The 72,089-nt window shown below is 42.8% G+C and overlaps 1 protein-coding gene across 1 annotated transcript; it reads right to left on the bottom strand.

Moving 5' to 3' along the window:
• Positions 1-6,102: 6,102 nt before the first annotated feature.
• Positions 6,103-59,986, bottom strand: sema3fb (sema domain, immunoglobulin domain (Ig), short basic domain, secreted, (semaphorin) 3Fb). Its single transcript, XM_054616178.1, has 18 exons — positions 59,836-59,986; positions 26,003-26,163; positions 25,667-25,729; positions 25,074-25,193; positions 23,655-23,744; positions 21,827-21,920; positions 18,924-19,043; positions 18,525-18,664; positions 17,211-17,325; positions 12,244-12,313; positions 11,971-12,115; positions 11,584-11,806; positions 10,401-10,489; positions 10,141-10,182; positions 9,100-9,256; positions 8,649-8,732; positions 8,225-8,358; positions 6,103-6,561 (listed from the first exon to the last, which is right to left on the bottom strand). Exons 1-18 carry the CDS (start codon positions 59,951-59,953, stop codon positions 6,103-6,105), a joined length of 2,424 nt encoding a protein of 807 aa, XP_054472153.1. The 5' UTR covers positions 59,954-59,986.
• Positions 59,987-72,089: the final 12,103 nt, after the last annotated feature.

Here is a 72,089-nt window from a genome sequence, read left to right on the forward strand (position 1 = left end):
TTGCATGGTAGCCTGTCATCAGTGTGTGAATGGGTGAATGATATGTAATATACTACTGATTGTAAGTCGCTTTGGATAAAAGCGTCTGCTAAATGACTGTAATGTAATGTAATGTAATATCTGTCCAATTGCATTTGGGTCCTAAAGCAAAGGTTTACACCCGTGACAGGTGTAGTATGTCAAAAAAGATTATAGTAGAGCATCTAAAAGAGTATTTAAAAGCCACATTACAGTATGTAAAAAAACAGTCACTAAAAGCCATCGTATCTTTAAGTTGGAAAAATTCAGAAAACGTCATAGCATAACAACATGCGTAACATACAAATGAATGCAGGAATAATATATATCCTGAGACATCAGATTAATAGTAAAACACTGACTGAACATTTAACTGCACGGGTACTTTTCCTTTTAGTACTTGAGTACACCTTGCTGATAATAACATACTTCACTTAGGTTTTGAATGCAGGTATTTTACTTGAAGTGGATTTTTTCAGCAGTGTGGTATTAGTTATTGTTGTGCAGTAAAGGATCTGAATACTTTTTCATCCACTAATAGTGATATAAGTTTGGGAACTCACTTGGGAAACAGTTCATCTACAAACAGTGGTTCCTAATCGGGGCTCCAGATCCTTGACTGGGTCCAAATTATTTTTCGTATTGTTTCAATATGATCACATCATGTTTTAATTAATTAAGGTAAGTTTCTTTGAGCTGTTGTGTCACAAGAGGTATGACTATCAAAGAAACATTGTATGTAGTCAATGATGGATTGAATGTAAATCAATCAGAGGAAAAAGTACATTTTCCTTTTTAAAATGTAGGGTTTAGGGGCGGATTGCAAACCACCTTTATACCGCTACTGTGTTGAGAATGATATCCGCCAAATCCAATTGTGAGCCTCTCCATCATGCTAATATTACCTGCACTCACTTATTACCTAATATTACTATTTTCAAACAGGTAGTAATTGTTTAGCTGATTATAATAGTATTTCTGTGACACTAGACACAATACATGAAACCTAGCTGACACACATTATCACGTTTATGCTACTAAATTCCTGAGCTGAGACGCTCTGTTTTTCAAACAGGTTTATATAATGTTTTAGGAAAACCCCAGAAATGACACACCACATGCCTTAGGACCCTGCTCTATTCCCATTGGTTGGGGTCCCCAGACGTGAGGTCTGCAGTCTGACCTTCTTATCTGAAGAAGGACTGCAATACAGGCCTTACACCAAAGATATTTGTGATTGTCTTAACCCTTTTTCACAAATCAGGTATGCTATCTTAAGTCACTCAGTTGGGCGGCATAATGCAGCCATTCTTTGGTTCAGTGTGAAAAAGCATGGCTGGTGTAAAGGCGGTACTTTATGAAAGTATTGCATCTTGAATAACTGCGTGAAAGAGATTATTTAAGGGCAAGCAAAGATGTTACTAAAAGTGTTAGTGACATATTGTAACCGAAGGTTCTACAAGTACAGGTGGAGCCCTCTAGGAGCTGTCGCTATTGCGTTTATCCCCACAGGCATGCGTAGTCTTGAATCTTTTTTTTTTCATGCTCTTTTTTTCTCTGCTCGGGCCTCGCAATACATAACAGCCGAGCGACCATAGTTCTGCTCCCATCGTAGAGCAGCAATTCATTAGCTGGTGTAAGGGATGCCAGATGGGCCCACAGCTTAAAGGACTACACCTATACTCATAGACTGTGGAGTTTCAATGGGTAACTAATGTAGGTTTCACCCTCAAAGAGCTGTCACTATTAGGTCAAGGGCAAAGCTGATGTAATCTGTGCCCCCCTGTGATACTAAGGCCAACAAGCAGAAAACATACACTAGTTCACAAACTATAAATACCACAGATTATAAGGCAGGAGGGTACTGACTGTGCCATGGTTAATACCATGTCAGCCCTGTGTAGAGAAAAAGTATGTTCCACCTTACACACAGCACTGTCGCTGCAGATAAGTGTAAAAAAAACATTAAATATCGTTATGGTCCCCATGCAGCCTACGTATCTGATCAGATTAGAGGCGCACCGTTAGACACATGCATAAAAGCGCCGTTTCTGTCAATGCATCATCTGCCTTTATAGCACATTTAACAATAAAAGAGTCAGGGTGGTTAGATATGTCTTGCAGAAACGGATGAAAAGGTCACAGAGAAGCCCAGGATGCAGCTGTGCTGTTGTATGTCACTGTCACCCCTCGAAGGAGGGCCACGGATTAACAGATTAGGATACGTCTCTCTTGGAGTGCATCTGGGCACCTTTTTAGAAGCTCCACTCCTGCTGCAATGTAGGCTTGTGTGACTGCATCACACAGCCAGTGAGCCACGCCTTACAAGTGCCTTTTGTAATTTATTAACAGCCGCTATGTCTAGCTATTGCCTTGCATAGAGCAAACACTTGAGAAACTTTTCACAACTGAAAGTTTGTAAGGACTTTAAGGTGCAAAAGAAAGATCTGTCTGGAAAGTTACAGGGGACCACCGAGGGGAAAAGATTGGCTGCAGCATTCGCTCTAACTGCTGGACAAATTACCAACGTAACATGCTGTGGTAGAAGGAGCTCTAGTGCCAGGAGTAGTGTGCACCACTGCGTGAATTTTAGCAGAGGAGCAAAGTGTTCTAGCACTTTCAGCACCATGGACAGCTCCAGATAGTTTATGTGAGGGAATGGGGGATTCTTCCATTTCTCACCTAACTCTAGGACTGGCACATTTTACCCATCCAGAGAGGACAGGCCTTTCTACACTGATACGTATGATGTCACTCTTCTAAGGGGAAAAGCAGTTTACTTTATTTACTTCAGTATTCCAGGTGTGACCGCGGTGAGGGAGGGATGCTCAGAATGATTTACCTTTTGTGCAGAACCTGTTCGAGGCAGAGGCGGCAGAACCACCTCTAGATTTTTATCAAGAGTGCAAATAAAACTCTTCACAACTTCGCATGCATGCAGTTATAAACCTAATAGCAACAGCTATTAGAGGGCAAAACCTATACGAAACAGAACCAAAAAAATATGGTTTTGTTCTATTCAAGTGTCCGAGTTATGTAAACCATGGTGTGGTATATCACGTGTGATAGTGAAGCACTGAAGCAGCTGTACGGAATTTAGCCATCATCAAATGATTTAAACCTTTGCATTCCCTTATATGACATGTCAAGATGGCCTCCATAAAAACAGTCCATTAACTTCCATTTGGTTCAGTTAATGGTAGCCTGTAAAGAACAGAAATAAATATGATGAAAAAGGTATGTAAAAGTAGCTAATTACCTCTAACAAAGGTAGCATACATCATATGACACATAACTCTGTTTCGTCAGTGGCTTTATTAACCCTGTTTAGTTGAAAAGGCAAAATGATGTGTTTATAGTCAAAGTTTTAATGGCCGAATGTCTGCCTCTTGTCAACTTGTTGGGAGTCAAGTATTGATGTACAGCCCCATCAATCTACCACAGATGTATTCTGATTATCTAGCACTGCTGAACTCTATAATCTGAGTTAATGGACCTTTAAGTAATGATCAAGCTTCATCTGAACATATTTACTGATGGGGGATTAGAAACTTGCATAACCAATACCTATATAGGTATAGAGGTAAAGACACTCTGATAGAAACAGAGAGCACATTTCCTCCTGCATCCTTTCATGGGAGGTGTTTTACTTTCTAAAGGTTTCATTACAAATACAAATGCAATGTGTATATTTTATACAAATGTGCATACATATCTCTTTAACAGGTATAACTTTATTCCAAGGATCCAGGGGATTCTGGGCAGAACATGGAAAACATCCAGTATCAAGCCAATCACAATGAAGGGTGGGGAGCATTCCATTCTTATAAAATATAGAGCTTTAATTTATTAGTCAGCAACAACAATGGAAAGGGAAGAGAGAGTAATTTACACAAGTCATTACAAGAACATCACCGTTGTGCATTTAGTTTTTTACTTTTTTCCATAAAGTCTGATGATGCAAAAATACAAAAACAAACAAAAAACACTCAAAAACTACAGACACGTTTTTTTAAAAATACCAACAAATTGTACAACCTTTCTTTGCATTTTTTTTTTTTTTTTTTTTTTTTTTTTTTTTTTTGCCGTGTATAACCCCTGGTCTTATTTGGAGGAGTAAACCAGGAACTGTGATTGATTCAGGGAATGCAGACAAACATGCCCAATAGAGGAGCAGATAGAGATACCTCTGTATGAATTATAGATGCATCTTCCCAGAGGCATTCAAAACAGCCTGAATCCGACAATACATAGTGTATTAAAAGCCTTGAAATATCAGAATGATATAAAAATGTATTTGCACCTTGTTCCAGATGTTTGTTTTTCCCCCTTCATGTATTCTTAAATATCAAATTGGCAATTATTTCACTTGCTTGGGCTTGCACTGCTTTTAAAAGAGCATAACAATTCTAATCAATAGAACCATCACACATCTTCTAATAACAGCACTTTCATTAAATTCAAACTGTGTTTGTTACATAAATAATATGCCATTAACTCACTATGTGCTATCCAAACATATGCAAGATAATTTCACTTAATAATCTAAATTAAAAAAATCTATATTAATGTCAATGAAAAGATGCATCATGCTTTATACAGGGTTTATTTGTAATGAGGGCTTCTTTAAAGCGTTTGTTTTCCCCATTACATGTACTGAGAATGTTCCTCAGAGACCATACTGTACAACCAGAGAGATGAAAAACAGAAAAAAAGACCACACAGTATCTTATCAGAATTACAGTACAAATACAGGTTCATGCACACAATGAAAGCCAGCTTCCCAATATTTTGGTTAGTGTCACAACATTGTTACAATGCTCTGTTGTGTATATGGGCAATTGTTTTTTTTTTCCACACGTGAATGTCAAAGGAAGAAAGGACAATAGATGTCTCGAGTGCTCAGAGCTAACTACGCTGCCTGATCTGGGCATCTCTTTCATCTTCAATTGGATGTGTTTTTTTATGTTTTTTAATACAGAAGTCAACCATTAATTGCCCGATTGTGCTTTGTTGCATTTGGCCCCAGCCAATGTCCCCTGAAAGTAAAAGAATAATGCCCTTTGTGCAAAACTGTGACCCCTTATTGCACCTCAATCTCAGTTCAAAGGGTGTTTGCATTTAAATGGAACCCAGACACTATGTTTCCTCATAGATTTGATAAAAAAAACTAATCTGATGCTTGCTTCTTTCAACTATGTATCTTTTTTAAACTTGAGTTTAGTGAAGAAACTGCAGGTTAATGAAAGTAGAGTACAATTGAGATTTTAATAATCAAAATTTGTATCTGGGCTGAATAGCAGCAACGATGCTGGATCATTTTACAATCAATCCTCCCATGAGCAAGGAAATAGAATGGGAGCGAGCACCAGTTTCCTATTAAACCAGTAATAACACCAGAGCGAATCTGTTAATCTGGGTTCCCATGGAGAAAGCATCGTCTCCCTGCAATAACTGGGACCATGTGTCGATGGTCCCATTGCAATATTAAGTCTCTGTCCGCATGCAGCCATGACGGAAGTTGGGCCACAGGCGTTCCTGGCGTGTCCAGAAATAAAAGAGCCTTGGCATCGAGTCAAAGCAAGCAAGAAAACAACAGAGATCCCATCACCCCTTATCAACAACTCATTTCCCCGTTAGAGCTTCTCATAGCTCGCTCCGAACAGCTTACATGCCTGATAACACATTCCAAACAGTCGCCAAGGTCATATGATGCTGACAGATGAGTTCTGTAATGACAGTAACAGCAACAATAAAATTAACAACATCAATAATAACAATAATATTTGCCCCAAAGGTACCTATACACAAAGAGCACGTTTTTTTTCTATAAGTACAAAGAAATCCACAGAATGATACTATATACAACCTACAATAAATACTGTGTATCTTATATCTTACTGTTTGAGAGGATGTATGTGGGGTTTTGTTTGAAAGCCTCTTTTTTTTCTCAGTTTGCTTTTTTTTGGGGGGGTTTGTGGATTTTTTTTCACGTTTGCTACTCTCAATGAGTCTCTCCCAGTTTTCACAGGGTGGTGGTGGGGGGAGGTGGGTGAGGGGGTTTCAGACACAAAGCTGGGCTCCTCATGTCTCTGCCTCCTCCTGGTCCTCCTCCCCCTCCACCACCTCCTCCCCGTGATGCCGGCGATTGCGGGGCTTCTTCTGCTCCTTGAGCTCCTTCAGGTCTTTGGCCTTGAGGGCGCCCAGCAGCGGGTCTCCGAACTGCCAGTAGTCCTGGCAGTACTGATTGATCAGGGTCATCTCTGGCTGGCTCAGGATGGTCAGCAGGTCCTTGTACTGGCCTGCACTTGGGGTCCACTGGGTGCTGCTGGAGTGTAAGGAAGACGACACCAGCCCTCCTCCGCCCTCCACCAGCACGTTGTTGACGGCCCGGCTCGACAGCACCACCAACTGCAGCTTGACCAGCGTGTGTTTGAAGTTCTTCTCCGTGGCCGTGCATTGGTACATGCCTGAGTCAGAGGGCTGCAGAGACCGCAGGAGTAGACCCTGCTCTGTCTTCAAAATACGACCATCAGAACGCATCTGCAGAGAAAAACAGCTCATGAAACACCTGTGTTGTATCAACCTATGCATTATGGGTATAATAAATACTAATATCTTTATCTGTTTAAGTCACACAAAAACCTGTATTTGTATCTGTATGGATTTATACTGGAAGTGGGTGAGGCTTACACAGAAAGTTGTTACAAAAACATCTAGATTGTTTCATTTTCTGTGTTAAAGGTTTTTTATACTCTTCATACGTATATATGTATGCACTAATAAAATACACAAAATATTAAAGCTATGCCAAAATCTGGCTGGATATTAATAATGGAAATTGAGCAGGAGCTTTAAACAATGGGACCATATACTTAAGAATAAGTTGTGTGATTTTTCTTTAAAATCTGGAGGTTGTGCATATAATGTGAGGAGGTCCAGAAAGTGTCTATGCTTGAAAGGGAGAAAACAAAACATTGGTCTTCATAGCTCATCTGGCATTACTGGTTGTTGTTTTTTAATCTTGACTGTGCATGCAATGGGAAAGGGTCCAGATAAAAAAACATTTGGTTTGAAGTATCTAGGTGGAAAAAAAAAAGAACTATTGACAAAAATCAGAAAAGCTCTTTTGTGGCCACCGGCATGCACTTTTGATGCACTTTGCATGGACTTCAGTTTATCTATTGTCATTCTGCCTTGTTTCAATATCGATCATGAGATAAATAAATAATAGCTGTGCAACATTAGGTGAAAACTGATGAAAAGTTATTGTGGAAGACGCTGGCTGAATGAGTATTCAACTTAAAACTATCTACACTCCATATAGCCTATTTGTCTACATTTTGGCATCATACAGAGCGTCTTTTTTCTGATTTCTAAGCAGAAAGACACTGAGATCTTCACACCTGTTAACCTCTGGGCTTAAATTTGGCTGATTAGGAATCCGAGTAGTGTGATTTTTTATATAAAAGTGTGTCTATCAAATGACATCTCATTGAAGAGAGGAGGGGGAAATGATTATTCCTACAAAGAATTGTATATGTTTATATAAAATAATGTATTTGTTTACATCCCTGCTGTCTTGGTATGTATGGTGGATTACTAAATCATTGCTATCTGTACATCCACACCAAGGAATCTGATAAGGTGATGACAGCTTTTCAGCTCAGAATCAGAAGTGCGAGGCAGCAGCTATTCCTGTGGGAATAGAGACCTTCCAACAGAATAGTCAATAAAAGAGAGGCAGCAACACTACATAGCTTCACAATAAAACTTTAACTAGTGCCTCAGGGTTGTATATAATAGTAGAGGGCTTTTTCACAGCTCCCTTTATGTGTCCTTCCCTTGGGGCCGAGGACAGTCGGATGTCTGTGTGAGAAGTCAGGCATCATTCAATCAAAGCCTGAATCACTTAATCTTGTTAACAGGGAATCAGAAAATAAATTACACTGGGGTCATTTTTCAGATGTGTCATACTGCATTTAAATCTCCATCTCATCATATCAACTGAAATGAAATACTGGGACCCACCCAATATGGGAAATGTCAGAAAACACATTTTTTATGTTCATTTGTTGAAATGCTCATTAGAGTTTGGGATGTTTATATTGTGCTTTATATTGGATAAATATGAATTTGAGTTAACAAACCAAAAACCCAACAGGCTTCTATAACCAGACTCTTTGAGAAATACACAATGTGTCACCTCTTTCCTGCGGTCGCTGTTGTCTCTCTGCAGATGCCATTTGATGAGAGCATGTGGAGAGCGGGCCTGACACTCCAGGAAGGTACTGCTCCCCTCCACCCCGTACTGCACCATCTCCAGAGTGTTCTTATTGGCTGTGGGGCAGAGAGAGAGATGGATTTCCATGGCAACCAAAACACTCATTACCATGAGCTCCTTACAACCAGAACCTCAGTTGTGGCAAATCGACGTCCTACTGGCAAACGGCTGTCACAGATTACCATAAAACTGCCAGAATTTGGTCATTAAAGCACATAACAATGAAAACCTTGAACTGTTCTGAGCAGCAGTAATAGGATGTGTCATTATTGTTTTGACTTTCTTAGGTCATTAATAAACAAATAGAAGCAATAGGAAGAGAACTACTGAAGAACAGGAGTCTTACTGTTAGAGTTGAAGCCTCTGCATTGGCGGATGGGGTTCCCGTACTTGACGTCCTGCCGCCGGCTACGTCTAAAGGGGTCAGACCAGTATTGCCGAATAAGGAGAGAAAAAAAAAATAAAGCAACCGCAAGCCATTCAAAGCCATTCAACAATACATACCGCCATTAAAGCATCCCATTCGAATGGCTCTAACCACAAACCACCACCCCATTACGTTATTACAAGCATGTGGATTAAGATCATTTGCTGGTTACACTTAAAATACCACAAGTGTATGATTTATTAGTGGAGTGTAAACCACACTGTATCCAAAGACTATGATGAATATACTATTAAAAAACAGCCAATTAGCCATCCAGGCAGTCTAATCCGAGCATCATTCAACGAGCCAATAGAGTCAGTTAGTAATGAAGTTAGTGTAGCTCATGCTGACACTGCTGTTGGTGCTCACCTCTTCTGTGAGGCAGAGTAACGTGAGCAGGACTTGCCATCCCAGGCGCAGTAAGGGTCTCTGGCCAGACAGCAGTCAGCACAGGCTTCTCCGTACACATCACACCGGTGAAGAGCCAACTGAGTCAGCCCTGTCGCAGATGACACGTACAGCTGTTGCTGTTGAGAGAGAAGAGGACAGAAAATGGTGTTATACACAATGCTAGAGGACTCTTTGATAATGGGGAAGAAAAAAACATCCTGAAGTTTTTTAGGAAAGCTGCAAGAAGCAGAGCCAAATAAACGCAAATAATAGTCATTTTCAAGTTGTGCAATTTCAGAATCTTTATTTCCACTATACATATGTATTTTATGGTCACACAAATTCAAGTGCCCAGTATTCAAAAACTACAAATAATTGCTATAATTCAAGAAGCTCAATTTGGTTTTCAAAATATAAGTCAAGACAAAGTAATACAGTTCAGACACCAAAATTCAAGATTTAGAGGAGATTTAGACCTGAACATCTGGGACACCAGAGATGAGCAATCAAGCCTGGGTACTTTAATTTTCTATCTGAATTTGTGAAACCTAAAGATACAGTTTTAAGTGGCTCATGAGATACAAATCTTTTTTGCCATTATTTGCTTCCAAGAAAAAACTTCACAAACCCAGATGCATGTAATGAAATAAGTCTCCGGATCACCTGGGAGAATATGAGCTCATATCTATCAGATTGTAATTTTATGATCAGCGGTTTAAAATCTGTCTGTCTGGCAGGCCGTGTGAATCACAAACTCTCTGTCCGTGGAATGATGTCATATAATGTAGAAGAGGCCAAGTATTTTAATCACACTGAAAGACAACCTGAAGAGTCTTTTCCATATGTCTCTCTCCATTGTCTCCCTCAGACGTACAGCCGTACAGCTTTACTATGAATTATGAAGGGAAGCGACAGTGAAGCACAGCTGCATAAATGTGGCTTTGACATTTCTCTGGAAGATGGTTTCTTTTTTTATTACATGAGCAAAGGTTAAGAAAATCATTTGCACAGACATGCTTACTCTTTTTGATGAGATCTTCATTGTTGTAATTGGAGTTGGGACCTTGATAGAGAAAATAATACATTGTGAGTACAGTGTGTAATCTTAAAACCAGATACATATGTATGAAAGAGGAATAAGCAAAAAAACTGTTGATCAGAAAGAACAAGGAATTTATGACAACGGGGGAAGGTGTGGCTGTGAAAACAAAGATGGGAGAGCAAAGAAGGCTAGATAATGTATAGTAGAAGAGGAGAGAGAAATATAGAAAAGTGGCTCACCTTAAAAACCTCAACCTCCTCAAGGACCAGCTCCTCAGTCTGCAGGTCGTCTCTGGGCAGAACGATGACTTTCTGTACTGTTCCCTTGTCTGTGGAACCACAACACACAACTGTCAGCTTCATACCTGCAACCTCACTCCCCTCCGCCTCTCAACAGTCCCTTGGTTTCCCATTTTATTCTCTCAACAATGGATAATCCTCCTATCCACAGGCTCCACTGTACTCTTCACCTCTGTTACGTGGCTCTCTTCACTTTAACCCTTTTTCTCAATGACGTAAAGCTCCGTTCCACTTAGTGTAATCGCTGCCACCACCATGACAAACCCATCCTCAGCTCCCCTCTTGCCTTGACCTATTCATCTGGATGCCATAAGACATCCATTGGTCCTCCCTGGCATGTTTGAATTTCTGCAAAGAGTTAGGCATTCCTCTGAGCAGGATACCTGAGATTTATTATGACTTCTGCATTGAGGTCTGAATGGCTGCCTCTGACAGCAGCTGAAAGGACACACATTCCTCCAGAGTGGCCCTCCATCGCACACAACCCCATTAGTCTCCTCCCCGTAATGCACAGTTGAACAAAGACGCCGGTACAGAGGCGTCATATGCAATATGTGAGGGCTGCATCTTGTGTGGTGGCTGCTGCTGTCATGCTGGGGCCTTATTAAAGGTTCGAGGCATGCAGACAGACAGACAGATAGATAATCTCTACTACACCACTGAGCGAGATTAAGGTGATGGATGTCCTAACTGTACTCCCCACCCCACCCCCTCCTTCTCTCGTTCTTACCCCGTTTCTTTGCTCTCCCTCCCGCTGTTGATCCACCCCTGCCCTGCAGGTACAAATCTCCTGTTGTTTACTTCACGTGAATAGAGTGAGGTACGAACTCTTTGATTGGTTAAATTTCCCCATGAGAACAAAAGGGAAGAATGCTTTTCTTGTAATGATAAATGATTGCAGGGGAGACAAGCCCTGCACTTACATGGGATTTATTTCAATAGGGGGATTTTTTTTCTTCATTATTCAGCTTCTCACTAACACTGTCCTTCACCCCTCTCCGATCAAAGGGTTAATGGGTTTGGACTGACTTTGTGTAAAAATTAAAAACTTACAAAGCTGCAATGTAACTCTTTCCCTCATTTCTTAAAAAAAAATAAATCAAATGTATTACAAAAAACTCACCAGTTCCTAAGAAGAGCACTTCATAGTTGCCGTCTGCAGCTGTCACTTGGTCCACAGTGATGGTGGTGAACTCATAGTCCACGTTGGTCCGAACCACCAGGGGGCGCTTGTGTATCGGGTACACAGCGTTGTACATGGCAGGGTGATTCCTCATGAAGTTAATCACTTCATCCGGATAGTCCTTAGTGGACTTCATGTTGGGGGTGAACGTACCTCCAGGGCACTGAAAGGGAAACAGAAGGGTTCACATTTTGAGTTTGGGTCAAAAGGCTTGAGAAAATAATTGACATATTCACATTTAAAAAAATGTATATATTCTGTTTTGCTGATGCCTGCATCTTGTTCAGATGGTTGCTATTTGAGGTCTGAGTCAGAGAAAAAACTCACCGTGCCGGGTCGAGGGTAGGGGATCTTCCCGGAGTAGGCCACCCACTGGTAATTGGGACCCTCCTTGTGGGCGAAGGGTCCGTTGAAGACCATGCGTATGTCGGCCATGGAGTAGACACAAACTGCTGAGCCTTTGAAGACAGCGCTGTGAACAGAAAGTAAAGGCAGAGAAAGGTCAGGAAGAAGCATCTTGCAAAATGAAAATGAAAAAAATGCAACTTGGAAAAATCTTTCCTAAAACAGTTTATACAGTATGCGTTATAGCACACTTACCCAGAGACAGAGAAGACGCCATATATCACAGGATTTTTTATGTCCTGTGTTGGTTGTATGTAAACATCTCCTGTAAGAGAATAGAGAGAAATCATGTCAGTGCAAACAGACCGGGCGAAGGAAACATCACGCTTCACAGCACAAGCACTCTTCTTTACTAATATTTACACAGAACATCTCTTAGCCAGAGAGACCTTTAGGTTACATAACAATAAATAAATAAATAAATGTTTTATATGCATACTTTTCTATCAACATCCAATCATCTTCTTGTAAAACAAAATATAATGTCTGCTAAGGTAAACTAGTACCAACCAATTTCAAACAATAATATCACGACCTATTAATCTGCTACTTTTAGTGCCATGGGTGGTGTTTGTGGAGCCTCTGTAGCGCCGTGTGATGCTACATTCTAAGCCCGCCCACTTTTAAGAGGTCCAATCAAATGCAAAAGCCTTGATTTAGATCTCTCTTCTAACTGTACATCGCTTAAATATTTTGTTTCACTTTTCCTAATTTAGCGTGTTAGCATGTTAACTACAGCCAAAACCGATGAGAATTTAATTAATTTAGCAGGTTTTTGGTCACAAATCCAAGATTTGTTGTTTAACCAAAGTTAAAATTTTGACCAATTCATGACACAATATTTACAAATCACCCTTAGTGGGGTCTGGATGTTTATACCAAGTTTCATCCAATAGGTATCAACACATTTCACTAAAAAACAATTGACCAACTCAAAGTCCTACATTGCCATTCCTAGATTTAAATGAGCAAAAATGACTAGAAACTTTAGCTCACAGTCTAATAGAAATAACAAGAGGGAAAAAATGTGTGTCCCTTCTTTCCAGACAGCCCTCCTGCCATTCTCATATCCTGAAGACGGAAACAGTAGGTGTAAAACCGCAGCAATCGACTTTGCGCAACAGGAAACTGAACTATGGTCTGAGGAAAGACACATAAGGTGAAGGTTTTATTGACAAATTGAAACATCTCTTAACAGAATCTTGAGAGGTGTTATCACCTCACCTCAACAAAGCAATCCAATCATAGCGTTAGACACAGAGCAAGGCTATTTAACAGCAGATCAGTGAACTGTCTGGTTCTCTACAGTCTAGACTGGAACAACGCGATTGCTGAAACACCTGAGAATGAGACAGAAAATTGAAACACGATGTGCAGGGATTCTCCGCTTCCTGCGTCCACAGTTCATGTCTACCACTTCGACAGAAAGGAAATATCTTTTCTCTCCCAAAAGACAGCTGCATCATATACTCCTAAGCCAATTCTGGAGGTCTCTAAATCACGGATGTTCCGACATTGGACACTTCCTGATTTAGATGATCCTTTTGTTAATACTGTAGATAGGCCCATAGCAACAAAGGAGAGGAGCTAAACATGTGATGGGTGATAAGTCTCTCTCCTGTTCCGTACCTGACCTAAATACAAGTCCCCATAGGCATGTTCACAGCCAACAATAGGACAAGGGCCTTCGGCGAGAAACGAAGAATGCGCTCCCAACCTAGTTGCGCAGGGAAATGACCGCGATGTAAAGACGTGATTGGTGAAATAGTCAACAAGCGAGAGAGGTAAAATTATAACTAATAGAGCTCATGTGAAGTGTGGAAACAGAAGGAGAACTGATCTGCGCAAAAAGAAAAAAAGTATACCAATTCAGATTTATGCCCTCGCGGTCCCATATAGACCAGCATGAGAAATTAGCTGTCAGGCTGCTATGCAGATAGAATGATACATGGAGGGGTGAGCATTGTCTTTGAATCTGAGCTGCTGGGTTCTGGTCCTGTCCACATTAGTGGGTCTGTTCAGTCAAGCCTTCCTCTGGGGACTGTCTACAGCCTTGATCTCATTCCTGGAAAAAAGGATACAGCTTATTCCTCAGTAGCTACAAAATTCCCCAAAGTCAAACCCTTGTACACACACCACCACCACCATGCCATCTTCCACAGCTGCCAGAGCCGGAGCAGTGGAACGGTCATGGGTTAGCATGGAAGCAGCACAACGGGCTGCCATGGGTGTCCCACAACAGATGACCCTTGTCATGACATACAGCTGTTGTTCCGCAGAAATGAGCGATTTGCACGCAAGTACGCGTAAGTGTGCGTATATGCAGACAAGGTACCGCCGAGGCCAAGATAGAGCTATCATGGACGCTATACAGTCGCTTAAAACAGATCAAGCCTTCATGAAGACATGGGGAAAAAAAGAGTGATGTGATTTGCAATAAAAGCTATCCTGACAGGGCAGTGATGACTAGCTCCAGGGGACCTCGTGTGTTATTAAAAGCTAGAATAGAATCCATATTCTGCAGCCTTTTTGCCTGTTTCTGTGGCAATAAAATCTCAGCCGCCATACATCCTGTCTCCTGAAAAGATATTTCAATTTCTGCTTTCATTCTTTCTCCATTTGGCCCTTTTCTCTTGTTTTTAAAGCGTTCAACAACTAAAAGTGCAGGTGCTTGTTTCACTCTTGTATGTTATTAAGTAAAAAAAAAAATCATTTTGACATCGTGTTTTAAATCACTGTGGGTCATTTAGGTACAAGATGTCAGGTAGAGCCAATAGTGCTATACTCCAACTGTAAAAACTCCCCAGGTCTCAGGCGTGCTTTACCATAATGCCTTTCTGCGTAAGACTTCCACACCGGGAATACAGCTGGTCTGGATATTTCAACAAACTTTTCAGTAATGACTTGTAGAGTCATTTGAATAAAACTCTTAAAGAAAGGGGGGAAGTTTATGAATATATTCACTCAAGCATGGCTAACTGATATTTCTGAACTGGTTGTGCAGTGTAATGCATTTACAGTGCCTCCTTTCCACTTGAAATATGTATGTAGACTCTTTTGAAGACGTTTGAAATTTTGTGATATATATGCCTATAAACTTTCTTGCCAAGAGCTTGACGAGAAGATTGATATCACTCTTATATCTGTACGGCCATTATGAAGCCACAGCCAGCAGCCAGTTAGCCTAGCTTAGCATAGATACAGGAAACAGGGTAAAATAGCTAGCCTAGCACTGTCTTTAGGTAATGCATTTGCCTTTCAGCAAGTGTGTAAAAAAATACAATTTGTGGTTTTGACAGGAGGTATATGTAGGCATAAAGTAGTTCTTGGCACTGGGATTCTGGCAAACATGTTGGTTTTTTACAGTTGTTTTTTGTACAGACCAAATAATCCGTATATAAAGTGTTAATTAGGGAACTTTAGACCTGCTAGAAGGTTGATCTTGTTACATTTGGCCAAGCTAGCTGTTTCCCCCGTCTCCAGTCTTTAAGCTAAGGTAAGCTAAGCTAACTGTCTCATGGCTTGGGCTCCACATTGAATGTCAGTCATTAGAGTGGTATCAATCCTCTTGTCGAACTCTCACCAAAAAAGCAATTTTCTCAAAATTACCAACTTTTGCTTCACCGTCCAACATTCAATGTTACCAATGTGACCATGAAAAATCCTAAAATCTCCTCCGCACACAGAAACTCTTCAGCGAGACATGTGAAGCCATTAGCATGAAACTCAATAATTTCCTATTCACTGTCCCCTCTAGGAGTCCTTGGCAGGAATGACTGCTCTCCAAACTGACATGTGATGTCTGCTGCTCATTCCTGTCCTTGGTCATTCACAAGCCCGCCTTAGTACACACAAAACCACCAACAGTGCCAAACACTGACGACTTTCCATGTCTGTCACAAAAACCACTCTGCACAGCACGCCCATGTCAACACTGAACCGGCCAGTAAACTCAGAACCCTCATTTGTAAAGGCAAAGTGAGCACATTCACACTCAGATCCATTCTCACATCATGTCGAAGGCCGCACGCACAAAAAGTTTTCAAGCCCGTCACTTTTTCAGTTGTTCTCAGCAGGATGAAATAAATGTCCCCTGTAAAAACAAAACCATGCTTTTAGAACTGCATGCAGTTTGAGATAAAAGCAAGGAATGTGTCAAGACATCGAGAGACAAAAAAAAACTATCATCAGATTCAACAGGCATGGCACTTTTCATTCTTGAGATTAGTTCAAGAGCAACAGTTGTCTCATGCATCAGTCCCCTATCACTATTTGGCTCTATTTTAAACCAGTGAGACAGAAAGGGAAAGAGCTTCCCCTGGAGAGACTAATAGTCTCACACTCACAGACATTCCTGCTACGCGACCTGATCCGCCCGCCACCAGGCCACCCTCCTTTACACATGAAAAAAACTGACACTTTTGTTTAAGACATCTCGAAAGAAAAAGACGACTACAGTGGTGGGAGTATGTGTGTCATTCTCATTACAGTACACTGTATGGGCCATGTGATGGGAGCGGGCTGCCATATGGGCCAAGGACTGAGCTCTGTTGTGTGTGTGTATGTGTGTTTGCACAAGCACACTCTTGGCAGGTGCTGCAGTAGAAACAGAGTATTCTATACTTAATATTTCAGATGTGATCATACATGACAGGAGCCTGAAAATGAATATGTCTGAAATAAATCCAGTCATGTCACTTTTGTCTTTGCAATTCGATACGTACTGTCAAAATGATTAACTGCACAAAGAAGAGATTTAGTTTCTCTCCAAAAAAACAGGGTCTAACAAAAGTTCTAGATTAATAAAAAAAAAAAACATTTAGTATCTTTGTAAATATATTTGTTTTTGGGTCAGATAAAGCAAGCAATTTAACATTTAATAGACCAAATGATTGCTAAATCAATGGAGAAAAAAGTATTAAAATTAATCGAAATTAACAATAAATAGTTGCAGGGCTAGATGTGTAGGATATAATCTGGCAAACGAGCAGTGAAGCAGGAGGAAAAGACATCACAGGGCTGACAGCATGCTTGATTGACAACACAGTCTATACAACACCCCCCAACCCACACCAAGCAACCTATGGACCAGCACAACTGGAAATGGAAATGGGAACCACAGAACAATCTCAGTTTGCAGGAGTGAAGGCCTCTGTACTCACGGAGCTCATCGAAGTGCGTCTCCATGCCGTCGGCCCCTGGCACTGAGCAGATGAGCCTGGCCTTCAGGAAGGTGCTCCACTTGTTGACCAGGCAGCAGTGGCCTCCATCATCATTCTGTATTTGAGAACGGTGGAGGGGGGACACAGAACAGTTTCTCCATCACTCACTCAAACTCACATCCTCCTCTGTCTAGAATTAACAATTGATCAATCAAAATAATTATCCCAATAAACCAATTATTGTGAGTTGCAGCCCTAATCAATTTTCAAAAAAGTTTTTTTTCTCACTGTCTTTATAGAAGCAGAAGCATCCTACTGAAAACAAACCCAGGTGGAGCCACCCACACGCACACACACTATACTGTACATGTTGGTTTGCAAAGCTGGGAAGCTAAGAGGAAGGGTGGTGGGATGGTAAACACCGTCTCCTCCTATTCAGACTCCTCCATCTGTGGTGGAGCGAGGCCAGAATCTATCCCAGTAAGAAAAGAGCTGAGACCAGTATGTGCTTTAGATTCCTCCTCCATCACCAGCATCTTTAGAGAATGCATCCTTATTTTAATATTTTAGTTTAAAGGGTGGATGTTTCCATTTCCCATTCCCATTTTTGTGAGTTGAAATATTTTCCAGGGTAATTTACAGTATACGAGTGTATTTCTGGTGGTGTGCAGAAAGTGGCAGTAAGGGTATCCAGATGTGTGGTGAACTGGGTCTCTGGAGGGCCCGGCATAGCCCACTGAGAGGGGGATGAGTGTTTGTGTGCCGGGTCAGCACCTGACCCCCTCAAATAATTACAACGGTGGAACAGCTGAGACGACGAGCACACGTACGCCACATTTTCTCACTTCTACCCCTGCTCATACACCCTCTGCAATGCTCACATATGCACGCAAAAGCCATAAGATGCCCACATGAGCTTTACAGAGACATTCATTGTGATTTGTTATTGTAACTCAGCTCACTTTGTATTTGTAGTAGAAATATAGTTTAATGGAGAAAGACTCTAAAGAGAGTATTTTAAAGGCAGTGAGTTATTTGCTACCATGTACACTAAAAGCTTCAAGTGTTTTAGGACTACCAGGGAGAAGAGGTCAGAAGATCACAGGGTCAAAGGTCAGAGGGCCACCTCCCAGACAGAGGGATGCATTGTAGACAGGAAGGTTAAAGACACATGTGGATTCCAGCATGTCAGCGTTGGCCAAACACTAGTTTGCCTCGGGAGCCTCCAGCCTGTTTTTTCATATTGCTGCAGGTTTTTTTCATTTTCATTATGTTTACACCCCAAAACAAACATGCTCCTCGCTGTGTACACACCAGGCAGATGCGTCCTATACGGGACTGGGTCACGGGACTCTGGCCCATCTCAGACGACTTCTCCCGGAAGAAGAAATACAGCTTGTCGTCATTTCTCTCCGCGCTGTCGGGGATGAGGTGAATGTGAATGAAAGTCGGGTCTGTGGAGAGGAGAGGTGGTGAAATGTTCAGGCGGAAGGATGAATTTGGGGAAAAACATCTGGCTGAAATCTTTTATAAACTCCCAGCATTTCCTGTTTATCACTTGGTGAGGGATTCTAAACACATGCAAACACCATAATCTTTTCATTTCAGCTTTTCATTCGGAACCCTGTTTGGATGTTGAAAAATCAAGCAGGAAGGTTTCACAAGCTAGATGGAGGCCCTGACTATCTTTTATAGGCTAAATAGGACATTTACCGTTTAACCATCTGGAGTTGTACTGATCTGTTCGCATGGCAGTCTTTGTCCCCAAAGTACGGAAAATGGCAGAGTCTGTCCCCATAAAGTCAACATAGACCCCAGCATACAGTTCACCATCTGAGAAAAGAGAGAAAACAGTTCAGTGAAATTCCTTGACTCTGACATTCCAGCACCACCCTTGGCACCAAACACCAAGGCTTTTTGTTCAAAAATGTATATTTAGAACCCAACTTATCAGGACTCTTTTATTCCACATGACTAAAGTTCAGAGTTACAAAGTCATCATCTACACATTTATTTTATCTAGACATGAAGTGCTTAGGATGATAAGGTCGCTCAAGATGCAAAAGGTCAATCCTTGGAATAGTTTCCTAAAATTTCTTAAAAAAGGAACTGATAATGCTTCTGTAATTTATTAGGAAGGTTTCTGGAAAGGACTATGTATGTGACCAAGATTCAATATTCACTCATCCCTCTTAGTTATTGCTATGCCTGTCAGGCTTCACATTCTGACATGGCAATGGCTAATGATGCAAAGTACAATGAAAATGTGGGGAGATTTACAAGATATTTGCAATCATTTTGGAAACTTCTATTCGATTTAACATAGAGGTTAACAAAAGCAGCCTTCTTCTGTCAAGCTTACCAACCTGAGTTTTGTCAGCTGAAATGACGACTATCATTATATGTAGCTAGCTAGTGTAAGCTAATGTTGAGGCTAAAAGTACAGAAGTTGTTTGAAACATCTGTCTCCAGCCAACTTTTTAAAGTTTCAATCCTTTTCATTTTAAAACAAGAAACTTATATATGCCCAAGGTTTCTATATACTGTATATAATAAAGAGCTAATGCTAAAAAAAATTAACACATGCGAACCTTGTTGCTGGTTAGCCACGTTATTATAGAACTCTGATATACTATGCTGTATATCCTATTATATACTAAACATACTATTTGTATATAATTCTAACATGTTCATATGTTTATGTTATACAATACCTGTGACCCATTAAAATAATTGTGTTAGCTGACAATATGTCCCTTGCCTTTGGAAATGCTAGGTAACTACTGTAGGTAGTAAGCAATCCAATAAATTGCTAACTGTAAACCACTTGAAAACCTGTGCCAACTATTAAACCACTATAACATTTTCTGGTTCTTCTCTTAAAAGCTTAAATAAATATATTTATTGTCTTGTATTCCTAAATTTGAGTGTGCTTTCTAGGAAACGTCCGTGGAAACCACTACGAATTTAAGGGACATAAAAATAAAGCGTTACCAAAAACAGTGCTCAAACTTCCTTAAACAGCCTTTGCACGCACTCCATAAAGACATAAAATACGAGCACATCCATGTGTGCAAACTGACAAATGTATACAAAAGCCTTGTTAAGCCACAGGAAGGTAAGGTTTTGGTCCTCCAGCTGCTGTGAGGGCCCCACCCGACAGCAGGTGTGACTGTAAGAGCCCCTCCGAGATGGAGTAAGCAGACAGCAGGAGGTAGAGCGGAGGAAACAGAAAACACTGTCCTACCACCATTATTTCCAATGTCATGGTCCTCATCAGTGCTATATGAAGATTGATGACGCGTCATTAAAACGTCCGCGGATGACGGGATGTCTAATGTGGTGGAGAGCTGAGCAGTCGGTGGCCAATGCTAGATCTATTGTTGTGGTACAGGGTTCTTAATCCTTATCAACACTAACTACAGTGGCCCTTGTATGATGCTAACTGGTGGAAGTGGGAGATAAATCCATCTTGGATGACAGTACTGGTTCCATACTGGTCAGCTGGCACGGCGCTAATGTGGGAAAGCATTGCCAGTGATTTACACCCGCTGTCTCGCCCCACAGAGAGAAGATCGCCTTTCACTGGCGGCAACTGTGTGGTCTGGAGCTGACAAAGTGACCTTGGGTAAAGGGACAGAGGACACTGCCTTCATGAATGCTACAATACACGATAAGCTCAAATGAGCCTTGTTAAATGTAGATTTGGATGGCAAAATAGTGAAATTATCGCCAAAGTTAAGTGATGATATTTATTTTCAATATTTTGGTCCAATAGCTTTTTTCCAATATAACACACACACAGCATGACACTAACACAAGTGTCTTTCTAAGATGTAGGGCCACTTTAAGCCTCCAGAACAGCTACAATGCTCCTAGGCATTGATTCTCCACCTGGAGAGATGAATAACTTTCTTCCCCAAAAATCCCTCATTGTAGTTTTTCATATTATTTTCATACCCATCAAACCATTCGCTGAACCCTCCTTCCCTCAAGGAAAGAGTCTGCATTCATTATTCGTTCATTCGTTTTTTCCCTTTCATTTGTCACCCGTCTGTAAATATAATGGTAAACGTTGTATGTACATGACTGTTTAACTATTAAAACGTGCAAATACTTCAGGCTCGGTGGGAAATAAAACTGTATAAATATTTGAATAAAGATAATTTTACTCTTCAAATGGTCATAAAAGCATTTAAAAGCTTTCCCAACATGTCCTTAGTATTTTGATTGGAAGCCACTAATTCCCCAGTGAAGGATTCACATGTTAATAGGCACATAGTTTACATTTTTACATAGTTAGCATTAGTTTACCCATCTGTCCTAACAAGGAAATATTCCTTCGGATATAATGATTATGCTGATTCATTTAAGCAGCTCACTGTGGGAAATAGGAACAGAATGGAAAGGTCACTCTTGAACTTCTTGACTTTTTTAATGACAGACGATAAATATCTTCTAAAATAAATATAAATCGTGAGCAGAGAGAAGGCCATATAAAGAAACAGGAGCTAAAAGATGAACAATCCATATGGAATGACACTGCCATTGCTATGAAGACCGCTGGGTCTTTCTTTACCCGTGCCCTCATGCGACCAAACCCAGATGATACTCACTGATCAAAGCTGACACGCTGTTGAGATTCGGGTCATAGGAGCACTTTCCTTTCCCAGATTCCACTTTGCCTGGCTCCAAATGGAAAATTTCTTCCTGAAATGGAAAAATCACATGGAGACGGCAATAAAATTCAGCGCTCTTCATCTTGTCACTGTGATTCCCTTGTGCAGGGAAAATGAGGCAGCGATTGTGCTCCCTCTGTCTCCTGCGGGACCCATACGGCCTGATGGGAGATGAAGTATTAGAATAATGAGCGTGCGTTCATACAGAAAAATACATGCGGTGGGGAAAGTAGAGAATTTGTAATCCATCTTTACACCACTCTACTGCAGAAAGCAATGTGTCGTGGGCTACTTCTCTCGGCATAATAAGCTGCATGCAAAGTATCTCTCAGCTTCATGGTGCCTATGGCTGTGCAGGCCTACTGCTGACACCTGTAATCCAGCACAGTGAAAACAAACCTGGGATGGAGGCTGGATGACTGATGCTCACTGCTAGTGGCATCCATGCACGCATGCCCTGGAGATGTGATTGGCAGGAATTTGCGTATGAGAGTGGGGGAAAATAAATCGGTGGCATGCGATGACATGTCCTGTAGCCACGCCTCACAGACCGATCCCCATTTTTGACTCCCAGTGGGTACAGAGATGAAGACATCTCTGTCACTATCCATCAGCTCTAAACCAGGGGGGAGAGAATATGGCACTGTGCTAAACTCACTTCATTGGCTCATACACACAGCCTTGTGCAATTCCCTACTCATCTTTGATTAAAATCACCACTCGTGAAAATAAGGAGGTGCTAGCAGCTCACTCCCAGCCATGCCAGATGTGGACATGTAAAAGAAGGTCACAAACATTTATGTGTACCAGAGGGAATCTGTGGCCTGAGCATGTTTTTACAACCCCTGCTGTAAAATACGACCTTGTACAAAAGTTGGAACATATTTTAGAATAAAATTTGACCAAAAAAACAAAAACGTTTCAAACATTTTCAAATTGCCACACTTCACCTAAAGCCTTTATGTCCCACAAGAGTCCTTCTCTCTGTGTTTCAAAGTGCTTGGAGAGCTCAACAGTGGAGACATGTTCAAGTATGTGGCTCTTTTATTTCCTTTGCTGCACAGCTAGTTGGCTACAGATGGCTGGTGTTTGCTCTGGGCTAACAGAGCCTGCTGTGGGAGTGGGTCAAATCAGATGCTGACTAGTCCTACCGCCTCTGTGGGAGAGACTGCACCACATTCCTACAGGAGGTGGAGGGCTTGCTGCGGTGAAGGCTGATGGGTGGGACATCCTGCATTGTCTCAGATAAGCGGGATGAATGACTCGCTTATCTGTTGTTCGTGGGAGCTGCTAAATTTATGCGGAATTAAAATGAATTTGCCATGCATTGAACAGCAGTGAAAGCGTGTTTAATTGAATTTGAGCTGAGCAAAAGTCAACAGATTTTTTGAGCAGCCTGAGAAGCCATATCCACCTTAAAACCCTACTCTCATGCAAAATATGGCATTTAAAACAAATGCAAAGCAGAAACGGACAATGGTGGATATGAAAAAGGGTGCTAAGATGATGACACTTACATAAAGAAATGCGTGAGACAAAATGAGATGACATTAAATGCAATCCCACATAACACAAGACTTTAAGATTGTGCATGGATTAGAAAAGGTGCATGCCAAATGTTACGGAGATAAACGAGTGATGGCCAAGTGAAGGATGGTGCTGGGGACAAAAATGTGCACGGACACAAAGAGAGGGAGCATGCTGCTGGTGACCGCGAGCCCAGGCAGTGTGCAGGGCTGCGGTGCAGACAGGGCCCACATCGCACCTTGAGTCCAAGTGTGTCGTGCACCGCGCTGGGTTCTGCCGCGCGGCTAGCCCTTCCTCTGGCCTGGGCCATCTGCAGATACATGGATGTCTAAAAACAGGAGACAGTAGCACAGTCTGGATGTTACGCCACTGAAGAGACAGGCCTCCCTGACCTCCACTTGTATCTCTTGATTCCGTCCGTGCCTTCAAGGCAGAGTGAGAAACTCCCCAAACCAATACTACTGAAATTAATACAATGGAAGAGCACGAGGAACATATAGGCGTGTGTGTGCAAGATTGTGCAGGGCACATGTGTAGCTTTATTTGACCAGATGGTTCCTTGTCCTTCGGTTGAGTCAATAAAGGCTCTCACAGTATGCTACATACATTCCCCTTAAAGCTGCTGCCAAAGCAAAACATTTGGCTTTGACTGTTTACAAAAGCTACAAGGCTCCTACTTTAAGCACATGGGAACTTAACGATATATGCTGCAGTGGAGTAATCAAACAACAACAATCTGTCTGAATGTTGAATTCAAAAATGACAAAAACATTTCCTTTCGTGTGTCAGGTTATGTTTGTGCATACGTTGGTCTGGAATGTATCATTCAAGTTGTGTATATCAGTGTTTTTGCAATCACCGTCAACTCCCCACACCCAACAGAGAAAGGTGGTCACATGGTGGAGACAGACCTGTCCGTTCAATGTGACGGAGAAAGAAACAGCCCCCTCATTAATGGACTAGAACTGGAACATTCCACTGGCACCCCATAATGGGAGTTCCCACTTCCAATTACCCAATGTCTCACATGGCAGAGGCTGGCGGGTGGCCTGGATGCATGAAGGGGTGGATGGATAGGTGAGGGAATGCATGGAAGCCCTTCGTTAGAGAAGGGGTCATGTAGGAACCGCGTGCAACGGGGGACTCATCCAAGTCACCATTGCTTTTGCAACTTCTTTGCCCCGTACCGTATATCGTCCAATGGGAAATTGACTTTTTATTTATCCCCTTTTTAAATACTCCCCTGGTCATCATTAGGGAACAAGTGTGATATTTAAGGAAAAGTGAGGTGTTAAAGGGGAGTAACGCGAGGTGGCGATGCCTGGCCTGGTTTAGGAAATTCAAGAGGTGCCATTAAAAGGCTGAGACTAAACAGAGCAGCTTTAACAGCTCACTGGGGATGACAGCTGTGCACTGGTGAAGCTGTGCTGGCTGCTTTGCCAGACCCGGAGACATGGTACCTCGAGCAGGCTTAATGATGGAGGAAAATCGTAAAAGGGAACCTAGCGTAAGGTGGATGGAGAGTAAGAACTTGGGTAAGAGAAAAACGCTATGCCATTCATGATGCAGATGGAGAAAGCGCTTTTACTTTTGCTGATGTTATGAACCCAGATATCACCTTCTTGGATTGTACATTAGTCAAGTCTTTAATCCTAACCTGAGGTTTGCGTCCGCGGTTGACAAAGGTACAGACTGGATTGTAAGCTCCTGTCCCACAGACGTACAGCTGAGTCCGGTTCCATGGCTCCACCAGACGGATAAAGTTTGCACACTCCTCCTGGAGACACAAAGACCAGAGTCAATTAGCCTGCAATAAACATATAATTAAAAAGCCATACGTAGCCATATTTTACTGGTGCACTTCCTGCAGATTTACTGAAAGCTCAAGTCTAAGTGGCTAAAAATAAACCAGTAATACTGGGTACACCACACTATCTGCCAATGGTGTTGTGCTCCCCACCCTGGTCTGGCAGACAGGAGGATGGTGAGACTGACCGGGCTTCTCTACTCCAATCCATTGCTGTGTCCTTGGCGAGACAGTTGGGAACCAGCGCTTTTACTGGGCCAATTTTGAACCTCGCAGGTGATTTTTACTGGTTCCTCTGTGCACAATGAAGGGAGCTGTATACTTTTCAGGCTATGCGTTTAAAAAGCGACATACTTTCTTTTTCTTGCCCATCAAGTTGATGGAAATCACCTCAGCAGAACGACCCTGCTGAACTTATGAGCGCTGTCAACAGGCGTACTTACATTGGCGTCCTTCCCGCTCACAAGGCACTCCGTCCGTCTTCGTTCAGACACAGGCCAGTGGATCTGCGATGGGGGAACAGAGGGCATTTTATAGTTAAAATCCAACCGGTTATTCAGTACCTCAGTGGCCTTTAAGCAATTTTTGGCCTAAAACAGCAAAAGGGATATCCACCCAGGCTGATATAAGTCCTATTGGGATTGTCATAACCCAATTACAGTGTTTTAATGACCCGACACGAGAAAAAGTGCACTCAAACAAAAAAATAGATGTGAACTATCCAACATGGCTGCTGCTGGGGCACTAGAGCAGAACATTTTGGCACAGAATGGTCTTACGATATGCGGGTCCTTGTTGATGTCATGGAGGTCCAGGGACAGGATGTGGTCCTTGCTGCCAACGTACATGCGGTCATGGTCCTCGTCCATACGCAGGATCCGGTAGTCGGACGTGTTGAGGAGGTAGGCGAAGTGATGAGCAGTACCGGTGGATCTCAGCTCTGTGTGGAGACACAAATATACCCATTAATGACAGCTGTGGTGCACATGCACATTTTCACACACACATGCATGCACAACTGGCACATTCCTCGTGCCGCTCTTGCATACGTGGAGTTATCTGATGGTTTTCCACCAACACTGCTGTAACTTAACACTGCACATTAGAGACAAGTGCTATTGAGTGTCTGTCACACTGTGTTGATGGCTTAATACCGCCCGAGTGGATCAGAGGATCTGGAAAGTCAGCGATGGCTGTCCGTGACTACTAGTCGGAATTCAGAAAAGACAGACACTCTATATTGACGGATAGATGTGTTTACTACAGATTACTCCATAATTAGAGTAGGGTAAGGTGGATATACACGCACTGTGTTTAGGCTTAAAATAATCATCCTTTTTTGGAACGCTGCACTCTGAAGGTCAGCGCCTTTGGTAACACAATGCAGTGAACAAGTCCTCTCATGTCAGAGTAACCCAATCTTCCTTTAGCTCTGTGTTGGAGTGTTTGTTTGATATATTCTCCTTGGTTCAGCAACCGCGTACAGACAGGGCAGGGAGGCCACTGCTAAGACAGCGAAGGCCCCATGACACACCGTAGACAAACACACACTCTATAGGGTAAAGGCAATAGAGGGTGGCCCTCACATATTGTTGGACAAACAGAGGTTTCACTCAAACAGCTGGAAAGTCCCGTTTCATTGTTTGGCTTTATTCTACAACCAACAGACCACAGAAAGCTGAAACAGGGAACCACACTTTGAGGTTGAACCAAGTTCTTTTCTGTTGATTTAGCAGCCAAAAATGTGGTGAAGGGAAACCAGATGATAAACTGTCAAATACAGTTAGCTTTGTTTCACTATTTACAAATTATATATCAGTACAGAGATATATGTTATAAAGGAAGGCAGTTTGAAATGTAGTCAACGTGGGGTGTCAGACCTTAAAAGCAACACCCAAGACTTATAAAAATAAGAATCATCTCAAGATTCGAAACGTTTCGGGCAGTTGATGAATAACCACACAAGTATTTGCAAGCTCTGTATGTGCAGTCATGTTCAGTATGTTTGAAGTTGCTGAGAAACATTCCTGTGAGGTTGTTAGGTGGTTCTCTGGAAGAGGTCTGGACACCAAGGCATGCAAGGCCATCAACATGTCCACCATTGGGCCTTAAAATAAACATCATCTAGAGACCTTTTCAAACAGACTCCCTACAGAATCTGATATTACCAGTCTTTCCTGCCAGATTCTAAATTTAACATGGGGGTTACGTCAATAAGCAAAGATTAATAACGTTAGATTTGCTATATTTGTACAGTTTGATTTAATAACTGTGCCCACCAAAGGAATGTTTACAGATCAGCCAAGTGATTGACAGCTGTCAGAGCCCACGGCAGAGGAGATGCAACATGTGGTGGGACCCTGTGATTATTTGTGTAGGAGACTTAAGCTGAATGATGAGTCCCCATACACGCTAGCTGTGTTTATGTGTGTGTGCCGGTAGAGTGAAACACACCGGATAAGTTTGCATTGTACACAAACACACACATGCACATTCCGAGGGCAAGTCGAAGACCTTCCTGAAGCAGGTTGTCAGCAACTCCTCAGTGTGTGTGTTTGTTGTCAGAGAGTAGCGGGACGGGACCATCTGTCAGCTGAAGAGGGAACGTGAACAGTGCGGAGCAATAACACTCCACATAGAGAGCAGCACATTAAGAAACAAACACATATGTAATCTAATCTCATAATCATGCAATAACTTGCATATTCTGGTCTGGGCGTACTGCACAGCATGTCCAAATGCTGCATCCCAGCAAAAAGTCAACACTGCTATGAAATATCTTTCCTCACACCTTACCTTCCATATCTAAATGTAATGTAGACTACATCACGTAGCGCTATGCCTATTAGATGATGGTGTTGGAGAAATCGGACCCTGCAAAACCTCGATATGTTATTATGAAAGAATGAGTCAGAGCTGAGTGACTCTGCTCAGGTTTTACATATCGAGCTCATGCTGAAGCCTAAATACCATCGGGCCTTCTGATACAATAAGAAATGAAACTGCTGCATCCGCTCACAGAGAGTTTAAGGGTGTTTTTTGCAACTGTAGTTTGGTTCATCACAGGGGAAACATTTTTTATATTGGTGCATTTTCTGGTACGGTTCTTGTTCACATCGACTTCTTACAAACTAACCAAGAGGAGTCAACATTAAATCATGCAGACTAACCGGTAACTCGTTGATTTGAAAGTTTTGGCAATTGTGGTCCAGCATCAGCAGGACCAATGTTGGGAAATAAAAATTCTAGTGACTGACACTAGTTTATGCAACACTTCAAATGCTTCTAATGTGATAAATGTATGTACTTTGGCTCAAAAATTGGTGCTCATGTGCACAATTGTAACCAAATAATTTACATAAAAACAGTTATATACAGGAAATTATGTTCAAATCACATAACTTCTATCATGAAATCCTGTGGTTGGTGTGTTTGCTTGCTTTCATGCAAAAAATTAACCACACCAGAGTCTTGGCTGCGGGTGTTTGGCCCACACCAGTGTTCGATTGACAGCTTTTACAGCAGCTCAAATGAACTAATAACCGTGCAAGTTTTGTTTAAAGCTAGCAAACATATAAGACAAGAAACATACAATAAAGAAAGGAAAAAGTAAGGAGTCGGGAATCTAGTACAAAATGTGTAAAGTCTAGCTTTCAGATATAATTCCTTTTTCTGTCAGCCTTTCTCAACTCAGTCCCAAAGTCAACCTTCGCCTCAGGCAGAGGCACATGGCATTGTGCTTCAATGAAATGTTGATCGAGGACGTATAATGGCAGCGGACTGAGCTCGGCTGCTACACTGCCCTGGGGGTCAGGACGGCTGTGAAAACAAGACCAGCAGGTCCCTATACTGAGGCCGGTGCCAGGCACACACCCGGTCACAACCAGCTTGGAAAGACATGCAGAGAGAGACTGTGCTCTCTCTGCATGTCTGTGTGCCAGATCAAGAGTGACGCTGAGGGGGGTCTACACTGAAAAGATAAAGAGGAATTTGTAGAGTGTGTGGTTAAATCCCAGAAGGCAGTAGAGGAATATTTATGCTACATTAATAACAAATTAACCAAGCTAAGTTTCAAATGACAAATTAAATAAATTAAATTTGCAAAGAAAAATCTGCCCAACCACTCACAGATACATCCGACACTCAATACAATGTTTCCCTTGCGTGCTCTTTGTCAGCCACATTAGGGCATGACAGCATTTTTCATACACACAGACTTATCCTTGAGATTTAGAGGCTGGGAGCAAGTGTGTCTATTAGAGCCAGATAAACTCTCAAAGTAGCCCCATTACTGCGTGTACGGTTTGGGTCCACTCTGGGGGGTCTGTGCACACACACAGCGAGGGCTTTGTTTCGGGAACGCACTGCTTCCCCCCTGTGGAATGGCAATGGCTCTATTAGAGGTGAAAGTAAGCCGGTGAGGGAACCTGATCCGAGCATTCAACGTCTCTCCCTGTACTCTCCCTGTACTCACTTCCTTCTCTGCGCTAGTTCAATGCACTTGCAAATAAATAAGAATTAGGTATATGAGAGTTCTTTTTGTTCCTCATTTTCAATCTTTCATGTACACAAGAAGTGCATGAGTGGTAGTACACGAAAAAAGTTAAGCAATTACACAGCAGAGAGCTCTCATTCCGCACGTGAGAGGCGATCCGCACCGCTCTCCTCGGTTTGCTGGACACAGACAATCCTCTCCTCTCTCCCAGCATCTGAGTCCTTAACAAACTCTAGTTTAGTGTCGGTTTAACAACATCCGAGCCAACTGATGTAAAGAGCTACAGAGCGACAGATCACACACGTTGTGAGAGGCTACTATGAAGCTTCTGGTAAGGCAGGTGCATAGTTCTTCTCGAGTATGAAGTTTATAAGCAAATTTAATCAAGTAATGTACTTGAGTGCAGCAAAGTACAGTTGTGAGTTATAAGACTTGAGTATTTTCGCTTTTTTCCTACTTCCTATTACTACTTATATTCCTAAATCATTTTTCAATAAGATGACTTCAATTTTAGAGAATTTCGCAAAATTAAATTAAGCCAAAAGGGACGACACAGGTTTTTAGGACTATTGTGCATTTGTCATATTGATAAGCATGAGTTCTTCCGAGTTTTGGCTAGATTTGGTCATCATTAATCTTTATATTTTTTGAAATTCTTCCCAAATCCCGACAACAATCTATAAATCAAATGCCCTTATAAAAAAATAGAGAAAACATAGTCTCGTACTATGGCTGTAGCAGGACTGTAATAAGCCTGTCCAATTGTTTCATTCTCTCTTAGCATACATGTACAGATGCTTCCAGGGGATACTCATGAGACTCTCTATGCACTTAAACCTTTTAAAAGGCAGTGTATCCTTACACACACCATGCCTAAAATGACTCACACGCACCATCACTACCTGCACCACCTCAACCGCAAAAATATTGGGTTTGCATGAAAATTGAATTTGTTTGAGCAGGGAAGTCCTTCCAGCAGCACTGAAGCCGGGGCCAACAGTAAAACAAAGAGCCAAATAGCGGGGAAAAAAGTACACAGATGGTTTATTTTATTTATTGGCCAATATATTTTTCATTGCATTCATTAGACTTATTTCATGAGATTGAAAACCGCTTGATGTGAGTGCCCGAATTCTTCATTTACCGTAAATTGTGGTTTGGTAAATTGCAACACTGTTTTCCTGAATGCATGTTTGCAGACTTGTGCAAGAAGGCGGGTTTCTCGCTGAACCCTGAGCTGAAGCAGTGAAGCTGATGAGTAGAGCAGCCTCTAGTACAATACAGTGGATGAACTGGGAAGCACGGATGTGTGCCGCCATCCGATCACAGCCCCTTCCTCAGGTCATTATAAATAAGACTAGTATTTTTGTCAGCTTGCCTGGTTAAATGAGGTATAGAAACATAGAAGTGAGGCATGCCTCACTGTCAGACTGAGCCAGCCCTCCTCCTCCTGAGAGAATACTTGGCTGCTGACGGTGATCTCCGGGGCTGCAGGCCTGCATGTTGTAGCATATCTCTCCATCTTAAATTAATAGCCAACGGGCCGAGTTTACTTTGGAAATACGTTTGGACAGGAAAAGCTCCCTGGCACGCCGTGCACTCTCAAGATCACATCTCCAGAAATAAAGAAAGCCCAGTGGTAAATGCTGTCTTATATGATATTATTTCCCACCACGCTGCCACACGAGGGAAAGAGGAGACTGGATTTTATATATCATATTCAGCTGTTAATGCATCCTACTCTGCCGGTAACATCAGAACTTCCTCTCATTAAGGAACGATTACTGCATCCAGCGTGACTTAACAGTACACAGCCCACCCCACTCGTAACTTTCCTGGCAAGTTCGCAAGAGGCATCGGGTGAGTGATTGGATCATGGAAAAACTCGCAACTGTGTGTTTAAACAAAACATAGAAAAGAGAGAGAGGGAGTAAATACACATCCTGGCACTTGACAGCGCAGTGCACTCGCTGCATGACACTGATATGGGTTTTCCACCCCATTGCATATTTCTCTTCTTTCAAATTGGGTAAATTAAAAGTGCAGGCCGCTGCCAATGACAGTGCAGAGCATGTTGCTGCTTGAAGCCCTCACTTCTCCATCTGAGAGCTACTGAAGGTAAAGAGAATGGGGGATATTGATGGGGAAAGAGACAAAAAGTTTGCGGTCTGTTGCTTGACACTGAACAGGAAGGGAGCGATGAGCAATGTGGGGCGAAGTGTGTAGCAATCATCAGCGCAATTCACGGGTCTGTGGTTTTCCCCTTATGGAACGTGTGGTCGATAATTAGAAACTGCAGCCGCTGCACCAGGAGTCCTTCTGTCAAAAGATCACAGCAAGATCACAGTGAGGGACTGAAGCCAGGAACGCATAAGCTATGATTCATTCTACTGAAACAAAGTTAAACTGAATAATTCTTGTGCTGAATAGGTTTTAAACCCGTCCCGTCCTCGGTGGTTGTGTAACAAAAAGCGACAGAAATACCCCCACTAGCTCCAGGCGCATCACAAACAAGCTGCACTACCTGAGCGGGGGCGTCCCGAGGCGGTTTCCAAGCCGTCAAAAAAGAGGTGTGTTCGTTCACACGCATGGCACCAGAGTGACAGGAGTGATAATTAGGGTGTTTAAGAGGGGGCGGGAGAGGGGGCATGCTCTCACACATCAAAGGCAGCACTTGTCAGGAATCCTGGCCAAATATTTTGAATGCCGTCAACGCAGAGGAGGAGAACTCCGGTAAAGACAGTCTTATTACCCTCCAGAAGGCACGCTTCATTTCAACAGCAATGATGGAGCTACGCGACAGAAGACGCGTTCATTTTTGGGGGAAAATTGCAATGTTTCCTAGTTGGCAGTTGGGTCAACTTTTAACAAGGAGCAGTAATGAGTTTAGACGCCACACCTGACTGTGTTTCGCTAGACATGGCAGACATTTTCTTCTGGAAGGCTCAGGCTTTCTCATTAATTTGTATGAGTCTTAGCCAGTGAAATATTTAGGAAGTGTCTGCTGCCCATGTACCTGTATAAAGGTGCATTTGTTCTCTTGAGCACAGAGAGAGGGAGGATTGAGTCAGTCCCTCGCCATCAAACCGTAACAATGCCTCCTAATGTTGCTTTTGTAGATTTCTATCTATCTTTCTATTGAAAACATGACAATTGTTCTTGGAAAATATTCTGTGGGTTGGGCTTTGAATAAGCTGGAGAAATTACTACTTAGTTAAAGCAAATGAAAAAGTTACTATGAGGAACTTTATTTGTTTCTGAATCAGGCTCAATCAAAACCGATAATACGTAAACGAGACCATCAGTGAGATTATTGTCTATTTCTCTATAGTTCTTGTCATCTGTGACACCGAGTCTGATTCAATGTATCGGATGAAATCATGCCACAGGCAGCCACAAGTTCTACACGGACAGACCCGGATCGGCCTTCCTTGCCTCCTTCGACCTGCAGTCAGAGCTCATGCGGGAGGTGGAGAGCTATGTGCTCCACCGTTCCCTGCTGGAAGAAGCTAAAAAACAGACACCACACTGCTGGAGGCCCAGGCCGTATTGCTAGGCTCTCTAGAGGGTAGAGTGGCACAGGAGAATCAGAACCAGGACAGAACGGGGCAGAATCTGCTGCAGTAAAATGAGAGGTTTTCTATTGGGATCCTAGTGCTTGGAGACACTACTGCTTTTACCCAGTGACAAATCGACACAAAATGAAAGTTCCTCGTAGTAGCTTTAAGTTGCAATTTCAATGTTTAACTATTGACTTTGTGTGGTATTTTATTTGGGTGTAAATTCTTTTTTCACCTTTTTACATAGTGTCATGACAAAACCGTAAAAAGCACAAAAAAACATCTTCTTTGGTGTGTACATTTCACAAAATGCAACGACGGTTCTCAGATGAGAGATCTTTGAGTTAAGTTTGTTTGTTCTAAAAAGTCTGAGTTTTCACTGAATTTACACAGTTATAGTGGAGTTGGCTTCTTTCCAGACGCCTGTATCTGAGAGTGTGCTCTCTCTTATCTCAATCCAGCAAAGCTTTCTCTGAGTGATTTCCTGTATCTGCAGGATAAGGAAGTGCCTAATATAGGGGCAATCACTGAGCTCCCAAACATGAAGATGGAGGATAAAGTGCCCTCTTCTGCATACGGACAAGTGGCACCTGCACTGCTATCTTGTTAGCAGAGTCATTTCTAATCAGGGACTCTCCGGGCCCAAAGTGCCTCCCTTCACTCTCCTTCAACAGCTCCCTTTCAACGCGACTTGTCCTCGTGTCAAACATTTACATGAGTTATTTGGGTTTGTGTAAGCTGCACGCTTCAAAGCCAGTGGAGAAGTGACACAGTTGTTAAAGAATGCCTGTGTGATTACTGGAGAGCGGGTATGAGGTTAGCTGTTCTGCTAAATGAAAAGGAACGATAACAGCATGTGAACGCAGCAGCTGCTCGCCTCGGCTTAGTCACTCTGTGGGACCGGGATGATAAAATCGGTCGGAAGGCTCGGCCACTGTGTCACATCAGATAATACGCGTCACTCAGCAGATAACAGATATGCAAGGGCACAGGATCCGGAGATATGATCTGACCCGCTGTTAAATGCCAGAACACAAAGGAATGGTAATGTTTTGTGATGTGCTCTCAGCGACGTGGTCAAGCTTCGCTGAATCCTGTGTGTTTGTGTGTGTTTGTGTGTGTGTGTGTGTGTGTGTGTGTGTTTGTGTGTCTGCATCCTGGTGGCAAGACAGGCTCTGCAGCTTGCTGCTTGGAGAAAAACAGACATAACAGCTTGCCTGTAAAAACACCTGCCCCGTACATACAAAGCCGCAACTCAAGCACCTCTGCTCGCTGTCATCTTACTTAAAACTTAAAGAAATTGGGAAGACAGGACAACAAGAATGGTATTACACCTCTAAACAAAATCATTGCAAAACTGCGATCATCATTACGATTCTAGTCGGGATTATCCGTCTCAGTTTAAAGACTAATTTAACACTAAATCCACTTTTTTGAGTTAAAAAAGTAGAATTTCTTCATTATCCATAATCTATTAATCATGGTCAAGTGTTATTCTTGTTTTTACAAAGAAATGCAGTAATTCTGTCCTCTAGACCCTTGGGGGTATCAGGCTTCAGACTGAATTATTCTGATTTCATGCTAAAATGGGGTGTCAAGTTACTCTTTAAGGGCTATTAATTATTTTACTGTATATTTTGAAAGTGACAATCATCTACATTCCAAAAGCTTCCTTTGTCAGTGACAGAACCATTTTTCTAATTTACTTAAAAAACTATTCTGTGCAGTCACAGCCCGATCTAATTCCCAGGGCGTCAAATACTGATGTTTTGTCACAGCCCTCAGCGTCTGATACCAACTCACAGGGCCCCCTTTAGGATCTGTAAGAAACGCACTAGGATGTCAAGCTACTCCAATATAAACCAATCCACAGGATGACAAAGCTGTGACAATGCTCAGATGGATGGCGGTCGGGGTGGATGGATGGGTCAACAAACACAGGACCTTGATGTAAATATACCCTATGTTGCTGTAATCCTGTAAATTTCCCCGCTGCGGGACTAATAAAGGATTATCTTATTTAAAAAAAATGTATTGCGTAATTTACTGAAGCTATGCAATATGAACCCAAACCATGATCTTTACCGAAACCTAAACAAGTAGTTTTGTTGCCTTAACCCAATCCATATGTGGCGAGTTGGGAATGAGAATGGGTTGGAAGTTACTACTATTTAGGGTGGGGGTACGATCAAAACAAATTTACACAACATGTCATCCAACTGTTTCTAAAAGTGTTTATAGTTATTCCAAATAGCTCAAAGGTGGGATACCACTTTTGCCCATCCTTGGGCCGGGTTGTGACACTCTCATGGTAAGCATTCTTAGAACAGCACTCATTGGTACGTACCAAACATTTTCAGTTTTGGAAAGGTCTTAGAATGTTTTGGTAGACGCACCCTGAGATCCCATAATGGAAAGGTGTCGGTTGGAGTAGTCTTCCAAAGCCTATAGTATTTGACATCGCAAAACTAATCCCGAAACCAGAATCCTGGTAAAACACTTTCCGGGATTTTACTCCCTTCATTGGCTCCACCGGCTGTTAAACCCCAATAAAGTGAAGCTACTTGGCTATTTGTGGCAAGTTGTTTGTATCTTGTTGCTGTGAGCGTCCTCGCTGGGGAAAAGGTGTGACCCTCTCTTGTCTCAACACATGTCGAATCTGATCCGTTATAATGGACACACACTAAGAGCGCTGCCGTATCACACATCATTAACCACCACTCCTCCTGACCTCACTTTATCCACCAGTTGCACCATGATGCTCTGTGGGACGTGACATCTTACAGTTCACCACTGTCACCACCTCATTACCACTCCCCTGCCGACCTGGGGGGGCTCTACCCACTCTATAATAAGGATCCACTGTAGTGCCCCTCCCCTCCCCTGTCCAATCCCCCCCCACACACACACACACACACTCAGTAATGGCACCAATTTGTATTCACTGTCAGCTCTGATGAGCTCTCATGCGGAGAAACGGCCTTATCACAGAGCCTCTGGCTCCCATCACCTAAGCCCCTCTCTCTCTGCCTGCCAAGCCCGGTGCACTGATGGACAGGCGGAGAAGCTGAGGGGGGCGGAGGGGTGGGTTTGTGGGGAGGAGGTACACGTTTGTCTCCATTTTAATGTTAAACTCTTGTAACAGCAGACAGATGTGCTCTGCCACAGAATTGGTTGAGCAAGAGGAGACTCGGAATCTATTACAAAAACCTTCACCTGTTTCTTCTTTCTTTAATCTTATGCAGCCAATAACGTGCACCGTCGGATCCCTTCTCCAAAATAACGAACACCTTTCTCCCTCTATCTCGCAAAAGTGTATCAAGGTGGAGATCCAGCTGAGGAGGATGTGAAATGTGGAGAACGAGTAGGAAAGGAGAGCCTCCCGCGAGAGTCTCCATCTAATCGCACACATCTGCACAAACATGGCTCTGTTTTAACTGACATGTGTTTTCATAAAACAGTCTCCAGCTCCAGCGGTGACACATCTTGCCCGGTTCCCATCCCACATGTCAAATCCCTCGATCCCTCTGCAACCTCTTCGTACCGACTGTTGTTGTGAAACGATTGCATTTTTCAGTTACAGGAGACTCTACTGAAATGTTACTGCGTCCACCTAAAGCAATCTGTGCTCTTTCGATTATTTCAAATGGCATACAAAACACCTTAACCTGCGCTTGGATAAAAACCTGCTTTCTGAAAAATGCTGGTCAGCAGGGCTTCTGCAGCCCCGGCCAGGAGACGCGAAGAGGTCAGAGGTCGCTGGGAAGCAGTGGCAACGCTTTATGTTCTGGTTTAATCTGGGATTAGCTCAGGGTCAGGGTTATCTCTCCACAGCCTGTGTGGAATCAGGAACCAGGGATTGCCTCGGGTAAAGTGGCATTACTGGATGGCCTGTCCAGAATTGCAATGAGCCTGTGTTCATCAGGGGTAAAGGAAAGAAAGAAGGAGAGAGAGAGAGAGAGAAAAGAGAGAGAGTGTATGTTGAGTATGACTCACTGGGCCATCACTCTAACACTTCCCAGCCCAGAGTTCCAGCTCGGTTCAGATCCACATGTGAATTACTACACCCCGCGACCCAATTAATCACTGGTATATGGTATCTGTCCAGCCACAGTTACAGCATGTGCATACCTCCTTGTTTCCTGAGTACATCTAGCATGTTAAATCCATTTTAATGCTGATTTAGTACAGAAGCCAGAGGAGGTATGGCAGGCAAGCATGCGCTCAAGTTTTTGCATGAGAGGAACAAACGTAACAGCGCTGCAGAATTAGCAGAAGACCTTTGAGGGACGAAACCCAAAGCCCCGACAGAGTGCTCTGTTACCTTTAGCCTCCCTTATCTTTACCTGGCATGTCTCAACCTCCTGTCAGACTATAATCCCCACATAGTGGACAAACTCAGGGGCCAATGACACACTCTACAACTCTGGTTCTGCTGTCTGGTTCCAGAGGACGTGTGGTCAGCAGGGAGAAACAGCTACAAGACCAGAACAGCCTGGTTGTAATGAAGATGGATCTCTCTCTGTACAATGTTAAGGCCAGTGAAAATAGACACTATAGGAAAGGTAGAAGGAAAAAACACTGAAATACTGCTATGCTGTACCAAACAAAGAACTAAACTATATAAAGGAGACAGACTGAACAATTGGTTAAGGACAGTAGCCCATTAAAGCAAAATGGATCCGCAGTCCCACAGCTCTTTATAACACAAATTTAGCCTATAAGTTTAGTTGAATCCAAACTAGTGAAAGTCAGATTTCAGCTATTAAGTGTGTTTTTTTCACAGAATCTACAGGATCTATCATTTTTGTAAGAACATGCTCAGGGGTTTCTATGGAAAAACAATTACTTTTCATCATGAATGACACTTTCAATTTTTATATTTCTGGTTTGACACAGATACCCTTCAGCTAATGTCAACAGTAAGACATAACAAATTGCAGCAAGACATGCATTTTTTAAGCAGCAACAGGCTGACTTCAAGCTGAGTTTTTCAATTCTCTATTTCTTTATTAACTTCATGTTGACTGTCTCCCATGCTGTGCTCTGGTAAAAAAAAAAAAAAAAAGGCTGCATCCTCCACAGCCGAAGTAGTTTCCATCCAAATAAGGTTTTATTTGTAACAATGGAGCAACATATTCTCCAGGAAAACAACTGATTTAAAGAAAAGGGCTTTTTTGGCAGCTCAAATCCACCAATGAGAAAACTTTGTCGGGCAGCGCTGAAAGCTGTCTCCATGGGGCAATACATTCATGTGTCTCTCAGGTGCATCCTGACAGGCCTGTGGGAGATTTACAATTGAACAGACACAGGATATGGCAACCTAATGTATGTGACAACAGTGGCCCACTATCGTGCCCTGTGGCTATGAATGCCTTATTTGTCGGAGCCGTGTGGGGTCACAGTGTGGGAGGCCAGTTGTTCTAGCCCCTTTCCTTAGAATGACAGGAAGGCAGGACAGATTGTGACAGCAGCCATTGTGGCTCTGCTCCAGGTCTCTTCCTCCCACCGGGCTCCCGCTGCTCCTTCAGTCCACAGTAAATGCATGTGGTGCCACCTCAGCGCTTATCTTTCTGTTTCCTCCAGCCCAGTGGCCAGGAAAAAAAACCTTTGCATGCCACTTTTCTGCAAAGCAACGAGTGTGTGTTGGGCCATGGAAGCCTTTACCATTTCATATGCCATGTAGAGTTTCTCTGGCCTACGATCAGTCATACTTGACAAGAGGCAGATGATGTTGACGGAAGCAGGAGGCTAATGGGGCATCCCTCTTGTTCATCCCTCTTCTTTGAACAGAGGCAGGCGATCAGTCGAGTTCCGATGCGCCCCTGATTCCCAGGCCTCGGGGACAGGAAGTGGGATTAGACGACAAATCCCATTTTCCCCCGCGTATGTCTGCAGAGTCATCGCATTTTGCCTCATCAATTACTCTCTCTATTCAAAGGGCGCTCATCTGAAATTAAGGCGATTAGCCCTTTTACAAACAGCTTTGTGTTTTCGGCTGCCGCTGCCCCGCTGGGTCCGCCAGCCAGGGGAAACCAGGAGAGACTGTCTCCCGCCAGTGTGGCCGATTGGAACAGCTATAAACACATGTCGTTTTTTTCGACACGTCGTACGAACTTTGCTAACCCCTTCTGAACCAGCTCAGTACTACAGCCGTCCAAAGGTCACGAAAGACAGTGAAAGCAAAAGTCACAGATTCCATCTCTCTCTCTCTCTCTCTGCTATAAGCCTGCTGCTGGTAAACCCGCGGTCTTTTTAAAGGGCCTTCTAAGGCTCTGAGCCCTTATCGTCTTTCGGAGCCAGAACGAGATAACAGGTTCCCTTAAGACGTGAGGAATCAATCTGCTCAGAGAGGTTGTTCCCAACTTACCAATCGGCTGTTTCTGGGTCTTTTAAGTGGTTTCTTTTTATTGCAGTTCATAAAAGAAAAAATATTAAAAGTATAATCCAGAGTTTTGGAACGTTTGGAGTTTGGTCAAAATGGCAATTGTTATCGCCAAGGTCCACTTTATTTCATTCAAGCAATTCGCTCGATATGAGTACATCACATCGGTCTGATTCAAATTCTTTCTTCACCTCGATAGTTCCTCAGAGTGTTATCTGTTTTTTTTACGACTGTTATTTTGGCCAACCATGCTCTATGCCCATGTAAGGTGGTGTTAAGGAGATAGTGGGGCAGGGGGGGGTTGCAGGTTCAGCGAGTTTACCAAGCCGATTTAGCTTTCCCAGTTTGTCACTGGTAATCTCCCTGCAGCTAACAGGGTGATACAATCAGCCTGATAACTGCAGGGGATGGATGGAAAGAGAAGCAGGCAGAGTGGGTGAGAGAGAGATGTGTGTGGGTGTGGGTGTGTGTGTGTGGACCTCATCCCTCTGTCTCTCTCTCTCACACACACACTTACAGATAATACGCATAGCATGCTCGCATACACACACACAAGTTAAGCATCTCGCACACAACAAGTGTGACTCGTGATGGTTTAGACATGCGGCAGCTGGAGGAATCTAAACATAACGTAATCATGACATGCAACAATGCTGCACAGACACAAATCTAAAGTGTCCAGATCCTATGCAATTGCAAAACCAGCAAGCAATCTAAGACGAAATGAGGTAAATCCAGATGGACAGTACGTAAAGCAAGAAGTGTGTGAAAGGTTCATATTGGTTCCTCTGAGGTGGAACACAGAGGTGTTTGCTTTGGCAATGTTGACCAAAACCTCAGCCCTCGGGGAGACAAAAAAGAGACACACGGCCAAAGCATCCTCGTTCTCTTCCTTCAAACCCCCTCAGTACGGCCTCTTTAAAACCTCACCATAAACACTTCATTTCAGTCCCAACCCGGGCAATATGCTTTCTAAATCAAGAGGAGGCTTCTCCTGTTTTCTCACATTCCCAGCCAAGTGGAATTAATCCGCTGAGGTGGGACCTTGGCGGACAAAAACTCTGCCTCCTGTCTGCACCAGGAGCAATGCAGACGTGTAATCTTAAATAAGGCACTCATAAGTGGTGAACTCAATGGGTCTGACTTTTCTCTGACAGCCCAGCAGAGCCTCATTTAGTCACTCGCTTTTATTGAAACACATCAAGAGGTAATGTGCTTGTCAAAATGTATTTGGAGACTTCATGTGCAGCTAGGTAAAACAGTAATGTGCAGTAATGTTTTCGGGGTGAAATGCCACTCCACAGGTTGTTTTGGCTGAGCTCCGACTACGCTGCTATACATCTTCTTTTCAACAATGTGTTTATATTACAGGAATCGAATGGCTAAGAATAACAGACTCCAACATGTGATTTACTCATTTCTGAAATGCACAAAACACAGAACTGCTGCTGTGTCCCAGTTCCATCAGCTTTAGCTGTGATGGCGGACTGAAACGTCATTAAGTCTACCCGGGTTCTAGTGGCACAAAGATCGATCCTCGCCATTTCTCCTTTCAGCCGTGCTCTGTCCTGCTCTTCTTGGAGCTGAAGTGCTACTGTGATTGAAATTCGTTCTCTCAGTTCGACCTCCCTCTCTGGTACAACAAAATCTGAAGAGAAACCAAGAAGAAAACAAACCCTCCTTCTCACCCGTCACTTGATTGCCCCCGCAGCTCTTCTGCGCGCTGAAATTGGCAAAGTGACCTTGATGAGCGAAATACCAACTGTCAATCATTGATTACCGGGACTTTTTTTCACATTCACTTAAGGGCTCCCCTTTCAAGTTTGATCAATATCAGCCAAAATGTAGTCGGAGAGTAGCACAGAGGACTGGCTATTAGGGGAGCACTGAGCCTCAGGGAAGATTGTAGCTGGGAAGCCTTTGCAGGAGGTTGGTACGAGGGAGGGGTCTCCATGCACATAACCCATCAATCTGCACCGGCACATGTATTTCTAAAATAAACACACACTTAAATGCAGTGTTACATGATTCTTTAGGGGCGACACAAAAGACCAGCGTGTTAAGTTGATGTTGGCCAAGAATGATGACCCCCAAACAAGTGGCCATTGTCCACTCTCTTGGTGAGGTCGCTATTGAGAGTCTATCCAAATTTATTATGAGCACTAAACACATAGTAAGAGCCATTATAAGAGTTCAACAGTGATCTGCCTGTTATGAAAAGATTGTCACTACCGCAAATTGTGCGACAAGGTAGAGAATCTGTATACATATCATAGGATAATGTATGTATTACAACTAATGAGTGTCTCTTCATTTCTATTGTTTGGGCTAAATTCAAGGCTATGATCTGGAAATGCAGCTACAAAAAGTCTAAATACAGGCAAAAAACACAGTTAGCCAAACGTCTTTGGAAGAAAAAAAAGAAAGCAAACCAAAACTCTCTGTTGTAACAACAGACCAACTTCCTGGTTCAACTTTGAACTAAGCAGTGTGCAATAATTATTACCAATGTTCTGGCTCGCCTCTAGTTTCACGTTTTATCAGTGAAAATACCTCATAAATATCAGCCACGTTCGTTTGCAATAGAAAATAAATCACAACTTCACATGAAAGAACACCTGCATTCCACAGAAAAACGCAGAATCCACAAATGGGACTTCAAATAAACCATGTGAAGGTGAGAAACCAACTAGCTGCTCTGGCAGTCTGAAATGTGTCAGGTGAAAAGGTGGATGCCCACATCTCATCATTCCTGGATAGCATATTTGACATGGAATCAACCGTTAATCCGGAGAAAATCCTGTTGGGTTTTTTCTTCCAGGATGGCCTCAGCGCAGGTTGGTGGGAAGCGGCTGAGGGATTGCTGGGCCGCGTTGCCGCTAAGCCACGACTGTAAGCATCCCGCTCTGGCAGCGCTTGCGGCCGGAGCTCTGCACTCCCCATAATGACTCATTGATCTGAGCTTCTCAATCCCTGCCTGCCTTATCTCAGCTAATGGGGCGGCATCGTGGTCTGTCACAGGCTGCAATCTCTCCGGGAGACTGAGTGCACTTAGAGGTCAGCTCTGACGCTTCCCAGTAGTATTGCACTGCAACCAGGTGGAAAAAAAATAACCCTTTATGTATCTTTCTGAACACTCTCCCCCTTCTTATTTGACAGATCCCAACTCCCTCTTACAAGCACTCTGTTGTTTTTTTGGAATGGTATGATATACCGTCCCTCTAGTACTTTCTTTTATCATTTCAACAACAAACTCGCACTTCACACGTCCATAACTCTTCTGGGTGTATGATAGCCTTGCTTTGACCCTAAACATTTGAAGCTTACAAAGGGACTCCCCTACACAAACCCATGAAAGGCTCACAAATCCACAGTCATTTATAACTTCTGAGGCTGGCATGACAGCAGAACGCAGCAAGAGGGAGAGGAGGGGGGGGCAGAGGGGAGGAGAAGACTAAATGAAAAGTCTAAATGGAGCAAAAAGTTCACTGTACAACAACGGATGGCCCAGCCTGCTTTCACTTTTGGTCTGTGCTCATGAGATTAAAGGGAGAAAGTATTTTTGTCAGAGAACCGAAACTACAAACACTGTAGACTATATGATGGGTGTGCTTTCAATCTGTTAAAGTTACCTTAGTGCTCAGAAAAACACTACAGCTTTTGTCCACAGAGACAGCCAAAATGAACACAAAGTGAAAGTTCCTCTTACCGCTTTGAATGCCCCCCAAATCACTGTCCATTTACTAAATTCTCCCCTTTTCAATACTATATTCCTTCAGGGTCACTAGAGTGGGAGTTAGAGAGGTGTCGCCACTGCATGCTTTTCCTTAAAAAACAGTCTAAATCCTCTGTGTGTGCAGAGTCTGTTAATTTAATCAAATTCCTTTGCAGCCATCCACTGGTCCCATTATTAATCCCATAAGACCCGGGGTCAGCACCGGGTCTACTGAAAGAAAACACTTTCAGAAAAGAAGAGCCGAGCACGTCTCCCCCACAATTCCTCACCTCTGTCCCCCCCCATCTTCATGCCTCTTCCTCATTAACCAAGAGGAAACAGGTCTGTCTCGAATCAGTCGTGCCTGAGGTGACATCCACACATGGCAGCAGACATAAAGACAGTTTGACAGCTGTAGAAATACACTGAGCTTTTTGGCAAAAATCAAATCCTCGGCCTCCCTGCTTTTTTTCTGATTTTAATGACTAGTCCGTCTTCCCCCCACTTCGGTTTAAATCTGCAACTGCGGCATACACCTGACAACCCTGACATTTGAGTGACAGGCAGGATATCCTACTATGTGACCCTGCAGCCCTCCTCTTGAGCAGCTCTGGCAGCGGGTAATGAGCTACGGGAGAGGTCGGAAGTATAGATTGCAAAGTGGCTAAAATGCAGCTTTTGTTCAGAGTGAATTCCGAGATGGTAAAGACAAGAAACCAGTGGGGAGGAGGCATCCCGGGCCCAAAAGTTTTTTTTTCAGCGAGAGAAAAAGTTAGATAATTGCAGTTATCTCCACTTTATCCCGGTTTGAGGCAATGCTCTGCCTCGATGGCCCTTGAGGGGCTCCTCTTTGGAGCTGAGACCATAGTGGGTGTTCAGACCAAAAATAGCATGGTGTGAAAAAAAAAGTGGGTGCATGTTGCTACAGGTATGGAGGAGATTAAATATGATCTTTCTGAGTGATATATCTAGGAGTTTGAAGGCTTATCAGTTGTCAAAACACTGGACAATAGTTTTTACTACTAGAGGAATCTTATATCTTTAGTAAGTCATCCACCAAGGTAAGTGGCATTAATATTATCCTCCTTCCTATCTACCATGAGGTTAATGGGAGAATATTCCAGGTCATCTTTATGCCGTTTCATTCATAGTGATAGAGAACTGTAATCGCAGTTGGTGTGCAGAGAAGATGGCTTTGCTAGATGGATGTTGCTGAAAAGGAGAAGATAATCAAGACTTTTTGTCTACAACTCGGGTCAGAGACCCGACTTCTTGCATTGCAACACAAACATTTTAAAGGTGTGTAGTTGATATCAAAACTAAGTTTGTAGATTGGTGTTGCCTGAGCAAGGGTGTCAGAAATAGGGGGTTGGAAGTGGAGAAGGGCCATTGGCCCCGCCAAATTACACCCCTGGCCCAATTTGATATGGCAGCTAGCCCAGGAAAATATTCAATAAATGGCGGTAATTCACTGAGGAAAAGGTGTATTTGCATCAAATTGAAATGGAGCACCAAAACACCTTAATACAACCTTTCACATCAAAAAGAAAAAAAGAAAAAATCCATTTGGGGATTGTACCAAAGACCCAACAAACTTCACTGTGGGGGGAACTGCCTCGTTCTCACACTGTTTCGTGGCCCTGCAGGACTTAACAATTAACTGTCAATTTGGAATGACACCTATCACGGTTCCAGTCCGTCTTGTCCCACGAGGCAGCATTGATAGATTGTTACACTTTGCCAAACAGAACAAAATTCAGTTCCAATTAGTTAGCAGTTAATATGGCATGTTATCATTGGCCCTGTTGATGCAAAAAAAAGGTAAACATCGCTATAATTTTCAAATAATTTCCCATCATTTTCAATAAGCGGGTTTAAAGTTAAATTGTAAAAGGTGACTGCGTTTAAGTGGCTTCATCCATTCATTGTATTAGCAATTTGCATCTTGGACATTTTCAAAAAAACATCCATCTTTCTTGACAGTACAATTTCTAAATCAACAGCACTTCCAGCTGAGCTTTGTTTCACTCTGCATTTACATCATGATAAAAGGCGCCTCTCTGTAACCACTATGTGATAGAGATATGTTAACCTGATTTGGACAGGAAAACGCACCTAAAGTCTGTCTTTGGCTGCTCACTGCATAAACACTGCAGGCAAGCCACAGCTGTGAACAAGACAGAGCCTCTCGCGATCCTCACAGCCCCTGTCCTGCCCACATGATGTCTCTGAAAAAGAAAACATTTTAATTGTCACGCCAATTAAGCGAGACAAGTCAAAACAGAGCTCTTGTGGAACCTCTGTGTGAGGAGAGAGTAATCTGCTTCCCCAGGCAAGTCGATCGTGAGAATGTGGACTATTCATCAGAGATGTATGGCTTGTATCACAGCCAGAGAGAGTTCACTGAAAGGAAAATATTTGGGAACAGTGTGCGATTAACCACAGTCCATCACCACGGGGAACAGTGGGAGATTAATAGGTGCTCATCACAATTGGAGGGTGCTTTGAATTATTTTTAGCCCATTTACTACCAATCATGTACGTGTTAGATAACTGAAAACCTTTTTTTCTTCACCAAAACACACAACAGGTTGTATGTTTTTTCTACTTACAAGCAGGTTTTCATTCAGTTCTGTTTGAAAATATAATTACACAAGCTGGGAAAGATAAGACTCAATAAATCCTCAAACTTCTGGACCAGATATATGCAAACACAGGCTTTATTTGTAACTCAACTATATCAACTATTCTATTATAATAATTTTGACTAAAATCATAGCTTGCATGATATAAAACAAGGTAAAGTTCGCCCCACACTGACGTTGGGAGGATAACAATCTTAAAAAACACATCTTAGGTTGGATTATTGTAAGTAGTCATTTGTAGTTAAGTGAATGAGACATATATTGAAATTATCCTTAAAAGACATGCAGTTTATTATCAGCGTTTGTATAAACCACACTTTACTCTGCATCATAAGAGAGCTTTCACAGCTACAGTTTCAAGTAGTTTTCCTGACATAAAGGAGAGATAAGTCATAAATATCCACTCACTCCAAGGCCCAGTGTGGTTAACAATGATGTATTGCCGGCATGGACTCGTTTCTTCAGATGATATTCATCACAATCAACCTCAAGGCCCTTTTTATTTCCTAACAAGCAAGTGAAGGATGAAGTCCGCGCCGAGGCTGCGGCTTCAGGTTCCACCCAAATAGAGCATTAAACAGAAGCACTTCCCTTCATAGCATTTATCTCTTCTGCCAATTCAAACGTCTGACTCAATCAATTGTGTGCCAAATTAGAGAAAATAAAGACCTAAAGTAACCTAACTGCTGTATCTTTCATCTCCTGTGGGAATGGCATTTAATAAGAATGGATTGCTTTTGTGAGCAAGCAGCAGACCTTACGTGAGACACACAAACCACTGACAAAAGTATGATGATGTCCACAGGCTTATCAACACACATTTGGTATCGCATGAAAGCATTCATCGCAACAAATCATAAAGGGGAATTAAAAAGGAGAGGAAACTCTCTGACAGGTAAACGATCAGGTGTGTCAGCGATTGTCCCGGGTCATGACAGCTCTTTTCAGAACTTCCCCTCTGGTTAACGCATGAAAGTGAATGTTCTCCACATCTCAAGAGACAGAACATTGCCAAGCAGCGGAAGTACGTTGCTAAGAGAGAGAGAGAGGGAGAAAGAGAGAGAGAGAGAGAGAGAGAGAGAGAGAGAGAGAGAGAGAGCTGGGGGACGTGTTAAACTAAGAGAGATGAACAGCCCCAGCTGTGAGAAGAGTCATCGCTGCATCTATCAGCGATTCTGGTGTCTGCCAGCTATTTTAGAACTTGACACAACTTGGATCTTGGAGGAGGATTTTCTTGCTGCCATGTTTTGACAAGGTGAAAATAGCAAACTGATATTACACAAATCAAACAACACATCATTTTAAAAAAGAACATTGCTTATGCTTCCTTGTTGGTTTGATTTCAGTTGGCTTTCTTGTGCTGCTAAACCAGCCAGAAGACACTTTTTTTTCCTTCCAACCATGGAAATTCTTAGAAAACATGGAGTTGTCATAAATAAAGATCTAAGTTAACGAAGTCTTTTTTAATGCGGAGTTCGTCTCCTTGAAACAAAAACCTGCTGGTAAGAGGACAGATATAGGTCAACTTGCACCACAGAAGCATTGTTCCTGATGACCACAACCAGCAGGATCGCTCACTGTCACACTCAACAAGTGTCCGAATATAAACCAAGAGCACCCACCCCGTTCCTGCAAGCCCAGCAAAATTCGTATTTTGTAGTGCACTTTCTTTTGGAAACTAATAGCTCAAAACCTAAAAACTTCACTTGATTTATTTCCGCATGCTCCGGCGAAGCCAATGAGTCCTAAAGTGCCTTGGAGCTTAACCCGCAAACAAAAACACATGACTGAGCTTTAACGTGGGCTGGCGGCCCCAACGGACTCACTGAAGAGTTAATTCCACAGTGCATTCCATCCCCACAGCGTGTCATTAAAAAGCGCCGCATCTCACCTATAACCACCATTTATCTCTCCACCGCTAATTAGTTACGATCAATTACCTTTACTCAATGCTGCTTCCACATTTAGGAAAACAGGAAGAGCTGCTTATTCATGACTGCTCTTTTGCCAGTCTTTTAAATATTCCCTCGGGTTGGTTTCACTGGCTAGGGCCTTTTTTTTTTCATCAGGGAGGCTTCCATTATAAAGCCATCCCTCACTACGAGGTCCAACGTGTGACAGAGGTGGGAGCTTGGACCCCCTTGAACCCTCTCTCTGGTCGCTAACTGTGACTGAAAAAAAGGGAAGTTAACTGGCTTAATTACAGGCCTTTAAAATAGTAAACACTCGTCACAGTTGAGTTGCATTAGTGAGCTCCGTCTGACAGAGTTAAGAGCAGAAGAGGGGAAACACTGCAAAGGTGGGTGATGACATCAGTCATTACCTGAGGTGGTGTTGGGAAGTTTGTTCTTGCAGTAAAGGCGGCGGGAAGACAACCACAACGGTGACAAATGTATGGGTGGCAGACTGATTACACACCAGTAGAGCTGAACTCCAGTTTAGTGACAGAATATGGGCGCGTCCAACAGTGTACAGTTACCGACGGGACTTTCTACCCTGGAAACAAACTTTTTCAACGCATTCTGAAACTCTGTTCCTCAGTGAGCACCCTATCAGTCTTCCATTTCCACCCTGGAAGATAAAACATAAGCAAGTCGAAACTGGGAAGGTGGGAGACGAGTCGGGTTAGAACCTGATCCACACTGCGGCCCATGAGAGAGACTTTGGAGAGCTTGGAGGGAAAGACGTAGGAGTGAAATCCAAGCCTGCATCTCTTCCTCTCTCTTGTCCCCCTTTTCTCTGTCTCGCCCTCCCTCTGTCAGAGCGGTTCATCTCGGACTCCGGGCCCGTTTGTCTTCTCGGAGAAAGGAAATGCAAAGTAGGCTGCCTCCGAAAACTCTGGGAAACGCCACAGGACGTCCCTGGGGGGCGAAATTAAATACCTCCACTAAGATCCACACAGTAAAGTGGCAATAAAGTATTCATTAACCCCCCCCCCCCCCCCATTGAAGGCCTGAGCAGGGAAACAAGCAACTGAGTTAATAAGTCAAACACAGACTTAGCGCACTCATCTCATCTGAAGATTTACAAAACAATGAGAGGAGCTCAAGAGCGTGTACGTCCCGCTCAGACAAGCAGGGAGATCAGAGAATCAAAGACGGGGGGCTGAGTGATTTGAACTAAGTAAGCAACATTTGGGCATTACTAAACAGTTTCACGAACAGCACCCCTTAATACTCGTAATCCGTGCGCTTTCACATTGCAACACATGGCCCACTACTGGTTTGGCAGCATGCCAGGCTGGAGCGGAGGATGTAAACATTCTCCTCTTGACTTTCATTTTCCCTCCATGTAGAGGAGCTCATTTTTCACCTCCATTCTGGGCTGCTGTCCTCCCTTTGCAGCTCCACAGTGGTGCTCCTTGGACCAGGACTGAGAAATCTATAGGCAGCATAGAGAAAGACCTGCGGGACACTGGGCGCCGCATTCATTGACAAAAAAAGGCCCGATGCCAGTTTGACGCCCACCCCCAGGTCTCACAGAATGCGTATGAACTTCTGTGAATAAGAGGCAAACCTACACAAACACCCCTGCGGCTATAGGACCTTCACAGAGGGGAAGAGTGTGTGGGCGACGTCAAACAACAACAACAACAAGGGGAGTTGCATGCCAGGGTTCCTGTTTTTCACTCCTCCACCAATCAAGCGGCGGCGGCAACGCCACCGCAGGAGGGGGCCTGAAAGGATGGGTCGCTGACAAAAAAAACGCCTGTCGGGGGGTCACCGCTGGCCCTGGCCCGGCCTCAATGGATGTAAATGAGAGTCCATCCCCACACATTGCAATTAACACCTACTCCACCAACAGGCAGCAATAGGGAAATCTTCAAATCAGCATTTCAAAACCACACCACTACAAAGGCATCAAAGTGCATGCATTGTAATATGCCTGAGTGCTCCTCTGGCCTAAACTCTTCAGTGTGTCTTCCAAACAGCCTCATTTCCCCCCTTACAAAAGTGGAATAGTATATGACCTCATCACTGACCAGATGAGGAGGTGGGAAGCGAGAACAAACGTGCTGAAAGGCGTAGAATCGGAGGGTTGGGTGAATCGCTGACTGCAATTTACTCTTAAGACGCTGCAGTGAGCTCTGAAACAATGGTCAGTGTAGCATCTAGTTTCTGGGGTCTAAACATAAACAGAAAACTACTTCTCCTCTGACTTTCTGACAAAACATATGAGTATGGCTTGATATTGAGTACATGTCGATTTAAAATGCGAGTAATAAAAGTCAAAATGCTGCAATGGATCAGTATTTTTTTCATGTAGGTTCAAATTTTCTAAACTTTGGCTGAGATTGAAAAGAACCCTCAGTAATTTTCAGATATTGGGCTACGACTGGACATGATTTATTGGCATCATGTTAACTTAACTTTTGTAGTCAGTATTTCATAAAAGAAAGATTTAGTGCAATGCAACCATAAATAACTTTTTTACTATTTTATTCAATGAATATCTTTTGTATTCCAACAAATCTAGTAACACTACAGCTGATCCAAACATATGCTCCTCTCATTTTTTAGCCCTACAACAAATTCTGATATGATGGAATTTCCACTGTACCATTTTGTACATGTTACAAGTTATTTATAAACACTAAATCATCCCCGTCCAACAAGATGTTGGACGCATTTTTTCAAGTGAAGAAAATGTTCAAATGTTGGAAACTGTGTTTTCAGGGTGAATGCACAGTCCAAGCATATGTGCAATATATTTCTGCCTCAAGTGCAGAACAAACATTCAGCTGTACTTGCAAAATGCAATGCCTTTCATTTTTTGCATGATCTGCAAATGTCACACAATTTCTTTCTGCCTTATTCTGGGGTCACGGCGCAGTGCACCGTCTCAGTCACGGTGTATTTACTGTAGACCTCATAGAAGAGAGGTCATATTAGAGGGCCAGAGTCTCTGAGGCAGCGAGACGCATCTGAAACTCAATCCCCCACTGACAGAGGGTGAGAAATTATGTTGAGGTTGTAGATCAGAGGCGAGGGCAGCGGCCTTGACCTCTTCAGTCAGGCTCGTGGACCCCCACTTGACCTTTCTGAAAAACTCCCATATACTTAACCTCTTCAGGGATCTACACATGCATGGAGACGGGCATTGAGCACTCGCACTCCTATTTATTGGCCAGGAAGAACACCTTCCATATAAAATAGGTCCACGTTATAATATCATAGCCATAAACTTTAAAATTGGCAACATCAGTCTACAAATGAAGAACCACCTTCCATACACATGTCCATGACACATGATAATCACTTCCAAGACACAGTAAGAACGTCTTTCCAGAGCAGCTAATGTGAGCAAAACAGTCGATGTGATTCAGAGAACCTACAACCGCTGAAAGGGAGTGACTCTGCTGCTCAGATCGGAGCGCTGTAACCAACTGGGAGCCGGGAGGAAGGAAGGAACGAGAGTGAACAAGTAATAACTTGGAGCGAACGAGGCGTCTTCTTGTACCTTATATGGAGCAGGGAGGGGAGCGCGGTGCTGTGGAGAAGTAAGGGGGCGCATATCATTTCAAAGACTGGTATGCCAGCTCTGGGCTTTGAATGTGATATGAGTAAGCTACGGACAGCCAGTGGACCCAGTGGAGGGAGTTGATGCAGAGGTGGAAGACAAGGCAGTTCGACAGGTTCTGGATGAGTTGTACAGTAGGGAGGACTTTGATGGGAGGGAACCGTCAAAGCCCGGATGGAAGATGACTAAACTTGAATACCATTCACATTCTCAAGCACCAAAGATTAAATGCGTTTCCTTTTCTGCTGATCTAAGACAAAACAAGTTACCTTTGAGTAGCTAAATGGTGGTCAATGGGGCTCAATATCACCCGTTTGTCAATACGACAAGACAAAGAAGCATTGTAACACTTAGAAGAATTAACAAGTCTATTACATTCCTATGCGTAAACCTTTTATGAAACTTGGGTGCAGGATTGACTTGGATCCATGGCGGTGTCTAATCCGCCTGGACCATTATTCTACCTGACACCTTAATCTGCCACAAGAGAAACATTAGTGCTAAGAATATACAGTGTTCAGCCCCAGCGGCGTTGCGGGAGACAAAGCCAGTCTGAGTCCTCAACCTGTTTATCCAGTCCCCAGTAATGCCCTGTTTTCACAGGTGAGAAAAGACACCAAATCCCACAGGAAGTTTTAATCATGCCACCTAGAAAAATAGGGACCAACCTTGAAGCTTGGCAGGTGTGCTAGATACCAAGTCGCAGGCTCAGATTGAGCAATATGTTGAGCCTGAGAACGCTGCATCGTTATGGGTTTACAGTTTTCTGAACAAAGGGGTGGTCCAACAACAAAAGATGGCGAGTGACAGTCTTCTCCGTATCACTGAAAAGATTAATTGAAGTTTAATCGCAAGTGACAGGGCTCCCATGATGTGACACACATGGTATCCAGTATTGAGAAAATAACCAAGTACATAAGATCGACCATGTGGAATCGTTTACAGTTCCGACATGTTTGCCTGTATTCTGCACGAACATAAATGCGCCAGCTCTGCTCTGTTTGTAATCGTTGCTCTAACTCTGTAGCTTTGGCCGTTTCATGTAAAGCTGGCTTAAAATACAAAAAAACTGACAATTGTAGTTCCATAAATAAATAAAAAAAACACATTGGAGGAGATGTTGCATCGATGGGGAGAAAGTGATTCACGGTATCTGGACAATTTGGCTGGTATTTTTCCGGTCCAGTGAAGAGAGGTTGGGTGGGTGGGGGTGGGGCAACAGATGCAACAACATGCCTGTGAAAGACAAGACGGACAGACAACACTGGGTCCTCAGTCCTTTCGAGAGACGATCTTGGTTTCACCGGAGCCCAGACACTGACAGAGCCCGTAACCCGACGCAGGAGGCTGTTCCACAGGTGAAACCCTGACCAAAGAGGGGAACACCCGGCTCTCAACACAACATATCCCTCTTCCTGCTAAAAGAGAGCAGGGCCTTCCATGCCAGGAATCCCAAACACCCCGGGCCTCCGTGCATTTACTGCCTTTCCCATGCCAGGGGAAGAGAAATGAGCAGGAGAGGGGAGACGGACAGAACTGCTGCAGGAAACTGAGCATCCAAGGATGAGTTCGACTATATTTAGACGGCACTTTGTCACATTCAGTCTCCTTTTGCCCACAGTTATCCCATGAATTTGTATAAGAGCCGTGCTAACACATATTACACATCCAGCACCCATTGGCCAGATGTTTGAGAATCAGGAGACAAGCACTGCTACTTGTTACTTTTTAATCAAACATTAGGACCACCCAAACTGCCTGCGATACATTTTACAACCTCACGGCCATACGGTCTGAGAATCAGGTTTAGCGAGGTGCCAAGTGGCGCTATTCTATAACACTCGAGCACAATGACTCGATTCATCAGCCATCATAAAGAAAGGGTTGTGTGTGTGTGTGTGTGTGTGTGTGTGTGTGTGTGTGTGTGTGTGTGTGTGTGTGTGTGTGTGTGTGTGTGTGTGTGTGTGTGTGTGTGTGTGCGTTTAACAACCATGGGAAGAAGAGAATAAAACCGATATTCCATCAGCGGCGGGTGGGAGGCGCAGACAGCGCTGATGGTTTGGCGGAAAACAGCTACGAGATGACACTGTGACCACGATTTTATTTGCAGAGGGAAGCTGGCAGCATCGGAGACGGACACGAGATTGCTGCTGGATTCAGGGGCAACCTGCTGAAAGGTGCCAACAGGCTCGTCTTTTTTTGAGGAATATCACACGTACGTCCCACACATACACCTGACAGGGAGAGAGGGGTGAGAATAGGCGCAGTACTGCCTTCTATAACACCGAAGCACATGGATGACAGATTAGGACACTTTTATGGAGACCAATTTGTGCCACATTGAAATGCAAATACTTTTAATTATTGTCGTGTTGAGAAAATGCTCAAATGAAATGCAAAACTTTGATGTTGATAAATTTCTATGCCGAATAGCAAAGAGTGGAGGGTTTCTTTAAAAGCATAAAATGCTATGAGTTTGTTTCAGAACTGTGTGAGGCTCACTTTGAAATACCATCTTTACAGGTTTATTGAATTCCAGTGGAGTCGTGCTTTAAATGTCACTAAACACCAAAATGCACTGTTGCTTTTTTTTTTCTCCAGCTGTCCTCTTGTTTGTATTCCAATGCAAACAATGTACCATTTGGTCTGGAAATAAAATGCAATCATGGTCCCATCAGTCATCTGCCCAATAGGGGGACATAGTTTATGTCAAAGCGCTTCACAGGCAGATAGCTAATCGATTCCTGATTCCTGACCTGTCAACCTGAGACCATTGGACATTTGAGTAATAATATAGATATATAACATTTTACATCATCCATGCCCCTTGTTTGGACGAGGACCGCGGATGGTCAACAATCACATGTCATTTTAGCACGATAGTTGCATCATTTTGATTAAATGCAATGAAGAGCACCATGACAGTTTGCGATATACAGCTATCGATCAGAAGCTAGCTTTGTGAAAGAGATAAATGCATGTCAAGGTGGTCTACATTCATTTCTGACATAAAAAAGGCATGTGTACCATGCGTGAACTTCACATTATTCCACAGTGATTTAAAAGTGACACCAATTCCACTCCATATAGTTTTGGGAGGTGCTGTTAAGTTCTCCCAGAAACAAACACACCCAAGTTAGGTAGAAGAGATCACAATTCTTAAGTCATGTGGACTACAGTGAAGGATTAGCACTGTTCCTGGAACTCAGACTAGATCTAACAACAAAGCCCCGGTTTTGCTTCACCGGCGCACTGTCACATTTGAAATGCTTTACACATTTAAGGATGGCTTCGAGCCACCCGGGACCTGTCCATAAAGTGACACTCCTGACAGCTGGATCGCAGCAGAGCGCGAGTCGTGCTGGACCAAGCTGCGTTTGCACTTAAGCCGCCGTCACCACCCTGCCGACTGTGTTCAATGGTTAACCGCAGTGCTGCAAATGACTGCTGTGTGCCTGCTGAGGGAGAGGAGAGTTTTACACTAAATATAACCTGGCTTAGTTGCTGCGGATGGAAGCTGAGGTCTGGGACCAGGCCAAAGTAACAGTGGTTTTCAATGCTTTGTCAGTCAGGACTCTGCTGCCGTGGGGATACATGGACTCAGACCTCACAAACAGTAATTACAGATCACAGCTGAAAAACATCAGCAGCGGTGCCATACTACTGTGGCAGTGGTTTCGTGGCTTCTGCTTGTGGTTCACCAACGCTGCAATATTAAAGTTAGGCCGAAGGTGTGCCAGTATGCTTGAGGTATCCTGCAAATTAGACGGCCACTTAACAGGAGGTTATAGGTGACGATCACGTTGCATTTACTTTGTAGAGCAGCAAAAGTGGCCTGGGTACAAAAGAAAGAAACCACATTATAGTTAGCTCAGGCACACAGTCAATATTGAGTAAACTCTCGGCTCCAGCCTCGAAAAAATGCAAAGCTGACATAGCCAATCAGGTCAGTGCTGATAACAGCGTGAGAGACCTCTGACCACTAATGTGTTCCTCTGGAGCGCACAGAAGAAAGTGGCCACTGGAATATATTGTGCTAACGACGGTAATAACAGCTTAAACATTTACTAGCACAAGTGACAGGACAGCAAGCCCAGAGATGAACTGATAGCAAACTGCTGACTAATCATAACAACTAGCTCACTTCTAAGCTGCTTTTTAGCTCACATTTTCACTTTTAATCCCTTATCTGTTGTTATTCCTGGGCATTAAAAGTTAAAAAAAAAATCCTAACTACTGCATAACAAGGGCCGACACATATCAGAATGCCTGGCATTTAACCCCAAAGGAGAGTCTCTGACCCTCTACGCTGCCACCCACCCACACAAACGCACTCACCCACACCCATCCGCACACACCCGATATAGACTAAAGACTTTGCTGAGGAGTTAAAATAGGAGCCTGCTGTTAGCCCTTGACAGGAGGGCGTGCAGATGAGAAATATCTGGAATAATGACGGGCCGGAGTTGCTTCCCTTTTTGCCGCCACCTGCCCCCGACAGCGGTGAGGTTGTGCTTTATTGTGGCAAAGTTGACCCACATTCTAGGTGTCCGTGTGGATTTGGCCTCGTACGTACTGGGGAGGGAGGGGAGGGAGCGTGCTGTAATCTTTATGATGTTATGGCATTTAAAGAACTCTTCCTTTGTGCTGAGGTTGTCAAAGCGGCCGTTTCAGATTTCATTAACACCAAGTGAGTAGAAGGCGTGAGGGCCGCTGTGTTAATTCTCACACGGCCTTTTGTGGCACAAGACGCGGCGCCGCCCTCGGCTGTAGATTACGTCTGCGTGGCTTTTCAAAGTGAACATTTACAACGGTGGGGATTCTTGACCCTGTGCCTCTGTTTATTCTGAACCAATGTTTACCTGCTGTCTGTTTATCTAAGCAGCCTGAGAACAGCCCTCGTTTAAAGATCTCTGAAATGTCACTAGAGGCTTCCAGTTGCAAGTTGGCTCTTCCATGTAAACAATGGCATATAAAGCTGGGGCAGCGCCTGGATTCGATTTTGAATGGACTGTAGTAAAATGATGTTTTGTGAGTGAATGAAGTTGCGGCAGCCCAGATGAGGCAGAGGTTTATGTGTGGTATGGGGCCTGAAATAGCAGAGCCATAAGCATGGATTTAGATTGGGATCTTCTTAACGCATGAACTCAAATATGTCAAAGAGGGGGATGTGGGTTAACAACAGCAATGTTGCACTCTCTGCCAAACTCTGCATGGCAAAACTTCCCTCGAGTGCTCTGTCCGTTCAGAAACTGTACTTCACAGTGTGATACGACAGCAGGAATCTAAAAAAGAAAACCTGCACATATAAATCACCTCTTAATGGATTTACGCCACTAAAGGCACTAGCATGACTTAGGAGTCTCACGGAGAGGCGATGCTCTCACACAACCCTTTCACATGTTAATTCAGTATTTCACCTCACTGATGGACAGCTTTGAAAACATGGGCTGATTTGGCGGCACTAAATTCAAACAGTTTAACTTTGTTCTACAATTTTCCTCCCGGACACAAGGAACAATCAAATGCTCACTAATTTAAGGACCTATATAGCTCCAGAGAACTTAAAGAAATTATTAAAAAACACAAAAAAATGCTACTGCAAAGACTAGTTGATTAATCCGTAAGTCAAAGACGGAAAAGTATTTTGGCAATTGATTAACCATTTTAGCAATATGGATAAACATACGCAAACTCCAGTTTCTCAAATTTAATGATTTAGTGATTACGTCAAACTTAGAGTATTTCAGTTTTTGGACTGTTTGTTGAATAAATAATATCGCCTTGAGCTGTAGGATATTCTAGAAAGACATCTTATCACTATTTTCTGACATTTCATAGGAAAAACAAGGAATTGATTCGCCAAAAGAATTATTGGCAGATCTATCAATAAGGAAATTAATCTTTAGATGAAGCCCCACATTAAATTAATTCAAGAAAAAAAAAAGTTGTGACGGGTGTGATGGACTTTGGGTGTGTGTTGACTCAAACTAGCAGATTCCCAGCAGCTCCATCTTGACTGTCTGATAGGACTCCTCTCTTGGGGGTTGATGGCGACAGCAGTCTTGTCTCAACTGACCTTAAAATATCAACTCATTATCTACGGAAGATTTGCTCTGCTCCCTCTCCTCATTCTATCAAAACCCCTCAGTTCTCATCTGACATTGATTACGTGCTTGCTGTCTGACCTGAGGCAGCTCACTAGAAAACGTGATAAGCCTGGACAAAGTCTACTTCCAGCGTTTATCCCTCAGACTTTACGAACTCTAATCTTATTGAAATGTGTACAAGTATTTTCTCCTCATATCCTCAATACTGTGACTCAGACGGTGGCGTTCTCCCCGTCATAAAAGTTGTGCACGCTGCATGACGCCAAAGCAAAGCAATTAGGTCCCATGATTTACTCTACCTGCTTTAATAGGGAAGCGAGGGGCGAGTTCATGGTTGTGAACCTCGTTCCTCAGCTACCGGGTTAATCAGTTTGGAGCATGTGTTGAGCTCGACGCTGAGAGAAACATTCGGCTTTATGGGTGCAATTTAACTTTTTTCTTCACAGCGTGACGCGCTGCCATAACGATCAATAATAACAGACAGGGGAATGATAATTAACGCGTTCTTTCCCTCATTAAAAAAAAAACCTGCATTTTTCTGTCCACACTTGTCGCTGCAACTGTGTTCCGCTGAAGTTGCTGCTCGGAGGCAAACTGCAATCGCAAACAGCTCAAGCTAAAAAACTTAACACATCATGATGCATCAGGGGAAGTGCAGCCGGCTTGCCAAGGTAAGGACTACAAGGGCCTCTCAAAAAGCAATTAAGGGAGAGAGAGTCATAATATTGAATGGAGAAGGGGGTGCATTCCTCTGAGAGAGGCAGCAGCAGTAGACTGTGAAATTCATATTGACTGGAGAGGCACACACACACACACACACACACACACACACACACACACACACACACACACACACACACACACACACACACACACACACACACACACACACACACACACACACAGGTAAGAAGGGGAGGCCAGCTCTTTTTTTTATTCCACTTTTCTTGTCAGCCAAAGAACAGCGGCTGTAGTCCGCTGCTTTCAAATACATTTCTTGTTAGTTCAGCCATCCAAATGATGCACCTATGCAAGAGCATGTGACGAGTCTGCTCACAGAAAAAAAGAAAAAAAAAGCACAGCTCTCTGAAAACAACGCAGCGTTTGTGTAGTGGTCTGACTAAAAGGATATTTGGAAAATTAACACAAAAAAACAAAACTGCTGAGCTCTGGATGTGCGTTCACTGATGTGGTAAATCCCACTTGATTAAAGCAGGAAAAACGCCTTCGACAATGAACTGTGCCAGTCCACTTAATTAAGTCAACTTGTACTAGGGAGCGCTGGGAAATAGAAAGCAAAACAAACAGGGGTGCTGCTGCTCGCTCGCCCGTCCGCCCGCCCTCCCTCGCCTTCTCTCTCTCTCTCTCTCTGGATGCTAATCAAAAGGCTTGATCTCCGAGCAGGACAGGCCTCGGGGACGTCGCTCTGCTTGGCTGATCCTGGCAATTTGCTCTTGATAATACCGTCCCCTCACTCTGCGCCCCCACACACCCACCCATCCACCTATCCCCTGGAACCCCGGCAACCCATCTCACCCAATCTTTGCGGCTATTGGAAACGCACAAACACAACCCCTACTAAAGCACACGTCTGCCTCACCAGGGGGAATAATCACATAATGGCCACAGAGTTATTACATGCTTCCTTATTATCCCGTCTCTCTTTGCGGCGCCAATTTAGGGATTCCACAATAACGCTGATTGAAGATAAAGACGCCGCTTTTGATCGACAAAAACAATAATCATGTATATTGTTTCAAATGGAGTGTGAACAAGAAACGGACGATATCTTCACTATGGGCATCTGCTCAGGCTGCTGTTTGTGTTTTTTTAATTGCTTGTACAATATAAGCCAGTGGAAGCATCTGGTGGTTATTACAACGCCTGGAGGTTTGAGGAAGGGGCTGCAAATAAGAATTGCATGATTTGTTTGCGGTCTGCTGTGCGGTGTAAGGCGAGAGTCTTACACCGCACAGCAGTTCTTCTTCTGCAAAAAAAAAACCTGGAGCACTTACCAAAGCCACAACCGCTCCATTTACAAAACTGTCAAGCCATCAGTCACACAATGAGCAAACACACAGCAGAGTTTTAAAAAACGGCAAAGAATTTAAAGAGTCAGAACACCAGGAACGAGAGGCTGGTGGGAATAAAAAGAGCGGAGGATGAGGTTCAGGTTCCTTACCTTTGAAGGAGATGAAGACGCGAGGTGCGGCCAACGGGTCGTTGATCAACGGGTCCCCGAGAGCGAGGCCGGACAGTGCCAGGAGGGCGTGGACCGTCCACAGACCGTCCAGCTGCATGGTCGACCAACCTCCAGCGGCACACCAAGAGTGTTTTAGAGTTCCTTTTTTTTTTTTTTTTAATCTCTGCAGGGACAAAAACAAACACGTGAGAAGAGAAGATGCGTTCCTCAACTCTCAGCTACAAACCCCCCCCCCCCAAAAACTGCCACAATAAGTTGTTTATTAATTTATGTGACTTGTCAAATGAATGGCTCCCAGGGGCCCCATGATCCCTGTGAGTTCTGGCGATGCAGCGCTGAGGTGTGGGGATTACACCCAGATCTCTTGGAGCTTCACAAAAAAAAAAACTAGTGGAGACGGGCCAAGCTTTTAGAGATGTGTGTGCGCTTCCATTTGGGAAGAATTATACTTGTTTTTTTTCAGAGTGTGTGTGTGTGACAAACTGATGGAAAGAGCACGCCGACTCAAGTGAGAGAAGCTTTTTCTTCTTCTGCTCCTCTCCACGTACCCTAAACACATTCCTACGTCATGACACCATAAGTGTGTGTGTGTGTGTGTGTGTGTGTGTGTGTGTGTGTGTGTGTGTGTGTGTGTGTGTGCTGCTCTGTAATTATAGCTTCACCTAACAGCGGGTTGTACCACGACCTCATGCTTAATAGAGAAAGAGACGTTGTGATTGGTGCAATCTAAAATAAAAGATTAACTCCTTGATAAAAGGGGTTACAAATGATGACAGGCTCAAAAGCTAACTGGAACAGTTTAACAAGTCTTCCAAACAATGCAGCGGTGGTCATCAATGAAGTCTCCAGTTAATGAATGATAAGATGCCACAATGATCCACACATCTGTCACAAATCATCAGAAAAGACTCGTCTAACAGGCCACCTCTGGCCCTTGCCCATCCTCCATCAAATCCACTCTAGGTCCATGTAATCATCTCTACCATGTTGCCACTTGTCTGCATTTTTTTTTTTTTTTTTACCACGCTCTACTCCCCAAACAGCAACCTGACCTCACTGATTGGACACAAAGCTCTTCATTGCATGTTCCGGCAACAAACACTGGACATTTGGAGACGGGTCTCCATCTCAAACACACCTTTAGGAGACGTCAGCAGAGCCAAAGGGTCCTCAGACCGGTCGGCTGAGGTGGATTTATGAGCATCACCCCAGCTGTTTAAACCTCGGCTGTTTACTGACAATTTGTTAACCGTCCAGCTGTTTATTCTGAGACAGAGGCCAAGTCCTTCACACTAGCAGATTAAATCAAACACTGGAATTGCCCGCAAATGACACAGATGAGACAAAGAGACTCAGAGTCCACTCACTTGAAACACATCTCCAGGCATTTTGAGTCGTAAAAATGAATACATTAATTCAAGTTTGCAAAAGGGACGTTTATGGAGAATCATTTAAATCTATCGCTCTAGTCCAAACTGCTTCATACCTACACACAAGGTTTCACAGCTTCTACTGATGCTGTAAGCTTCTTTATTGTTTGTGTCTGCAAGTTATTAACTGTCACATTTTGGGTGAATCTAATGCAACTATTTAACCTCTAGTGAAAGACAAAAACCTCCATGTGAATCCTTCTGGTTCATTCAGAGGACAATAAATATTAGCTTAAAAAAAAAAAAATCACATTTCATAACAGTTAGACAAATAAAAAAAAGCCTCCACCCCCTGAATGAATGCTGAAATAAAGACAATGAAAACAACATCCAGCTGTGTTGGTATATTCCCGTCACTATGTTCTTCAGCAGTGAAAAGAAATGGAGAAAAAAAGGGTTGAGTGTTGCTGAATGATATAGAGTGTAATCTGTGTGTGATAGACTGCCAGCCTTGGCCACACATGGACGACAGAACTGTAAACAGTCTGGTGTGGTATTAGAGCGCACGGTAAACTGAATAGCAATTCAATAAACAGTAATAATGATTCATGTTAGAATCAAGGCTGTGAGAGATTTTTATTTTTATTTGGTGTTTCTATTCATACGAGAAATAAGAGAAAACAAATCGTTTGGTCATGCTGCAAATAAAACAATAAGAAATAATAAGAAATAAAAGCGCGCAGTTGCAGACAGGTGAGCTTTTTTTTTTTTTTTTTTTTTTTTTTTTTTTTAAAAAGCATCAATAATAAAACAGGCTAAATAGAAAATAATACGCAAAAAGCAACAGCACAATCCGGCTTACCTTGTTGTTAGAGCTCTACGGATATAACTTCAGATCCAACCATTCAAGTCATTGAACAAAAAAAACAATTCCAACAGATCGGTCCCTTTCGTCTCCAAGTTGAAATGAACAATAACAATAGAAAATCCGAGTGCTGCTGCTGCTGCTGCTGCTGCTGGACAGTCCCTGCTCAGGAGGGTGAGCTTGTACCTGTGCACACTGCGTGGCCCCCGGAGTTTGTCAGAGCACAATAAGAGAATTTTAAAAAAAAAAAAAAAAAAAAAAAAAAAAAAAAAAAAAAAAAAAGAGAGAGAGAGAGAGAGAATTTTTTTTTTTTTCTCTAGTTCAATCTTGCGCGAGACCGCGAGGCGAGGAGATATCGTCGTCGCACGAGCACAATCAACATCTCGTGTGGGGGGGGGTGGTGGTGTGTGTGTGGGGGGGCAGTTGGAAACAAAGTCCCTGCGGTGTAGAGAGGTCCAGGCACGCAGCGTGTGCTCCTCTGGAAAGTTGGGCGCTCCTGACTGAAGGGAGGAGGAGGAGGAGGAGGAGGAGGAGGAGGCAGGGCGCTAGCAGGTGGATGCGGAGGGCCCCGCCGCTCCGCTTAAACACACCCACAGGGCGGGCAGCGCCGAGCCGAGCCGCCCATCAGCCAGCGGGGAGGAGACGGGGTTTACTGGCGCGTTGCACCGCGGCGTGCTGTCACAGGAGGAGGAGGAGGAGGAGGAGGAGGAAGAGGAGGGAAGGAACGGATCATCCGTCTTCTTCTGCGCAAAAGATGATATTCTTTATTACATAGAGTGCAAAAAAAAAAAGTTGCAAAATTGTGGAACAACTTTATAATAAGGTGCTCTTTATTTGTTTATAAAGGTGTAGCTAATCAATGGTTAATAATTCATTGTCTTTATAAATTAGTTACAGAAACTTATTTACAGGGCGAAAGTTTAGGTTGCCAAGTTGTGAAAACCCCCATTAGTATGTTAGTAGTTATGCAGTTAGAAATGTTGGTTATCTATCCTCACATTATTCATTCACATGGAGAATGCAGTCACAAATGGAATAGCTCATTAATAATCGTTTGAATCTTGATGTATTTAGTTGATGACAGCCCTTTTGCTGAAATAAGTGCTCAATGGTCAGAAACATTTAAAGGAAATTTCCATAAAACTGACAGCCCAAAAGTTGTTCTTATTCCTGAGTTATAACTGATATATTGAGGTATTATTGAATTATTTAAATACCCCTATGTATAAATATTTAAATATTACACTTAGGGGCACATTTTTAAATCCCTTCATCAGTTGCAGGTTGTTTGTGAGGTTTTACTGAGCGGATGCAGTAGTTTCACAACATGACATTTAAACCTGCATTTCCTGTTTTTTGGGCTACGGACACAAGCTGTAAACACCTAAACACATTGATTTAGAGTCTTTCCGACCATAATGTTTTCCAAAACACTTGGTGGGGATTTTTGGGTTCGGGTTTACCTAATATTATGCCAATAAAACAGGTAAACTGAGGAGGAAGTAACATAATCCCTTTCACAAATGGAAGTAAAAATGGGGCTACTTTTATAATGACTGGTTTCAGGCACTGATTAGACAGAGTCGGGTGATAATTCTCTGAGGTCGGCCAACGCGAGTGACACCATTCACATTACATATTATCATTTGAACTGTGAAATTAAAACTTATTGATTAAAGCAGGTTTAATGGCTGAATGGTGTTAAACTACACACTCAATGTGACATAACAACACAAGTCCTAAACTGTTTATGGAAAAAGAAAGAGAAGCATTAGTAGTTTATATACTTGTTATTAATGCGTATATTAAGTATCAGTTTTTTATGCTTTGATTCAAAATAATGAGAGAAAAAACAATCAGCTGCTGTGTGAATGTATAGGCAGGTCTCCCATCCCTTCTACAGCGCTATGGTTGTGTCTCTCACAAAGGGGGCGTCTGCTTGCTTTGAATCAGTCGCCTGTATTTCCATCTTCCATCGCTGTGACAACCAGTGAGCTACCATCTGCCACCCACACATGAGGTGTGGAGGGAAAACGTTCAACAGGATTTGGCTTAAAGGGATGCCTGCATGTGTCCTTTTTCTCTCAATCAACAAGTGAGTAGCTTTAAAATAAATCCTTTTTTCTTTTACATGCCCACAAGTTCTCTTTTCCCTACCTGAGTTATACTTTGAAAAGTGTGTATTATAAAGAAGATGAAATAACTTGAAAAGTTTAATTATACAAGTTTATGACAGCGTTACATTCATTTTACTCCTGTGAATATTTGACCTCCCGAGTCCATTTTGGCCACTTAGAGCACAGACAATGTAATGATTGCCGGGTCCACCTTATCATAAATTAAAAGTGTTATCTTAGTTATGTACCCATTGATTTGAAAAAAAAGGGTGAGTTATGTCATTCATTCGATGGTACACGGAAAAGTCGATTAAAATGCTTAATTTGCCCCTCTATTCAAACACTGATTGGGCCCTTCAAAGCCGCCGAGTTAGCGCCTGTGAAAATTTTCTAAAGCTCATTGAGAAAATTAAACATTTTTTCCCGTTTTTAATCATATTCCATTCAGTGTCCTTTCACACCTGCATTATCTGCCCCTCATTCAATCTGGAGCTTTAAATTGCCCTGCGCTCAATTCACCGTGAAGCCCGTCTGGGAGTTGGAGAGAAAGTCTCCGAGGTGTTCGCCTCAATGGGGGTCAAAAGAAGCTGTCCTGCTCAACTTTTCTTACACATAAAGTCATGACGATGGCACTGTAGCTTTTTCCTCTGCAATGTGGCCCAACAGAACGGTTCCTTTTTTAAAGTGACTTGGCAGAGGTCAAATAGAAAAGGATCAGTTTGATGTGTCCAAGTAGACTTCTTCCTCTTCAGGACAAGTTATCCATTCAGGAAGGACACGGCAGATTTAGTGAGAAGCCGGGCCTTCAGCTTCTGCAAAGCAACACATCACTCATCCGGTCCAATTTAATGAAAGAAAAAAAAAAAAAAAACAGCTGTCAGCTCTGATTGCCTTTAGTCGATCTTTTCTGCTTGATGGGACTCCAAGGTGAGCTGTCTACATTACCCAAGAGGACTTCTTGCTCCTAAGTGGGCCTTAACTGCAATACTTGCGATAAAATCTTGCCAGTGCAAGATACCAAGCCGCCGTTGACATCTATCCAAGTGGTGTATGAAGTTGTTTTAATGCGCTGCATTCCAGCTGAGGTGTGAACAGTGCTTTCTGTGGGGCTCTGCCTGCAGGGCATGAACAGATGCCAGGTGTCGTGTCAGCATTTGTGATTCTTACACGGTTCAAAAGATCATCCGTATCGCAATCCCACTTTCAATGTGTGTGGAGAGATGTGACACTCTGGTGCACGCTGCGTAGAGGCTGCTCCGTGTTTCTGCATTGTGTTGAAGCGTGCAAAGTTTCAGCTTCTATCTTGGGCTGGTGAGGTGATAAATGTGGTGACGAGATGTGGCTTTTTCTTCTTTTTCATCATCTATTCTTCTTAGTTCTATGGATACTGAAATATGTGTCAGAACATGTGGGCAAGTCGATTACTCAATACATATTACTCATTGGAAAAGTAGTTACATATATCACTTGTTACTTTGCTTTTGTTACTCACCCAAAGGTAACTTTAAACAATTCCAAAGCCTCCACGTCACATCTACTGCATTCAACACAGAAATAGAGAAACTGCGATGGAAGAAATAATAAGGTCCTTTACTTCAGTAAAAGTAGCAATACACTAATGTAAAACTGTAGGCACTAAAGCCTCAGCAGATAAATTTACTTAAGGTATAATAAAACATCAATAGTCGTTATGCAAAAAAAAGGATTTTAGATATAGCCTATTATATTTTTTGATAATCATAACTGCATTGATGTGCAGGTAGCCTTTTAATGATGTGGGTCAATGTGAAGCGTATTTCAAGTTCTTTTATACTTTTGGGTAGTTTTGCCATCATATATTATAACCTTTTATAGCCTATGTTTTGCATGTAAATATATCTGAATCAGCAAAGTAACTACAGCTGTCAGATAAAAGTATTATATTACTCTCCTTGTGAAGCCCAAGTAGCCTATGAAGTAGGAGAAAAGTATCCAAATAAGGTATAAGTACCTCAAAAATTGTACTAAAGTATATTAGGCTACTTGAGTAATCCCTAGCTCACACTAAACAGCTTTAGCCGTTTATTTTTTGGAGCCGCCCCACAAAAAGTCTTATCAGAGGCAAATCAATGTTGGTTCAGCGCTAGCACATCACCACTCAAGCGCTATATGTGAACTGTTCATCACAGATGCATCCCAGATATCTATAACACACTGACTGATCTGCAAAGGTGAAATAGTAAAGACTTGTGGAAACAGGTTTTTTATGAACATGAGTGCCATTGATAACATCGACAAACAGCGATCCGTCAACTTTGAAAACAGACCCTGTGGTTTAAAAAGCAGCCAACCTACAGTTAGGAAGTATTCCCTGACCTTCAATGGCTAACGTTAGCTTAGCCCCAGTGAGAACCCTAAGTTACTAGTGGCTAGCTGGCAGCCAAGTGAACACAACATGTAAAAAAGAAGATTTGTGTTTACCAGAAGGCACATTTTTCACTCTTGGTTACTTTTTTTGCTCATTACTAACTCAAGCAAAGTATCCTCATACAATAGATTGCATGATATCTTAAGTAAGTCACTCCTTATTTTGTGCGTTTTCCTAAAAAAGCCTATGACACGTGTCATAGGCTCATTACATGCACACAGTCTTTTCAAAATAAACTTCTGTCTTCACAGGAAACAACTTTGATAGGTTTAGGCAACACAACTACTTCATTAGGTTTAGAAACAGATCGTTGTTTGGGTTAAAACAACTACAGATGTTTCTTGACAAAAACTTCAATGTTGACTTCTCGTTTCACATGGGAAACGAACAGCCGTCTCCTGAGTGAAAGTCCTTGTGTTTGTTTTTAAAAGGCAGCCTTATCCCTTGTTGCTGCAAAAGGGCAATAACATATTGCAACATCAGTCTATAAAGTAATGCTTTTCTGAGGTGTTGTTTCAAGCACTGACCTTGGCCCTCTTTAAAAAAATTAAAAAAGGTTAAATCACAATGTTTTCACATTGGCTACGACTACGTCATCGCCAGGCATCTGAACATAATTCTGATTTCTGATGGTATTATGTCTGTGGCCACCACACTCTCATGCACAAACGTGTACATATATTTGAGCGCACCTAAGCCCACACAAAGCCCTTCCGACAAAGCTTAAACCACCTTGTTGCGCCAACAACAAGACTCTGTAATACCTCAAATTCAGCAGGCAGGTGCTCACCTTGTGCTGCGACCAGATAGGAGAAAAGCTTTGCTCCCAGCACTTTCTGTGATGATGTCCTCAAAGCTATTAGCATTTAAATGAGAAAAGAAAAGCATCACATCTAGATATCACAGGGAAACTCTCAACAAAGTAAAACTTGTTCAACAATTCGAGAGTGTTTAGAGAAGAAACTTTTCTCATCTCCTGAGGTGAGTGACTGAATGCGAGTGAGTTAGTGACTCAGTTAAACAAGCAAATGAACAAATTAGGTAGGAGAGGAGGGAGGAGGGGGATTTTCAGGCTCTCTGATCCCACTGAGTGGAAGTATGCAACTCCTTGGAGCTGAGATTACAATTGGGTGCTTGAACCACCTTCCTTTTCCTCTACCTGCAGTTGATGCCTTTGAGCAACAATTTCCTCTGTTGTTTTTGGCACCACATTGTGCTCCATACACTTCCCAGACTCTGCGGCCTCAACGATACTTTACTGCTAGTCTGGCGGCCCCTCACGCCCCGGGGAACCACAACCCGCAGGGGCCAGAATGAAGGAAATGGCTTTGATTTCCTTCCACTTTTCACACATCAAATGGGGAATGGGACGAGGACCGTACGCTGGTCTTGACTGAGCTGGATAAACAAACTCATGCCACAGTGTGTGTGTGAGTGCATATGTATTTCTGTGTCGTTAAAATTGCGCGTGTCGGACACAATATAATGTGTGTGTTGGGGAACAGGTGAGTTAAATTCCCTCCACCGCTGCTCTACATCAGTGTTGACATTATGTGAAAGGTAAATACTGTGTAATTGAATAAAATCACAAACCGAGACATCGGCATGAGGAGAACTGGCCGAACCACTTCGATGTTCTCAATACGCCTCTGTTCTCCAAGGCTGGCTGTCTGGAGTCTTTTTTTTTGGCCGTCACTGTAAAGTTGAGTGGCAAAATTTGAACAAATAATCCACCTACCCGAGTTTGAATGGTGATTTCATTCAGCAGAGGACTGGGTCTGATTATTAAAAAAAAGAAACCCAAGTCCTCTAGGTGGGACATATATGATTCATACTTAGTATGCGTCATATTTCCTCTTCACACCAGCCTTCTGGGAGGTTCTGAACTAGCACAGAGTTTACGTTGTGCTGCTAGGACTCTTGGGAGAGGTAAAAACTGGATTTCGTCACTGAGCCACTGAAGTGTTTAGATACGCATGTAGGAGAAATCATTTTCACACATACTATGATTATGTATCAGAATCTGTAAAAGTAGTTTTCTGAGAGGTCATGCTACCATCCCAGGACAATATCACCATACACTCCACAGAATAATGGGAAGGGCTCTGACTTGGGTTATTCTCTAAAACAGATGAGCTGCTACATATGGCCTGATTCTACATGTCTCCTTACTCTGACTGGAGTATTTCACCAACAGGTCTATTTCTGCCCACTGAGTTTCTCTATTACTTACATATCAGTTGATTATTTAGTAATTTTTTCAATATATTAATTATTCGACTACTAAATGACTAAACATAGTTTGTTTAAAATAGTTCGATACTTTGGGACATACATTTATTCACTTTCCTTACATGAGTTAGATGAGAACATTGATACCACTCTCATGTCTGTACAATAAACATGTAGTTGGAGTAGACAGCAACCTCCAGCTCTGAAAAGTTAAGCAAACGCTTTAGAGCATCCACCTGAATTATTTCTAATGGCCAGCAGGGGGGCGACTCCTCTTGTTGCAGAAAGAAGTCAGATTGTATGGAAGTCCACGAGAAAATGACCCAACTTTTCAATTGATGATTTACCCCAGTAAACATTGTGAACATGAGTTTATGGTCTCAATCTTTAGTTTTAAGTCTTCTTCAATACAGCATGATGTCCATATAGTAAACTATGGTCCCATTAGAGTAAAAGAGACGAAAAAGCAGGGTATGATTTAGGGCGTGGCGGTCGCTACCACGTTGTCGTCCGGTTTGGGAATCGTTGGGGTTCATGTCACTTTTGTTTACAAATCAACAATATGACGATGGCCAAAATGCCAAACTTTAAAGCTGAAGTCCACAGACCAATGTGTAAAGTCATGGTGACTACATCCACTTCTTCCAGTGTATGAGCTGAAGCTTTCAGCCAGTTAGCTGAGCGAAGTATTAAGACCTGAGGCTGGGGAAACATCTAGCTTGGCTCTTTCCCAAGGTAACAAAATCCCCCCACCAGACCCTCTAAAGCTCACTAATTAACATGCTCTGACACGTTTGCTTAATCCCTACAAGAACCAACATGTAAAAACGTCAATTTGCTGTTTTACAGGAGGTAAGGGCCAGACTATTTCAAGAACTAACGTCCTGGAGTCTCGGCCGGTAACTTGGCAACTACTCCCATCCCGGAAATAGTCCCACACATAACCCCCATAAAAACTGCAACATGTCATGCTTATGTTTGGTTTTTGTACAGATTAACATATAACATGTTTGTTATAGTGAAATTAAGAGCTGCTGGGTGGCAGTCCCTTTGGACTGAGCCATGCTAGCTGTTGCCAATTTTTATGCTAAGCTAAGACAACTGGTTTCTTGTCCGACCTTCATATTAAATGCACAGATATAAATAAATAATAATAAATAAATAATAACAAACAAATGAATAGTTGAAATAAATAGTTTTGTATTGTTTATATATTGTATTTGTACCTTTTAGGTGCATCTTTTATTTTCTAGTTTAGGTAGTTTCGTTGCCTTTTATTTTCTAGTTTAGGTAGTTTCGTTTCCAGATTCAGGTCATGGTCAGTTTTTCCATTGTTTCTGAGATGAAGTGCTACCTCATCTTGTGTTCATATTACATAGCTGGCCACAAGATACCCACTTTGTTCCCACAGCTGTCAAACACTTACAAGCAACCCATTACACAACCACCACACTAATGACTACTAGCAGTCTTTCTGCCTCCGTCAGCAGCCCATGTAGCCCTGTGTCGTCTTCGGGTTGACAACCCATGTCATAAATCCTCCTCTAAACTTTTCTGTACTCTGCCTAAAAGTTGACAATCACGGTGGCTTTCTAGTGAGTTTGAATGCAGCCTCACAGAAGTGGAGACCAGGGAAATGAAGAACAATTTGTGCACCCTCTCCCATTGATTTGTTATCTAGTGGGCTGTTGACCTGGCACTGCGACGCTTCCTGAGGATGTCATGGGACTCCTATGGTGGTGGGTAAGAGTGCAATACTTCCTCTAGGCATTCGTTCACTTCCTGCCTTTCGAAAGGACGCTGAGGTCATGACCCCATCAAGCAAACCCATATTCAAGTCCTACTAATCTGGCTGAGCTCCCAACGTGTTTGTATTGGGGCTAAATACTGTGATCGTTGTTCAAACCTGCTTGGCGAGTTGCACCTTGGGTGCATGTCATGATTTAATTATAGACATCATTAATAGAGACAGGTGAGTTCAAACAAATGTAAACATTGTTTATTAACTCTGTACAAGTATCGAATCAAAGTCAGACAGTTGATCGCTCGAATGTTCAAATGGCAGATAATTACCGTGTCTGAAAGGAGTGCAAAGAAAGACCTGAACTTGAATATTGCAAATATTTCAACACTGAATGTTTGAGTTTTCACTTTTAATTCCAGTTCTATGAGGAGAACACCAAAAACATATTGTGGTAAAAGTTTTATTCGATATATTTTTGGTGTAAATATACACACGTGGTAAATTGTGACTCTGTATTCAGTAAACTCCTGACATTAATTGCCCCAAAAAGCATTCATTAGGACAGTATAACATTGAAAAATCTTGCGTTCATCTATACGTCCACTGACGTACTCTTAAAGTAAGTGAAGCAAAGGAATGAACCCATCCAGCAAAACCACAAACGTGGTTCCACTTTTGTTTCCTGAGTCTCTATTTCCATGCCAACCATGTAAAGCCTGGTTGAGGTGTTGGGAGTTGCCACTGCCTGAGCTAATGGGTTATCTTTAACTTTCTATGGGAACTTATCCTGCCCACTCGCGATACTGGCCTGTACAACTATTGTTTCTGCAGGGACAGGATACTCCCTTCCTCTCCCACACCCTCACCAATCCCAACATGAAGTCACAAACCCCCCCAGAATCTTTGCCAAATTAAATAGACTTAATTTGAACCTTGTAGATCAGACCAACTCAAGTAAATGCATCTTAAAATATATACTATTATAGTATTACATACTATTATCATTACTCTTTCAACTGCAGCCTTCATTATACTCATTTTCATTTTCAAATACAAATGACACAAAACACATCATAGAAAAATTTAAAGAACACAGAGCCCAAGACAATATCTCAGTGCGGTGTTCATCCTGCATTAGGCAAAGAAAGGCCGCTAGCTTGCCTTAGTTGTCTCTATTTTATAGGTCCAGTCGTTGTGACAGCAAATGCACCAGACAGTCAAAACTCACAGCAAAGAGAAGTCCTGAAATCTCTTGACACCGACTAAAGTGCATAGTCACAGTAGGGAGAGTGTTTAAATCATAAATGGTTAGCAACGGCTAACAACGTGGGTAACTAACCAGCTATGTGGCCTGTTGATATAAAGGTGATAATATTAACTGTTTTAAGTGTTTTCCCTTGCAGATTTTGCACAAATCAAATAACCAACACCTTACTTTTACACAAGGTGATTGAAAAGGAAAATGTCTTATTAACTATTCATTTTCATATTACTCAGT

The sequence above is a fragment of the Anoplopoma fimbria genome, chromosome 17, assembly GCF_027596085.1.
Source record: "Anoplopoma fimbria isolate UVic2021 breed Golden Eagle Sablefish chromosome 17, Afim_UVic_2022, whole genome shotgun sequence".
Classification (NCBI taxonomy): Eukaryota; Metazoa; Chordata; class Actinopteri; order Perciformes; family Anoplopomatidae; genus Anoplopoma; species Anoplopoma fimbria.

Excerpts from the sequence above, each read along its gene's own strand:
- sema3fb (XM_054616178.1), bottom strand. The coding sequence starts at position 59,953 with ATGCAGCTGGACGGTCTGTGGACGGTCCACGCCCTCCTGGCACTGTCC. Across the intron at positions 12,116-12,243 it reads GGCGTCTTCTCTGTCTCTGG|CGCTGTCTTCAAAGGCTCAG; the intron begins GTAAGTGTGCTA and ends TTCTGTTCACAG. Across the intron at positions 8,359-8,648 it reads CAGAGGCTTCAACTCTAACA|CCAATAAGAACACTCTGGAG; the intron begins GTAAGACTCCTG and ends TCTGCCCCACAG.